The following is a 71565-nucleotide window of genomic DNA, read 5'->3' as shown; positions in this document are numbered from 1 at the left end:
CCAACTCTCTAAATCTCCATTTTCACGAAGGATTGAGAGAGGGGAGGCTCCCGGGAGGTTCACCCCGGCCCACGTTTACCATCTATAATGGCCGGACTCCGGTGGAGCACGTGAGTCACTTCAACCAAAGGATGGCGGTGCACTCTCATAACGAGACTTTGATGTGTAAAGTCTTCCCCTCCGGCTCAGGACTGTGGCTATGAGATGGTTCAACGGTCTCGAGTCGGGGTACGTAGGCTCGTTTGGGGAACTAACTAGGGCGTTTGCTTCTCGGTTCATTACTTGTAGCGAGTCCCTCGGCCTTTGGACTCGTTGCTATCCATGGTCATGAAGGAAGGGGAGACACGAAAGCATACTCCAGAACGAGATATTGGGAGATGTTTAATGAAATAGACGGCGACTTTGATGAGGTGGCGCTAAATACCTTTAAGGTAGGCCTCCCTACTGATCACGACCTAAGAAAGTCTTTGACGTAAAAGCCCGTGCGCGGCGTACGTCGTCTTATGGATCGTATTGATGAATATAAAAGGGTAGAGGAAGACCGAGCGACGGGGAAAAGGAAAGGAGAAGGTTATCCCGCGGGAGAGAAGGGATTTCGGGTCGGACGGATATCACAACAACAAGCCGAGGAGGGATTACTTCGGACAATCCGGCTCGGCGGCACAGGGCCAAATGCGTGTTCCGAGAACCGGTGCATCGGTTATTAGAAAAAGTTCGTAAAGAGCCCTTCTTCGGGTGGCCCGGCAAAATGGCGAGGTGACCACTGCGAGAAGAAATCAAAACCTTTTCTGTCGGTACCATCGGGATGTGGGCCACACTGCGAGAAGCTGTCGAACCACGTGGAACCATCTAGAGCGGCTCGTCGGTGAGGGAAAGTTAAAGCGGCACTTGTGTCGCATTAGGCAAGTCGGTCGAGTTGGTTCGAACACCGGCGGAATAGTTCATCTCGGCCGACGTGGGGACGATTAATGTTATCTTCGCGCTTTGGTAGGACGAGGCTCGGGTCCTACTAGGGTTATGGCGGTTTCCCATTCGCGAGGCCGAGGATGTGGGTAGCAAGCCGAAGAGATTAAAGAGCACTTTACTGTCTTGGGTTTCTCAGGGAGGATAAAGTAGGGACTATCCGGCCCCATGACGATGCTCTTGTGGTTACCCTCGGAATAGGTAATTATGATGTGAAGAGGGTAATGATAGATCGGGCGGAGTGCGGTATCATGTACCCGATCTATTTAAGGGTTAAGGTTGGAGTTGGAAGATTTAACTCCTTATGACTCACCTCTTATTAGCTTTGAAGGGAGAGCCGTTGTGCCAAAAGGACAGATCCGTTGCAGTTCAATCCGGCAGAAACGGTTGAAGTAGATTTCATTGTGGTTTGACGCGTACTCTCCATATACGGCCATCCTCGCCGGAGCCATGCGCACGCCTGAGGCCGTTTCCTCTACCTTGCACGTTAAGGTTAAATTCCCCTCGGGGAACATGTTGAGGAAATCCTCGGCGGTCGAGGTAGTGGCCGAGCAATGCATCTCCGCCGCTGACTTCGTCGGTCGAAGTCGAGTTATCAACCTTGCCCGTCCGTGAGTCGCCAAATTAACGGCTCCGAGGCACCTGGAGCGATGACGGAAGATGAGGCATTTGCGAGGAGTTAGAGAAGTTTGTAATAACCGACGATCCGGAGAGGTTCTTTCAAGTTGGCATACGATTGCCACACCAAGAAAAGATGGAGTTGTTGAAATTTAGAAGGATAATCTAGATGTCTTTGCATGGGACCCTTATGAGGCTCCGGGTGTGGATCCGAACTTTATTTGTCATCATCTAAACGTCAATCCGGCCATTGTTCCGAGGAGGCAGCCACCTCGGCGATCTTCCCGAGAACATTAGGTGAAGGAAGGAAGAGGTTCTTAAACTCAAAGGGCGGGGGCTATCAAAGAAGTTTTCTACACGAATGGTTGGCTCATACGTTGTCGTTAAGAAGAAGAACGGCAAGTGGAGAGTATGTGTAGACTTTACCGATCTGAACAAGGCCTGTCCTAAAGATTCATTCCCGATGCCACGGATTGATCAAGCGGTAGATGCTACGTCGGACATCCTCGGATGAGTTTCCTGGACGCCTTTCGGGGTTACCACCAAATCCCCTTGGCATTAGAGGATCGGGGAAAAGGCTTTCATTACTCCAACGGGGAACTATCATTATAAAGTCATGCCATTTGGGTTAAAAAATGCGGGGCTACTTATCAAAGAATGATGACCCGAATGTTTGAACGACGGCGGGGAAAACCATAGAAGTATACGTGGATGACATGGTGGTAAAGAGTAAGACGGTACCTTCGCACATCACGGATTTGGCCGACACCTTCCAAATGCGAGGAAGTATAAGTTGCGCCTTAACGCCTCCAAGTGTTCTTTTGGAGTGGGATGCGGAAAGTTCTTAGGATATATGATCACTCGTAGGGGCATAGAGGTGAACCCGGTGCGAGTTAGGGCTATTCAAAATTTGCGGCCGCCTCGGAACCCAAAGGAGATTCGAAATTGACCGGAATGATTGCGCGTTGAACAGTTATTTCTCGGTCGGTCGGCCGTGCCCGTCCTTTCTTTCGGTTGTTGAACAAGTGGAAAGGGTTTCAGTGACCGAGGATTGTGAGTCGGCTTTCCAACGGCTTAAGCAATATCTATCTCGGCCACCCATTTTATCTCGCCCGAGGTGGACGAGGTTTTATTCGCTTATCTTGCCGTGGCTATTCATGCGGTGAGTCTAGTCCTTATAAGGAATGAAGATGGAGTGCAGGAGGCCGATCTACTATGTTAGTAAGTCCTTGAATGAAGCCGAGGTGCGCTATTTGCCCTTGGAAAAGCAGCTGCCTGTAGTCCACGCCACGCGCAAACTTCCTCATTATTTCCAATCTCATCTTGTGGTTGTTTTGACCCGAGTTGCCGCTCAAGGCCTGTGTTGCGTAGTGCTGATTATTCGGCGAGTGGCAAAATGGGGAACCATTTTGGGAGCCTTTGATGTTAAGTACAAGCCTCGCACCTCGGTGAAAGGTCGGGTCCTCGCGATTTGGTGGCGAGTTTTGCTGAGCCATTGTTAGAAGAAACTTCAAAGGTAGCGCACATGGGTGAAAAATCGAGTTGGTGTGATCAGTATCGCCCTCGGCTTGGAAAGTTTATGTGGATGGGGCTGCTAATCATAAAGGGTCAGCGTTGGACTTGTTCTAATGTCCCCTGAAGGAATTGTCTTTGAAAAATCTTTGAGATTGGCTTTTCTCGGCTACTAATAATGAGGCCGAGTATGAAGCGATCTTGGTAGGCATGCGAATGGTACATAAGATGGGTGGCAAGGAAATCCATGTGTTCTCGGACTCTCAATTAGTGGTCGGCCAAGTCATGGGGACCATGGAGGCTAGAGATTCCAGAATGCGGGAATATTTGGCCCAGTCGAGCGTCGACGGGCGGGTCGACTCCTTTGCCTTAGTTCATGTCTCTAGGAGTGGAAATACTCGTACGGGTCTTTGGCTACGTTGGCAGCATCCTCGGCTCGAGGTCTACCAAGGGTTATTCTCGTTGAGGATTTGGTAGAACCTTGCTTATAGGCGCTAACGCACCTCGCGTCCATCTAATAAGGCCGGTCCTAGTTGGATGGATTCGATCATATCTTTTCTCAAAAATGACATCCTTCCCGAAGACAAAGTTGAAGCGAGAAAAGGTACGTCGAAAGGCGCCGCGTTTCGGTTGTCCGAGGACCGGAAGCTATACAAACGATCCTTTTCAGGACCGTATTTGTTGTGTGTACACACGAATCAACAGAATCATTACTTGGAGGAATTGCATGAAGGAATTTGTGGGAGTCACACTTTGGGGGAAGGTCCTTAGCTCATAGAGCCCTTACTCGGGGTTATTGGTGGCCCAATATGCGGAGGGAGGCTCGGGACTATGCCCGGAAAGTGTGATCAATGTCGGAGGTTCGCTCCTAATATCCACCAACTGGAGGGTTCTTAACCCTCCGTCTAGCCCTTGGCCTTTCGCACAATGGGGCCTGGACATTGTCGGGCCATTTCCGAGAGCTGGCAACAAAAGATGGTTGCTCGTGGGAACGGACTATTTCACTAAGTGGGTTGAAGCCGAGCCATTAGCCAATATCCGAGATGTTGATTCCAAGAAATTTATATGGAAAAACATTGTTACTAGATTTGGTATACCGCACACTCTTGTCTCGAACAACGGCGTTCAATTTGACGACACGCCTTTAGGCAATATTGTGGTGACATGGGTATCATAAATAGATATTCTACCCCGGCTTATCCTCGAGGGAATGGGCAGGGCCGAGGCCGTTAACAAAGTCATAGTCAATGGGCTCAGAAGAGGTTGGATGATGCGAAAGGCGAGATGGGTAGAAGAGCTCCCTCATGTTATTCGTGGACATATCGGACCACGCCACGCGGGTCACCTTTGGAGAGACACCATTTTCTATGACTTATGGAGCCGAGGCGGTGATACCACTAGAATCTGGTTTTCCTACTCTAAAGACAAGTTCTTTTTAGCCGAGAATAACCGGGGACTTTTGGAGAAAGATCTTGATTTACTTGAGGAACGGCGTGAGGCGGCTATGGTCCAATTGGCTTATTATCGGCAAAAGCTAAAACGAGGATATGATGCCCACGTGAAGCTAAGGCCACTTGCACACAGTGATCTTGTATTAAGGAAAGTTGTAGGCACTTCTAAGAACCCGGCATGGGGTAAACTAGGACCTGGCAGGAAGGCCCTATCGCATTGTTTCAATAGCGAGGCATAGGGTCGTATAGGCTAGTGACCTAGATGAACGAGTTGTACCACGTCCATGGAATGTAAATAACCTTAGAAGGTATTATTATTAATCAAATAAGCTTTTGTCAATTAATATTTTAAAGTTATGGCTAGCTCTTATATTTGGAGTTACAATTATTGAGAATCAAACGAAACTTGGTTAAGTGTAGTCCTCGGACCACGAAACCTTGTGGAAATTGATGTCTTGTCATTTGTTAAAGCAGAACCTTAGTTATGCCGGGTCTTCGGACCTCCTACTTTGGGAAAATTAACATTTGAAGTTACAATTTTTGAGAATCGAACGAAACTTGGTTAAGTGTAGTCCTCGGACCACAAACCTTGTGGAAATTGATGTCTTGTCATTTGTTAAACGGAGAACCTTAGTTATGCTGGGTCTTCGGACCTCCTACTTTGGGAAAATTAACATTTGAAGTTACAATTTTTGAGAATCAAACGAAACTTGGTTAAGTGTAGTCCTCGGACCACAAAACCTTGTGGAAATTGATGTCTTGTCATTTGTTAAAACGGAACCTTAGTTATGCGGGTCTTCGGACCTCCTACTTTGGGAAAATTAACATTTGAAGTTACAATTTTTGAGAATCAAACGAGAAACTTGGTTAAGTGTAGTCCTCGGACCACAAACCTTGTGGAAATTGATGTCTTGTCATTTGTTAAACGAACCTTAGTTATGCCGGGTCTTCGGACCTCACTACTTTGGGAAAATTAACATTTGAAGTTACAATTTTTGAGAATCGAAACGAAACTTGGTTAAGTGTAGGCCTCGGACCACAACCCTTGTGGAAATGGATGTCTTGTCATTTGTTAAACAGAACCTTAGTTATGCGGGTCTTCGGACCTCCTACTTTGGGAAAATTAACATTTGAAGTTATAATTTTTGAGAATCAAACGAAACTTGGTTAAGTGTAGTCCTCGGACCACAAACCTTGTGGAAATTGATGTCTTGTCATTTGTTAAACGAACCTTAGTTATGCCGGGTCTTCGGACCTCCTACTTTGGGAAAATTAACATTTGAAGTTACAATTTTTGAGAATCAAACGAAACTTGGTTAAGTGTAGTCCTCGGACCACAAACCTTGTGGAAATTGATGTCTTGTCATTTGTTAAACGGAACCTTAGTTATGCGGGTCTTCGGACCTCCTACTTTGGGAAAATTAACATTTGAAGTTACAATTTTTGAGAATCAAACGAAACTTGGTTAAGTGTAGTCCTCGGACCACAAACCTTGAGGAAATTGATGTCTTACCATTTACGGTTACAATTTTGAAGAATTAAACGAAAGATTGCTTAAGATTTATCTTCGGACTATGACTTTGATTAAACTTAACTTCTGATTATGCCTGGATGTTAATACCTTACGTTGTTTATTAACTCGGATCTTACAACCTACTAAAAACGGTGTTATGCATTATAAGGGCTTAATTGTTATATGAAGTCCTCTTTCCTTTTTTAATCGAGGTATTATTCAAAGGAATTAACCATGTCACCTTGTATTAAATCTTTAATAATATACGCATGATTATGTGAAAGTTATGACTATGCAATCCTTGGAGTTAGATTTTTATGCTCTGAGAAACTTCGATATGACTTAATGGGAAAACTTTTGTAATAAGTACATAAAGAATAAAGAAAAAGCGAGACACAATCCAAGTGAAAAGCAAACGAAATTGTTCTTCATTAATCAAGGTGAATATACATTACAATATATAATTCAAAAACAAAAAAAAATGGAAAAAAAGAAGCCCTAAGCTAAGTCCTAAGCCGTTGGAGGAGGATCTTGCCGAGAAGTACTAGTGCCCTCTGCCTTTCTCAACTCCACTCAAAAAAAAGGAGTCATAACCCGCTTCCTTTATCCGCCGTCTTTGGTGGAAGGACGTTGGGTTCCACTATCCGGTTCAAGTCCTCTCTCGCATCCACCCCTCCTTCCTTTTCTTTATTGGAACCGAAGGTTCCGTAGGATCAGAATTTGGCTGGGACCATCGGAGGTAGGACAGAAGAGTTGTCTCGTGGGTAGGAGAGCAAAGAGGAGCCTCTTCAATCTCCCCCGTATTTCTGGGGAAGCCAAACGTTCTCGACTTCCTCAAATCCGAAGACCGGGGAACTCCCGCTACGTTTAAAGCTTCCCCCCATACTTTTTGACAGCATTCGCGGCATAAAGCCGCGAACTCCTCCGTCACCGCTCCTCGGTAGTGGCTACCCCTTCATCAAAACTTGCTCGCTTCGGCAGCTCGAAGAGAGAGTTGGAAGGAACTCGGCTTCTTCTTTCATCGCCAACCGCTTCTTCGTATCCGAGCACTCCTTTCGAGCTTGGGAGAGCTCTTCATCTCTTGCATGAAGGAGCTTGCGCCGTCCTTCTATCCGGGTCTTCATTGTCTTCAAGTTTGACTCGACCCCATTCTTCTCTCTCCTCACTTCCGCTACCTCCGAGGCCGCCTTTTCGTTCTCGCAAGGGCCGTACCCAAGGACTTCTGCCTCCACCCTAATTTCGAGCTCAAACTCGGCTACTTTCCGAGCGTCTTCAATAAACTTTTCAAATACAAAGACCTCCCCGAATAGCCCGTAAAAAAGCATGATGGAGTTAGGAATAACAAAAACTAATTTACTTATAAATATTGTTAAAAGGAGAAACACTTACGTTGCTAAGTCTCTTTTTAGAGAGAGGAATAGTTGTGGTTGGCCCATCTTTTCCAAGGTCTCCATGTCCTTGGGCACAGGCGTTCTAGGACCTCGGCCGGTGGTGGGCGTGGCCTTGTTGAATCGCCCTTATACCGGACCGGACAGAGATAGAGCGCCGTCCAGCTCCTTAGATCGGGGGACCAAGTGGCCGTTCGTGCTCGGTGCACTACGGCCTCATCCCCGATTTCCCCAAGTTCGACCGAACGGGCTCTACCCTTGCCTTTGTCCAGCCTTTCCGCTCGTCGGGGCCGCGGAGTTGCTGGCGTGGTTTCTTGGGGTCTTTAGTAATCGTCCCCTCATTATCTCCCTTCCTCTTCTTCTTGGGATCCTCGGCCGGTAGTTTTGGCTCGCCCAGAGGAGGAGGAGGAGGTAAGGCCGGGGGAACTTGGGACGTCCCCGTTTTCTTCTTCTCTCGCAACTTTGGCAGCCCTATTAGTGAGAAGACCCTCCATTCGTCCCATGCCTTCTACGGATTCGTCCCTCTTGGAAGGGCAACTACAAACCCTCGCGATTCCGCAGGCCTCGCGTGTGCTTCTTCCTCCTCGTCGGAAAGTACCACGAACCGGTTTCCGCGAGGTCTCTCTGTCTTCAAGATGGAATTGGTCTATCTCGTCGTCAAGAGTGTGTGAAGAAGACACCTCCTCTTCTCCGGAACGACAAGCTTGTTTGTGAGTGTATGGCGAGGGGACCGCCGCTATCGGCCGGTTGTACAAAATAGTGTCGTGAGCGTCCTGGGAGGTCACGGTCGTCCAAAAAATGGGGCCGAGCTACGTTTATCCTTCTTCCGTCTTCTGGCCGCCGCAATAATGGCGTCCTCTATCTCCCGAAAGTCTTTGGAAAGGGGTGTATCCTAGAATGAGATGAGCAGCCCGGAGTTGTAGGTCCGCACTAACGAATACCTCGAGCGAAGTACTCGGTTTAGATCGGCAACGTTACAAGACTTAGACGAGGACGCACGTGTTGCTTATCTCGCAAAAAAGACATCAAAACAAACAAACTCGTCGCATTCACACAAATATTTAACGAATTTAAGTAAATACAAATACGCATTTCGTGTGTGTGTTAGGAGAAGTTGTGTTGTGGGGAGATTAATCCTATGGTGTCGCACTCGGATCCCCCCACCGAACCGGGCAAAGGAGGCCGTCGTGCCGCTCCCGTACACGATCGTGTAGTCGTCCTTCATGCCTTTGTTTGATTCGGGGCAAGACAGAGATTAGCCTAACTGCTAGACCGAGATTTCATATAATAGCCTACCTTAGAGAGTTTGTGGGACTCATATAGGAACACGACATCGTGCCATGTGAGGTTTAAACTCATCGCTCGTTTAGAGCATCTACACTACCTAAAACTCTAAAAACATTTGGAAGGCATTGTCGGGGCACAACCTTGGTCGCGAAGATACTCCCTCATTACGGTTTCATTGGTAGGGTCATCCCACCCTCTATGAAGGCTATCATAGGAATGATAACCTCTCCTCTTTCCTAGAACTGCCCACTTGGCCGTTGCCGCAAGATTCTAACCCCTACGTCGCCGGGAATATGGTATTTGGCTCTAAAGCCTTCCATCCCACGGCGGTATCAACTAGACACTTGAATCTTCCCATTACAGAGAGACGATAGACTAAACTTTAAAAGGGAGAGTGATTGTATTGGTAGCCGAGGACCGTATCCGAGGAGAAAAGGTCAAGACTAGAGAGAGCAAGAACTTACAAGGTTGAAGGTACGGGTTTCCACGTTTTTCCGCCGGTGAAGAATGATTGTTGTTGTTTTGATGGGATTGATCCCCGATGACTTAAATGAAGGCGTTGTGTTCCCGAAGCGTCACGACGTGCGAAAAGGCGGCCTCGAAAATTATGTCCGTCCCGCCTAAAATTTCGTGGAGCGAGGAGAACCGTTGGATGCCCATCTCACCGTTGAGCGTGGGAGACAAAGAGTAACTTACAAGAATAAATGCGCGCGTTTTCGAAAATGAAACCGCCAAGTGTCATCTTCCGGGACGCGAAACGATTTCCACACGTGTCGTCACTTATAAAGTGTGTAGGCGGTTCTCGTCGGATCAAAAACCCTATTTTTCTCCTCGATGTCGAAAATTAGAGTTTTGAGGGGCTATTGTGTGGGGCAAAAGGATCCTCGGTGGGAATGTGGGCCTTTGGGCCTTGTTAAAGAAGGCCGACCGACCCCGGGGGTTAGAGATTGTTGGTGCTATGGGTCGGCCTATACGCCGAGGATCCTAGGATCCAGCTCGAGGATGGTTTTCCCTCGGATCGACATCAAAGAACTCGAGACTTCATGGTAAAGATTAGGGAATGATACGGTCAAGACCAACGGTTAAAGGGAGAGAACCCGAATGTCCTAGAAGCGCCGATGTTGGAAGAATATCAAAGGTAAAGGTCGCTACCTCCACATTAAAGACCCCCGCACCTACCACCCCGGCCGCATTAATGAGGAAGTGACACTTAAACAAAGGGAAGGAAACTTCTAGTTACCGTTCAAAGGCACTAAGAAAAGAAATATCTAGGCTAAGGGAGGAATCGGGGGGCAACACGTGGATAAAGTATTAAAAAGAGGAGTATTTAAGGAGAGGGAACAGAAACGAGACGGAACTTTTTGTAACCTAAAAAGAAGAAGGAAAAAGAGAGAGATATAATATAAGAACAGCTTTCGGCTTACGTCCGAGGAGGTCTATTTACATTACTCCTTTTTGTCTCTAAGTACTTGGAATCTTTAGTTTGTCATTTCATCCTCATACACTTCTAACCTGGGTTTCAAGCCCACACTCTACAAATTCTTATTGTTTAAGGCTCATTGGGTCTGAGCCCATAACTATTCTTGGGTCCAGGTGCAATTGTGCACTTACAATTTCATATTATATGAAATAAATGGCTAGACTAACATTAGTGTGCTCCATTTTCATATTAAAAAATAACTTCGTTTTAGTTAAATACAAAAATCAAATGTTCAAATCCTCATTTACTTCTACATCTCACACTCTCACCCTTCTCTCTTGATACCCTTAGACTCTTAACTCTCAAGTCTAATGGTGTATAGTTTACTGTCACGGATTTTTTTTTTTTGTATATTTTATGTTACGTTTTTTTGTTACACTTTTTTCAAAAAAATTTATGGGCATTGTTATTAACAATAAACTAGTAATTGGCCATGACATTTTGAAAAATATACTAGTACAAAACCAACTAAACCATTCATGTGACTACATAATTGAGGTGCAGTGCAGTGATGGTTTTGACCAACGAATGGTCTAAAACTTCACAAACACCCCTAAGCATTGTAAAAAAAAATTAAAATTAAAACATCATATATAATTCATTAAATTGATTAGGAGATATTGCTATAATGTATCATCTTAAAAAAAATTTCTTTACTACATTAGGAAAGATAAAAGTTATTTTTAATAAATAAATAACTTTTGAGTTTGGAGTTGTGAATTTTTTTTATTATGTAATACTAATGAAAATTTGAAATCTAATTTAAAAAATAAAAAATAAAAAATTTTGGGACCTTGGGTGGGGTAGGGGATCATTTCCAATTTCCCTCTTAACTATTGCACTTTTCGCTTATTAAGAGCATCCACACCAGCTCAGTCAAAAATTTGTAAAATAAAAGAAACTACAATTTTTACACATTTTATGCAATAAAACACCCACGTCAGTGGGTGTATAAATAGCTAAAAATGTGAAAATCCATACACGAGCTACAGTACCGTGTAAATATACACGAGTACTGTAGCTCGTGTATGGAATATTTTATTCCTTTCCGTTGGCTCCATTTTTCCTCTCTCTTCTCTGTTCTCAACGAACTCAACAAACTCAGTATCATACAAACTCAACAAACACACAGATACACAAACACACCCACGATGCTTTGGTCGGCGGAGCTGCGGATCGGAGCTGGGATCGGTGGTGCTAGGGATCGGAGATCGGAGCTGAGATCGGTGGTGCGTGGATCGGAGATCGCGGCTGGGCTCGGCGTGGATCGGAGATCGGTGCTACAGATCGAAGATCGGAGCTGGAAAATAGGTAGAGAGATGGGTAGAGAGAGAGAGAGAGAGAGAGAGAGAGAGACATGAATCAGAAATGATGAAGATAAGAAATGAAGAGAAGGAGAGAGAGAGAAATTACCAAAAAATAAAGAAACGAGCGCGGTGGGATATAATTAAAAAAAGTGGAGAAACTATTATTTAATTAATAGAGATTGTAGGATAGATGAACTGATATGGGTGATTTGTAAAAATGAATGTGTAAAATTTTAAAAGGAGGTTTTTTGTGTAAAATAGATGAAATTTTTACACGAGCTGATGTGGTTGCTCTAACAATTGAGTCATTTGCAATTTCTCCATCCAAGTATTTTAGTAATTTCAATGTGGAATATCCCAATTATTAAAAGATTCTATTAAGTTAACTAACAGTTAGATATTATTTTATTTTCAATAGTTAAGGGGGACATTATTCGATTTTATAGTTTATGGAAAAATTATGAGCCACCCCACAAATAAAAGGGGAAAGTGCTTTTTTCTCAAGATTTAATTTTCATAAAAATGTTGAATATGTTATTTTAAAATCTCATTGATAAATAATATCTAATTTTAAATAACATGACATTATAAATACTTATGAAATATTATGTTTTTTTGAGGGGATGAAATATTGTGTCCTGATTATTATTAGCATTCATATTTCATAATGCTCTAAAAATAAGCCAAGATTTTTTTTTTCACTCAATAAGAGAAGTCAATATTTAAATATTACAAAGAAGAATACAGTTTTCTTTTTTTTTTATCCGTACTTAAAGTTATGAAGTACCTTTTAAAAAAAAAATTTGTGAAGTGATATATGAGATTATCAATATTATCACTACGATCATTCTCAAAAATATATATTATCACTAGGATGTCAATCGTATCATATTCATGAGAAAATAAAATAAAACATTTTTAACAACATCATAATTTTTAAGGTATATTTTTATGAACAAAGTTTAGCAACAAACTTGATTATAACCTAAAACTACAACTCCACTTAATATCGTTTTGTTGGATGCGAATTTTGATCAATCTATCGTTGGATTACATTTTTTTTTTATCTCCATGTTTGCAAAATTTCAAGAAAATTAAGATTAATAGCTATGTCATTAATCAAATGTTTAAATTTCAAGTATTTTAGTATAAAATTATACATAAAAATAATATTATAGATCGAATAATCGATAAAATCTTATTGACACGAAATTTTACGTGTGCTTCAAGAACATAAAAAACATGCAATATTCCAACATATAGATTTTCAAAATTTGTAATTATGTTAATTTTTTAAATGAGAGTCGTAACCTTGAGCTACAACTAAGTTTGTAACTAAATTTTGTCTTTTATTTATTTCTTACACCAAATAGGGGAAAAATTTTGTTTTATCTTTATGCAATATAAAACAAAACAAACAAACCCCTTGTGTGTATTAGTTTCTTAAAACAAAAAATAGGTAATTTTCTTACACTTAAATAGAGTGTAATGTATTTAGTATAACTTGTTATACTCACTCGTAAAAGTTACGAACTTACCATAAATTTAGATTATAGTTTATTAATGGTGTTTCTACATGTTATGACCACATTTTCTCTTCCTTATTCTTGTGTATGTGTTTGTTTCGAGAAAAAAAAAAAAAAAAAACAACAACAACAACGTACATGATAGGCATCAAGACTTATTTAAAGTCACTCTAAGGGTACTGGTTTAGAAAATATTTTTAGAAAAAAAAAATTGATTTTGTTTATAACTTTCTATATTTCACATAAAATTCTTATCAACACTTTCTTAAAATAGTCTATTAATAAATGCAGGACACTTGTTAATAACAAAAAAAATACTTGCTTCAGTTTAGCTTTACTTATTTTTTTCTTTTGGGGGGAAGTTTAGCTTTACTTAATTAGTACAATAAATTTTTCTTAAAAAAAATAGTATAATAAATGGCAAGAGCCGGTGACATTTGGATTTTTTCTTTGAGAAAGAGGTGGCATTTGGGTTTGAAACTTTGAATTTCTACTCCCCTTTATTGAGGAGGAAAAGGCACAATTAAATTAAATGAAAAGGAGTGGACAACTTGTAACCGTCCATATCTTTGACCACAATTTGAGCAAAACTTTTTTTTCCTCTTTTTTTGTTTTGTTTACAAACTATATGCAGTCGTGTGCACTAAGATTTTGATGACATCATTTTTTTGTAAAAGTGATTAAAAATGATAAAACTAGGATGTTCTAGCTTCTTGTCCAAGATGCAAACCGTATTTAATTAGATAATCTTACAGGTCAAAAAAGTTACAAGTTTTTGTTTAAGACAATATTCAAAGTATACCTAAAAAAGAAAAATTCAAAGTATAATGGAACATTATTATTTAAAATATAAGCATTAAAGTATTTGGTATTTTACATTTTAAACATTTAATATTGTCAAAATATTAATTATTATGCATATATGCATAACTTAAATCCTCGCGAGACGCCTTGGTTGAAAACATCTAGACATGCTGGTTAAACTACTAGACTTTGAGCACGTAACTTAATTATTGTACAAATAAATGTTAAAAGTTTAGAAAGTAATATTTTCCCAACTTTTTATTATTATTAATGATATCCTCTATTATGATTAGTGGATAATAAAATTAATTTTATAATGAATATATATGAAATATATGTTATTCTAATCATATTATCACAATGAATATTCTTTTGAAATTATGAAAGAAAAAAAAATTAGCATTGCTTTTAACTAATAGCAGCATGTTGAATAAAAGAAAAAGTAGACTGTTTGTTAGGCTTTTATACCAGAGGAAACGTATGTAACACCCTCTTGTAGTAGTAAATGAAGGGCAAGTTAGATGGACAGGTGTTCATACTTCATATTGGTCGTACATTTTTGTCAAACGGACAACACAACACAGACGTAGATTTTCTCACACACAACACAAGGTCTATTGGATAAAGTCTGAGCTAGCTGGTGTACAAGTTTCTTGTAGCCATGGGATTTGCGTGGAAATTAGAGTAATGGAAATCTATATAATGATGATGATGATGCTTATCCAACGGCGTAAGTCTTGGAAACACTCGTGGTTATTTTGGTTTGTACGGACTATAATAATAATGTTTCCTGGATGAGCAGGAAGATTTGGCTGTGACTTCTAATAATGGGACACAACAAGTATAGAATCCTATGAAGTTTTGTACGACTTGCTGTTCAAGCTAAACTTTTCTTGACAATCAAGAACACACACAGTTATATCTCCCTCGATTTTTGTACTTTTCCTTTTCTTTTTCTGGTTTATTCTTTTGGCTTTGGAGGAACAGGTCAACCAATTTGGTATACTGTATTTTATTTAGGACAATTTTATCTTATATTAAAAAAAAATTACTAACGAATGTTCTTAAAAAATATTAGTAAATTATTTTTAAAAAATTATGAAAAAATAAAAAAGTAACTAATTATTTTAATAATTTTTTAATTTTTCATAAAAAAATTACTAAAATTAATGATTAGTATATGTCTTAAGACATATTTTAACCTGATTCATCTTAAACTCGTATTAAAACAAAGATGTAAAAAGAAAAAGGAGGTTTTACGAAGATGTAAATAAATGAAGTTGTATTCCTCGGAAACAAAACTGTAAGAGGTTGTTGAGTTGGGAATTTTTGTGGGTTTAAATTGTATCATTTATAATCGAGGAAAAGTACAAAAAAGAGTGATTACTTTGTGTGGTTACTTGGAGTACTTATAAAACTTTAACAACAACTTGATATATTTTAGCGACAGAAAAGAACTTGGTATTTTGGTCAACTTTGAAGTCAAAGACCTCTTTTAAGTTTATTTGATTTTCATTTTTGTTTTGGCATATAGTATGTTTTGTCGAAATATAATTTTCAGTGAAAAACTGTTTGTTTCCTAAGAGATGGTTGCATTCTTGAGAAAACACCAGAAAAAATAATTTCTGCATTTGGCTTGTAAAGAATACCCTAACTTGTTTTATATAGATATTAAAAACTTTAATACACCACTTATACAAAACAACTAAAAGAAACTTAAAAAATAAGCACAATCAAAATAAAATTATTGAAAATTAGATTTATAAGCACAATATATATATATATATATATATATATATATATATTAATAGGTAAAGTTTAGAGAAAATTCAATTAGATTCTACAATTGAAGTCCAATTATATGTCCTAAATTATTTATTTTTAGAGGGTTTTATTTCTTAATTTTTGAGCTAAGCGTAGGACCACATCATAAATATTCATCCGAATGAGTTATTAAATACAAAAATCAAAGAGTCTAAAATTAATGAATTGTAAACAAATAAGAAACTGCTTCACAATATCAAAAATTAAGAATTAATAATAAAATTTTTTAAAATATGGACAATTTATATTTTCTACCTAATAATATTCTTACAAGATTTTTTAAAGAGTTAACAAAATATAAGAATGACTATATATCAATAATATTTAAATTTTATATATATATATATATAGGAATTATACTATGCATTTTAATGTGTATTTTTTAAGTATATCCATACATATGCATGGGGTTACAAGCTACTCTCTATCTCTCTATATAATAATAATAATGATGATGATGATGATGATGATGATGATAATTGTGGGGAGTAAAAGGACCCAAGCGGGCATTTGGGCCCTTGGGCTCTAGCAAGGAGGGCCGATCTGTTCTTGGGCTAAGAATTTGTTAGTACTGCGGATCGGCCCATACGCCGAGGGTCCGAGGACAAATCCGAGGGTGAGTTTCTCCTCGGATAGACCCAAGAAAACTCGTAGATTCAGTACGAAGGTCAAGGCAGAACTCTGGAAAGACTGTTGGTTAAGAGAGGGAAGCCCTGTACCTTCTAGATACACCGATGTTAGAAAAGTATCATGAGCCAAGGCTGCCACCTCCACATTAAAGACTCTGCACCTACCTCCCTGGCCGCATTAATGGGAAAGTGACCCCTGAACAGTAGAGCTGAAACTTTTGGTCACTATTCAAAGGCACTAAGGGAAGAAATATCTAGGGGGGAAGGGGTTTGAGCAACACGCGGATAAAGCATCAGAAAAGGAAGTATTTAAGGGGGGTGAAGGTTAAAGAAAAGAGGATCAGTCTGTAACTAAGAAAGAAATTAAGAATTGTAATCTTTAAGAAAGAAATTAAGAATTGTAATCTTTAAGAAAGAAAGAGAAATAATACAGAAGTAATCCTCGGCTCACGTCCGAGGAGGTCCATCTGCAATTATCATTCATCATTTACAAGTGTTTGCACCCTATAGCCCGTTATCAAGTTCTCAGTACTTCTAATCTAGATTTCAAGCTCACACTCTACAAATTTCTTTGTTTAAGGCTCATTAGGCCTGAGCCCATAATAATCTTTGGGTCCAGGTGCAATTGTGCACTTATAATTGGCGCCGTCTGTGGGAATCTAGTCTTAAAAGAGCTGGGATACTATGGCAAGCATAGGCTTACAACCGGAGGATCTTTTCGAGCGTCTAAAGCGTCAAAGGGATAGTGAGGGAAGTGTCCATATAGAATACCCTAGGGTTAGCCATACTCATGGCGGGGGCAGCGCCACCCACGAGGATGGTGCTAAAGCCATGCAGAAGGAGATTAATCGTTTGAAAAGAAAACTGCGCCGCGCCAGACGTAAGCCTTCACCGTCCTCGTCTAATCCTTCTTCGGAGGAGGTCCGGGGAGGTAGTTACAGCTCGAGGTCATGCTCACCCCCCAGCGCAATGTCCTCTTGTGAGGAGGACGACCCGCCAGCTCGCAGACACAAGAAACTTCCTTCTAGGGGCTTGGGGAATGATGCTATGAGTCGGGCGTTGCACCAACTCTCCAAATCTCCATTTTCACGGAGGATTGAGAAAGGGAGGCTTCCCAGGAGGTTTACCCAACCCACCTTTACCATCTACAATGGCCGGACTGATCCGGTGGAGCACGTGAGTCACTTTAACCAGAGGATGGCGATGCACTCTCATAACGAGACCCTGATGTGTAAAGTTTTCCCCTCTAGCTTGGGACCTGTTGCTATGAGGTGGTTCAACGGCCTTAAATCGAGGTCTGTAGGTTCATTCGGGGAGCTTACTAGAGCATTCGCTTCGCGATTTATCACGTGTAGCAGAGTGCCTCGGCTATTGGACTCGCTGTTATCCATGACCATGAGGGAAGGGGAGACGTTGAAAGTATATTCCGACTGGTACTGGGAGATGTTTAACGAGATAGATGGTGATTTTGACGAGGTGGCGCTCAATACCTTTAAGGTAGGTCTTCCTACTGATCACGATTTGAGGAAGTCCTTGACCAAAAAGCCCGTCCGCAGCGTACGTCGCCTCATGGATCGCATTGATGAGTACAAAAGAGTAGAGAAAGACCAGCAGCAAGGAAAGGGTAAGGAGAAGGGTAAGGAGAAGGTTATCCTGCAAGAGAGAAGGGATTTCATGTCGGACAGATACCACAACAACAAGCCGAGGAGAGATTACATTGGGCAGTCCGGCTCGGCAGTACCTCAGGCCGTGAACACTGTGTTCCGAGAACCGGTACACCAATTATTGGAGAAAGTTCGTAAGGAGCCCTTCTTCAGATGGCCTAGTAAGATAGCAGGAGACCCCGCGAAGAGGAATCAGAACCTTTTTTGTCAGTACCATCAGGACGTGGGCCATACTACCGAGAACTGTCGAACCCTTTGGAACCACTTGGAGCAGCTTGTCAATGAAGGAAAGCTGAAGCAGCACCTGTGTCAACCTAATGGGCAAGGTAGTCAATCCGGCTCAAACAATCAGAAGAATAATCCATCTCGGCCGGCATTGGGAACAATTAACGTTATTTTCGCTGCACCTGGCAGGACCGGCTCAGGTCCCACTAGGGTGATGGCGGTTTCCCATTCTTAGGCCGAAGAGGCAGGCTGCAGGGCGAAGAAGTTGAAGGTGACTTTACCCGTCTTGGGATTTTCAGAGGAGGATAAGGTTGGTACAATTCAACCCCATGACGATGCTCTTGTGGTCACCCTCAAGATAGGGAATTATGATGTAAAGAGGGTGATGATTGATCAGGGCAGCGGTGCAGATATCATGTACCCTGATTTATTTAAGGGGCTAAGGTTGAAGCTGGAAGATCTTACTCCTTATGACTCGCCACTCATAAGCTTTGAAGGAAAGGCCGTTGTGCCGAAGGGACAGATTCGTTTGCCCGTTCAATCCGGCTCAGAAATGGTTGAGGTGGATTTCATTGTGGTTGACGCGTACTCCCCATATACAGCCATCCTCGCCAGGCCATGGCTGCACGCTCTGGGAGCCGTCTCCTCTACCTTGCATGTTAAGGTTAAGTTCCCCTCTGGGGAATATGTTGAAGAGATCCTCGGCAGCCAATCGGTGGCCAGGCAATGCATATCGGCCGCAGTGCTTCATCAGACAGAAGCCGAATCATCGGCTTTGCTCATCCAAGACTCATAGCAATTAACAGCTCCGGATGCACCTGGAGCGGTGACAGGAGAGGAGGCTGTTTGTGAGGAGTTAGAGAAGTTTTTGATAGCGGATGACCTAGAGAGGTTCTTCCAAGTCGGCATACGTTTGCCGCACCAGGAGAAGATGGAGTTGTTGGGATTTCTGAAAGGCAATATTGATGTTTTTACGTGGGACCCTTATGAGGCTCCCGGCGTAGATCCGAGCTTCATTTGCCATCATTTAAATGTTAATCCCGTCATTGTTCCGAGAAGGCAGCCACCTCGGCGTTCTTCCAAGGAACATTCTGATGCTGTCAAGGAGGAGATGCTTAAACTCTAGAGGGCTGGGGCTATTAAAGAGGTTTTCTACCCCGAATGGTTGGCGCATACAGTTGTGGTAAAAAAGAAGAATGGAACGTGGAGAATATGTGTGGACTTCAAGGATTTGAATAAGGCCTTCCCCAAGGATTCGTTCCCAATGCCGCATATTGACCAGCTTGTGGACGCCACTGTCCAACATCCTCGTATGAGTTTTTTGGATGCCTTCCAGGGTTACCATCAGATTCCATTGGCATTGGAGGACCAAGAGAAGACTGCTTTCATTACTCCAACAGGGAACTACCACTATAAGGTCATGCTGTTTGGGTTGAAGAATGCTGGGGCTACCTACCAAAGAATGATGACCAGAATGTTCTAACAGCAACTAGGGAAGACCATTGAGGTATATGTGGATGATATAGTGGTGAAGAGTAAGACAATACCTTCACACGTTAAAGATTTGGCTGACACCTTCCAGGTGCTAAGAAAGTACAAGTTGCGCCTTAATGCCTCAAAGTGCTCTTTTGGCGTGGGATCTGGAAAGTTCTTGGGATATATGATTACTCATAGAGGCATAGAGGTAAACCCAGTGCAGGTCAAGGCTATTCAGAATTTGCAGCCGCCTCGGAACCCAAAAGAAATCCAGAAATTGACCGGAATGATTGCCGCACTGAGCAGATTTATCTCTCGGTCAGCTGACCGATGCTGTCCTTTTTTCCAGTTGTTAAATAAATGGAAGGGGTTTCAATGGACCGAGGACTGCGTGTTAGCCTTCCAACAGCTTAAGCAATATCTTTCTCGGCCACCCATTTTGTCTCACCCCGAGGCAGACGAGGTTTTGTTTGCTTATCTGGCAGTGGCCGTCCACGCGGTCAGCCTGGTCCTCATAAGGGATGAAAGCGGGGTGCAAAGACCGGTCTACTACGTTAGTAAGTCTTTGAATGAGGCCGAGGTGCGCTATCTACTCTTGGAGAAAGCACTTCTGGCCATAGTTCATGCCACGCGGAAGCTTCCTCATTATTTCCAGTCTCACACTGTGGTGGTTCTGACCCAATTGCCTCTCAAGGCGGTGTTACGCAGCGCCGATTACTCTGGCAGGGTGGCAGAATGGGGAACCATTTTGGGAGCCTTTGACGTTAAATACAGGCCTCGCACCTCCGTGAATGGCCAGGTCCTTGCTGACTTGGTGGCAGAGTTTACCGAGCCATTGCTAGAAGAAACTCTGAAAGAAGCACACATGGATGGAAAATTAGTTGGTGTGATCACGGCCGCAGCACCTCCGACTTGGAAAATGTATGTGGATGGGGCAGCTAATCAGAGAGGATCTGGTGTCGGACTTGTCTTGATATCCTCTGAGGGAATTGTCTTCGAAAAATCTCTGAAGCTGTCATTCTCGGCTACTAATAATGAAGCCGAGTACGAAGCAGTCTTGGTGGGCATGAACTTGGTACATAGGATGGGTGGAAAGGAAGTCCATGTGTTCTCAGACTCTCAGTTAGTGGTCGGCCAGATCACGGGGACCATAGAGGCTAGGGACCCAAGAATGCAAGAATATTTGGCCCAGGTCAAGCGTTAGCAAGCTAAATTCGATTCCTTCGTCTTGTCTCACATCTCTAGGAGTGGAAACACCCATGCAGATTCTTTGGCCACGTTAGCAACGTCTTTGGCTCAGGGTTTGCCCAGGATTATCCTCGTGGAGGATTTGCCAGAGCTAACTCTTACCGCTGTCAACGCAGCTCGCATCCATCTGATAAGGCCTGGACCTAGTTGGATTGACCTGGTCATATCTTTTCTTAAGAACGACATCCTTCCTAAGGACAAGTCTGAAGCAGATAAGATACGTCGAAAGGCGTCACGTTTCTGATTGTCCGAGGATCAGAAACTGTATAAACGATCCTTCTCGGGACCGTACTTGTTATGTGTACACCCGGAATCAACGGAAGCGCTTTTGGAAGAACTGCATGAAGGGATTTGTGGAAGCCACACTAGAGGAAGGTCCTTGGCCCATAGAGCTCTGACTCAGGGTTATTGGTGGCCCAATATGCAAAGGGAGGCTCAGGACTATGCCAGAAAGTGCGACCAATGCCAGAAAGTGCGACCAATGCTAGAGGTTCGCCCCTAATATTCATCAACCTGGAGGGGTTCTAAATCTTCTCTCCAGTCCCTGTCCTTTTGCACAATGGGGATTGGACATCGTGGGGCCATTTCTGAGGGCTGCAAGAAATAAAAGATGGCTGCTCGTGGGGACGGACTACTTCACTAAATGGGTCGAGGCCGAGCCCTTAGCAAATATCAGGGACGTTGATTCCAAGAAGTTTGTCTGGAAAGACATCATCACTAGATTTGGTATACCACACACGTTTATTTCGGACAATGGCGTTCAATTTGACAGCAAAGCTTTTAGGAAGTATTGTGGTGATATGGGCATCATGAATAGATACTCCACCCCAGCTTATCCTCAGGAAAATGGGCAAGCCGAGGCCGTCAACAAGGTCATAGTCAGTGGGCTCAAGAAAAGGTTGGACGATGCGAAAGGCAGATAGGTAGAAGAACTACCACAAGTCCTGTGGACGTATCGGACTACACCGCGCAGGTCCACTGGAGAAACGCCATTCTCTATGACTTATGGAGCCGAGGCGGTGATACCTCTAGAATTTGGTTTTCCCACCCTAAAGACAAGCTCTTTTAGCCCGGAGAATAACGATGGCCTCCTAGGGAAAGGCCTAGATTTGGTTGAGGAACGGCGCGAAGCAGCTATGGTCCAAATGGCTTATTATCAACAGAAGCTTAAGCGGGGATATGATGCCCACGTGAAGCTAAGGCCACTTGCACCTGGGGATCTTGTACTGAGAAAAGTTGTGGGCACCGCTAAGAACCCGGCTTGGGGTAAGCTGAGACCAAACTGGGAAGGTCCCTATCGCATTGTTTCAGTAGCTGGCATAGGGTCGTATCGTCTAGCTGATCTAGATGAAAGAATTGTACAACGCCCCTGGAATGTAAATAACCTTCGAATGTATTACTATTAATAAAGTGTGCTTTTCTTAGTTAACAGTTCAAAGTTATAAATATCTCAGGGGCTTACAGTTACTATTCTTAAGTGTCAAACAGCAACTTGGTTAAGTATGGTCCTCGGACCACAAACCTTGTGAAAATTGATATCTTGTCATTTGTTAAATAGAACCTTAGTTATGCTGGGTCCTCGGACCTCCTACTTTGGGGAAATTAACATTTGAAGTTACTATTCTTAAGTGTCAAACAGAAACTTGGTTAAGTATGGTCCTCGGACCACAAACCTTGTGGAAATTGATATCTTGTCATTTGTTAAACAGAACCTTAGTTATGCCGGGTCCTCAGACCTCCTACTTTGGGAAAATTAACATTTAAAGTTACTATTCTTAAGTGTTAAACAGAAACTTGGTTAAGTATGGTCCTCGGACCACAAACGTTGTGGAAATTGATATCTTGTCATTTGTTAAACAGAACCTTAGTTATGCCGGGTCTTCGGACCTCCTACTTTGGGGAAATTAACATTTGAAGTTACTATTCTTAAGTGTCAAATAGAAACTTGGTTAAGTATGGTCCTCGGACCACAAACCTTGTGGAAATTGATATCTTGTCATTTGTTAAACAGAACCTTAGTTATGCCGGGTCCTCAGACCTCCTACTTTGGGGAAATTAACATTTGAAGTTACTATTCTTAAGTGTCAAACAGAAACTTGGTTAAGTATGGTCCTCGGACCACAAACCTTGTGGAAATTGATATCTTGTCATTTGTTAAACAGAACCTTAGTTATGCCGGGTCCTCGAACCTCCTACTTTGGGGAAATTAACATTTGAAGTTACTATTCTTAAGTGTCAAACAGAAACTTGGTTAAATATGGTCCTCGGGCCATAAACCTTGTGGAAATTGATATCTTGTCATTTGTTAAACAGAACCTTAGTTATGCCGGGTCCTTGGACCTCCTACTTTGGGGAAATTAACATTTGAAGTTACTATTCTTAAGTGTCAAACAGAAACTTGGTTAAGTATGGTTCTCGGACCACAAACCTTGTGAAAATTGATATCTTCGCATTTGTTAAACAGCACCTTAGTCACTGTTCTTATTCTTATCACATGCTTTGTGGAAATCAGTATCTTACCATTCATTAACTTAGGTCTTAAGTTCTATATCTTTAAGTGTTAAACAAATTGTTGTAAGGAATGGCCCTCGGACCTTACATCCTACTGAAAGTAATACCTTAGATTACAAAAGCTTAACCATCATATGAGTTTTTTAACTAAGGCATTGTTTAATATCCAAACTAAGTTAATCTCTGTCAGGTTCTTAAATATTCTACTTTGCAAAGCAAATATGCGCATGGCTGTGTGGAGGTTATAATTGTGCAACTCTTGGAGTTAGATTTGTTTATTCTGTTCTTCCTTTAACTATGTATTAGTGAGAACTTTCATGACAAGCACAAAAAGAATAAAGTAAAACAAATACAACATAAGTGAAAGTTGAATAAAATTGTTCTTCATTAATTATATGCATCATCAAAAAAAGGGGGAGTACATGAAAGTCCTATGCTAGGCCCTAAGCTTGGGGAGGGCGGTCTTGGAGGGAGCTACTGCTAGCCTCAGTGCTCTTCAGTTCCAGCTCAAAGGTAGACAAAACTTGCTTCCCTTTGTCTGTTGAAGGAACGAGGGGCTCCACGTTCTGAATTTGCTCCTTCTCGGCACCGCCACGCTCGTCCTTCTCTTTATGGGAACCTTCAGGTTCTGTAGGATCAGGAACGAGTTCTTGCACCACAGGAGGAAGGGCAGGGGAGGCAACAACAGGAGGGTCTTCTATCTCCTGTATGTCTAGGGGAAGCCAAATGTTCTCGAGCTTCCTCAGCTCGGAAGCTTGAGGAACCCCTGCTGCATTCATGGCCTCTCCCCAGACCTGTTGATAGTACTCTCGGCACAAGGCCGCAAAGGCTTCTGTCAACAGTTCTTGCGTTGCATTTACTCCCCCCTGATAGCTGGCCTTCTTTGCAGCCTCCAGTGCGTACTTGTGGGCGCGAGCCTCCTCCTTAGCCCGCGTAAGCTCCTTCTCCAAATCCGAGCGTGCCCGTTGGGCTTGAGAGAGCTCGTCGTCCTTTTGGCGAAGAAGCTTACGTTGCCCCTCCACTTGGTTTTTCATCGTCTTTAAGCTGGCCTCGGCACCATCCTTCTCTCTTTTTAAATCGGCCAGCTACGATGTGATCTTCCCATTCTCTGCTAGGACCTGGCCTAGGGACCTTTCTGCCTCTTGCCGTAGCTCTTGCTCCATCCCAACGCGCTTCCGAGAATCCTCCACGAACTTCTCGGCCGTGAAAACTTCTTGGATGGCCTGCAAAAAATGTCAGGAGGTTAAATATGGTAAAGTGTTTACAAATGAATCTAGAGTACAAGTGTGAGGTGGAACTTACCAGAGCTAAATCCCTTTTTAATGAAAGGAACAACTGAGGCTGGCCCATCTTCTCCAAGGTTTCCATGTCCTTGGGCAGCAGAAGAGGACGCTCTAACGCCTTGGCCAAGTGGTGGGCGTGGCCTTGTTGGATTGCCCTAATACTGGAGTGGTAGGGGATTGGTGCGCCGTCCAGTCTTAAGTCAGGAGACCAGGTAGCCGGTGCTCGGCGCACTTCGGCCATGTCTCTGATCTCCCCACTCTCGACTGAGCGAGCCCGACCTTTGCCCTTGTCCAGCTTCTGCTGCTGAGCTGGTTGTGGTTGTTGTCGTGGCTTCTTTTGTTTTTCGTCACCAGTCTCCTTGGCCTCCCCTTTTCTTTTCTTTTTAGGCTCCTCAGCTGGAAGTTTGGGGTCGACTGGAGGAGGGGGTGGTGGCAAGGCTGGGGGAACTTGGGACCCCCTCGTTCCCTTTTTGGCCACTCTCGCGCCTCTCGCCGTCATAAAGCCCTTGAGCTCGTCCATGTCTTCCTCAATGGAGCTGTCGTCTGGACGTGCTATCACTAGGCCTGCGATCCCAGAGGTCTCGGTTGGCTCCTCTTCCTCGTCGGAAAGAACAACAAATGGGTTTCCACGAGGTCATTGGGCGTCCTCGAGTTGAAACTTATCTATCTCCTCGTCCAACGTGTTCGACGAAGACACTTGCTCCTCTGGGACAACTGTTGCCTGAGAGTGCGTGGCGAGGGGGATTGCCGCAATGGTCTGTGTGTACAATATAGTGTGGGGGTCGTCAGGAAGGTCGTGGTCGGCTAGGAAGTGTGGTCTGGCTACGTGAATCCTCCTACGCCGCCGGTCACCGGCAATGATGGCGTTCTCGATCTCCTGGAAGTTCGAGGAGATAGGGTCGTACCCTAATATCAAATGAGCCGCCCTAAGTTGTAAGTCCGCGCTCACGAACACCTATGAGCGAAGCACTCGGTTCAAATCTGCAACGTTGCAGTGACTCAAGCGGGGGCGCACGAGTTGTTTATCTGCAAAGAAAGACACCAAGGACAGACGAACATGATCAGACTTTTAAGACATGTGGTAAATCAAAGTCAAACAGTTTATAAATGCAAATGACATTCTAAGATGCTTATATGGATTTATGGGGTGGGAAGTTAGATCCTAAGTCGCACCTGGATCTCCCCACTCAACTGGGCAGTGGGGGCCGTCGTGCCAATTGCCTGACGCGATGAGGTAGTCATCCTTTATGCCTTTATTGGACTTGGGCAGACAGGAGATTAACCTAACTACGCTAGAGCGGGATTTGATGTAATAACCTACATTGGTAAGTTTATGGCACTCGTACATAAAAACGACGTCGTGCCAGGTAAGGTTCAGACCCATCTGCTCGTTTAGAGCGTCGACGCTTCCTAGGACTCTAAAGACGTTGGGAGCACACTGATCGGGGCACAATCGGTGGTTGCAGAGGTATTCCCTGGTCACGCTTTTCATAGGGAGGGTCATCCCACCTTCTATGAAGGCAATCATGGGAATGATAACCTCTCCCGTTCTCCTAGACCCAGCCACGGCTTCCACCGGGCAGTATCTTAAACCTACGTCGCTGGGAATGTGATACTTAGCTCTGAAACCTTCCATCCCAGCGGCGGTGTCAACTAGACACTTAAATTTTCCCATTGAAAAGGATCGAAAGATTAAGTTTTAAGAGGAAGAACGGTTAAAACAGGATCCGAGGAGAATGGGTTAAGGAAAAAGAATAAGAACTTAAAAATTTGAAGTTGTGCGAATTTCCACGGATTTCTGCAGACAAAAGGTGATTACTGATGTTTTGATGGGATTAGCCTCTCAAGAAATAAATGAAGGCGCAGGTTCCCAAAGCGTCACAATGTGCGGGAAGCGGCCTCGAAATTGCATTCGTCCCGCTCAAATTTTCAGGGGGTTACAAGGGCCGTTGGATGCTCATCTCACCGTTGAACGTGGGGGACAAGGTGTAACTTACGGTAATAAAGGCGCGCGTTTGTGAAAATAAAACCGCCAAGTGGCATCCTCTGGAACGCGAAACGATCTCCACATGCGTAGTTTATTTACAAAACGTGTGGGGTAAGTTCTCGTTGGATCAAAACCCTATTTTTCTCCTCGGATGCTGAAAAATAGAGTTTTGAGGGGCTATTGTGGGGAGTAAAAGGACCTAAGCGGGCATTTGGGCCCTTGGGCTCTAACAAGGAGGGCCGATCTGTTCTTGGGCTAAGAATTTGTTAGTACTGCGGATCGGCCTATACGCCGAGGGTCCGAGGACACATCCGAGGGTGAGTTTCTCCTCGGACAGACCCAAGAAAACTCGTAGATTCAGTACGAAGGTCAAGGCAGAACTCTAGAAAGACTGTTGGTTAAGAGGGGGAAGCCCTGTACCTTCTAGATACACCGATGTTAGAAAAGTATCATGAGCCAAGGCTGCCACCTCCACATTAAAGACTCTGCACCTACCTCCCTGGCCGCATTAATGGGAAAGTGACCCCTGAACAGTAGAGCTGAAACTTTTGGTCACTATTCAAAGGCACTAAGGGAAGAAATATCTAGGGGGGAGAGGGTTTGAGCAACACGTGGATAAAGCATCAGAAAAAGAAGTATTTAAGGGGGGTGAAGGTTAAAGAAAAGAGAATCAGTCTGTAACTAAGAAAGAAATTAAGAATTGTTATCTTTAAGAAAGAAAGAGAAATAATACAGAAGTAATCCTCGGCTCACGTTCGAGGAGGTCCATCTGCAATTATCATTCATCATTTACAAGTGTTTGCACCCTATAGCCCGTTATCAAGTTCTCAGTACTTCTAATCTAGATTTCAAGCCCACACTCTACAAATTTCTTTGTTTAAGACTCATTGGGCCTGAGCCCATAATAATCTTTGGGTCCAGGTGCAATTGTGCACTTACAATAATAATAATAATAATAATAATAATAATAATAATAATAATAATAATAATAATAATAATAATAATAATAGATGAAATTGAGAGAAACTCAAATTAGAGTTTAAATTTTGCGCCATGTGTCCTAAATTATTTATTCTTAAAGAATTTTATTTCTTAATTTTGGAATCAAATGCGGGACCACATCATATATATTCATCCAAGTGAGTTATTAAGTACAAAAACCAAAGAGTATAGAATAAATGAATCATAAAAAATAAAAATAAAAAGTGCTTCACAATAATTTAAAAAAATGGACAATTTACATTTTATACTTAATAATATCCCTACAAATTTTTTTAAAGAGTTAATAAAATATTTAAATTATATATATAGGAATTATATTATGCATCTTATTGTATATCTTTAAGTGTATTCATGCATATGCATGAGGTTACAAGTTAGTCTATATATATATATTAATCAATACAACTTCAAAAAAATCCAATTAAATTCTACGACTGAAGTCCAATTTTGTGTCATGTATCATAAATTATTTATTTTTAGATAGAGTTTTATACCTTATTTTGAAGTCAAATTCGGAACCACATCATAAATATCCATTCAAATAAATTATTGCGTACAAAAACTAAAGAGTTTAGAATTAATAAACATAAAAAATGGATAATTTACATTTTTCACATAATAATATTCTTACAAGACTTTTTAAAGAGTTAAAAAAACATATAAGAATGACTATCAATAATTTATAAGTTATATATGTAAGAATTATAATATGCATTTTAATGTATATTTTTTAAGTATATCCATGCATGTGCATTGGGTTACAAGCTAGTATATATTAATAGGTAAAGTTAAGAGAAAATCCAATTAGATTTCAAATTGAAACTCAATTAGAGTCTAATTTTTTGTCATGTGTCTTATCTAATCTAAGTCTTAAATTTTTTGTGCCAAGTTAGTTAATTCAGTGTAAAAATTGGATTTCAATTAGAGTTTAATTTTGCGTCATGTGTCCTATCTAATCTTAGTTTTTTAATTTTTGTGTCAAATGAGTTAATTTAGTGTAGAAAATGAGGAGTCCAATATAAATAAATCATAAAAAATATAATCATATATCTAACTCTATGTGTGTGTTTGGATGTGGATTAAAATTATAAATTATTTCACTATTCAGCTTATTTTTTTTACTATTCATGGGCTCTACTGCACTTTTTGACACCATTCATGGGCTCACTATATTATTTTAACTAACTTTTACCTTTATCTACAGTACTTTTAGCAATAAGTTTTCAGTTTTAGCAAAATAACCGGTATTCAAACAGACCTTATATATAAAATTAGAGGAAGAGAGAGTTTGAATGATTTTATATTTATGAGCCTTTTTTGTATAACTAAAAACAATTCAAATTTATAAGTTTTTTATGTAATATACCATGACTATGCACAGTCCATTATTAACTATTAATATATATATTTGCTTTTTTAAAACCAAAGTTTAAAGAAAATTCAATTAAAATCAAAATTGGATTTTGCTTTTATTAGCTTTCCATATAAATTAAATTGTTTAGATTTTTGTTGTTATTTTTTCTATGAACTATAAACATATTTTTTATATTGTTTCTATTCGGATACTTTGTATGCGAAGATATTGAACGCAATAAATTGTAATTGAACTAAACGATCCCATGCACCTATCCCCATTCAATTTAGGAAATAATACTATTTGACTAATTTATTATTTTATTTTGTATTATATTTAGTAGAATTTCACAGACAATAATTATAAATTGATATTGTATATGTAGTATCTAATTGTAATTTTCAAAATTATATACATCATAACAATATAATGAGAAACTTGGTGTAGCTAATATAATGAAAATTGCAAAGAAAAACTATTTTAATACCTTTAAATGTCCTAATTGAACTATGTCCTATATATTTAATAACTCAAACTAACGTTAATGGCACACTACAATTCATCATTTTCATGCGTAAACACGGGTTACGTACTACTTAAAATAAAAGCACAATAGGAAAACAAATTAATAAAAACTATCAATTAAACAATAAATTAATACCCATCACGTATTCAACTCATTTATTATAGGTAAGACCCAACCCATCCATTAACCTTTTTTCTTTTTCTTTTTTTCTCAACCCCTCCATTTACCTAGTTACAAATACTTGAATTTTTTTTTATGACTTTTAAAAGTTTGAACGTAATTTGAGTCTCAAAAAAAAAAAAAGTTTGGATGTAATTACTGAAGTTTTGTGGCATGTTCACCCAATAGCAGCTATAGGAATTTTATTTAGGGTGGTCACTAATAAATTTAAATTACCATAATATTTGTCTTGGTACCATTTTTTAAGGAAAAATGAAACTAGAAATTATTTTTATTTTTTTGAGAAAGAACCTGGTCAAATATTATTAACCAGAATCGGCGAAGAGAATAGAATAAAGGTGCGGAGGAACATTTTCCCATCACACCGACAAACCTTGATAATAAAATTACTCTAAAAACTTTAAAATATTTGTCCATCGTAATCACGTATATAATTGAATCAAATTTTTTTTAGGGAAAGTTGAGCAAAACTTAATATCCTGATACAACAAATAGATAACTCTGCCCCTTAACATCATATTATATACTTTATAATAAAAGGTGAGCTTGGAAACCATGATTACACTAAATGGTTATCTTCTCTCTGCAACAAATGTTTAAATTCTCATTAATTAAGATAGCTTAGTTTAAGTAAAAGTCTAAAAGCTAAGTTTCAAGAAAGTTGAAATTCTACTCCAACTATAATTTAGTTTAGGTAAAACTATATTAGTTAAGTTTCAAGAAATTTAGAATTCTACTTCAACTAAGACTTTATTTTGAAAAAATTCAAGAACTTTAAAATAAATTGAGGTTTTTGAAAAATTGTACATGAAAAAATAAGTTAAAAAATTTAAAAGAAAAAACCAATCCAAACTCATAAAATGTTAGGTAAAGAACAAAGTAAATAATTAGGAAGAAAATTTATAATGAATTTATGAAACTACTCAATGTTAGTAGCAAATCTGTCACTGAATACATTTATATTTGAGAACAATTTTTCGTCAAAATGATAGGTAATGTCAATAATATTTTCATCTACAATATTGATTTTTATTATATAATTTTAGTATACAAACATATATGTTGTTAGGTAATGTCATTAATATTTTCACCTACAATATTTAAAATTTTAATATAAATTTAGTATACAAACATATATTAAAAATGAGTTTAAAATTTTATAATAAAGGCTTCTGGGGTCATCTTGGGTATTAGTTTGACTCACTTGGATCTGGTCCATATTGAGTATGGATCATAAACTTATTGGAATAAAACAGATTACTATCCTATTATCCAAATCCTATGTTTTTGTTCAGTTTTAGGCAGGTTAATCAGTTAACGGATCTGGATCTAATTCTGCGAGGATATGGAATTTTGATGAATTTTAGTTGTTTATGCAAACAGTTAGGGAATCATATTCATGTTTGGTGGCAATTTGAGCACCAAGGGTGTCCACGAGTCACTTTCAAGTTTCAACTTTTTCAACTACTTTGATGCCCTTTTCAGTTCTTTCCCAAATTGGGAGCATCCTTATACCAATTTTGACGATGAAACGAGTTCATTACTAAATCAAATCAAGCAAACATGATCCATATTGTAAGGACTATAAGGCCCTCTCATTTGGAATATATGCAAGCCTTGTCATGCACAAATCATTGCCATTGGAGCAAATATAAAGTCTTCCTAAATTTCCTTTCTTAAGTATATATTCAAAATGACCTAACTTTTGGATACACAGTACAGACTTTAAACTTTTCTAACTTACACTCATTTTTCAATGTGAGTGGATTAACTTACTGTTTTTTCTTTTGAAAATACTAAGTATTTATAACACACACAGAGTTAGGTTCTTATCAAATCTGGCAAATTTTGTTTGAGATATATGTGATTGGTTAAGGTTCTATAATAACATACATGCAGTGCACGCAATAAAAAGGTATATGCTTAATTAACAAACTCTCTATCGATTAACTTTTCTTGCGGAATAACTTTTCATCCTTAACTTATTTTTGTCAATGGCGGCCACTTTAAAGGTTATCAAGACCTTGACAACATAGAAGAGAAAAGCTAGATAAGCACTGACGTAAAAAAGCATGACTAATAGTAATTAATTTCTAGGTTGAAACTTTCTCTTAAAAAAAAAAAAAAAAAAAATTCTAGGTGAAGCATTTGAAACGGTAATATAGTACATTATACAATATATATATATATATATAATATTTATAGCCTAACCCAACCCCAAAATGCACGGACATCCTAAATGCTAACTCCACTTTATTCTCAACTTGATTTTTTTTTTAAATGCAAATTCTCAACTTGAGCTTAGACTTTAGATTGGCTTATATATCCGTGCATTTGCTGATTGAAAGTATAGTTGTACTTTAAAAATAAAAAATAAAAATTGGCCATGATCGATGTAACCTAGCTAATGGTTAAATGCTTAGGATGAGTTATAGACACATCCTGAGTTTGATTCCAACTAAGAGTTCTTTTGAATTACCTATACACAATTATGATAGATGAGATTGTGTATTTGTGGTTTACTCCTTAAGAGTGGGTCCAAAGAGCCATGACCTTGGTGAGGTTCCATCTTTCGTGTTATTAAAAAAAAATTGTACTTTTTAAAATTTTTCATTTTTTATTTTTATATTAATAGAGTGTATACATGTCAAGAGCCTTATAATTCAATTAGTTGAATCTCTTAGTGTTTTCAATAAATACATCTAAGGTTTAATTGATCTCATTCCCGTTTTAACTATGAATTATCAAAAAAAATAAAGCATATAAATGCTATTAAATTAAAATATAATAAATGAATTAACTTAACATACATAACCATTATTTTAGTTTTGATTTTTTTCATTCAAATTTGTAACATAGCCACAACTACATCTCTTTAAGCTTTTCTCATTTCCGTTTTTCTTGCCACACTTTTACATGTTTTAAACTTTTGAAAAAATAAAATACGTATGTATATTCATATTATATATAGGGTCTGATTAACGGGTGCTTTTAGGGTAATTATTAACGAATCATTTTATAAATGTTTAAATACTATTTTTATGGGAAATATAAAAAGTTGTCAAAAAAATTAATGACTTTTTTTCCATAATTGTTTTAAAAATAGTTCATAAATCAATGCCCTTAAACTATTCGTTAACTTTTTTCTTATATATATATATATATATATATATATTTTTTTTTTTTTTTGTCCTGTATATTACAGTATTACCTACGGAAGGAACTCAATAAACTTATTTTTTAGGAACAAAATTACAGCATATTGGAAATTATATATTTTTTGAAAAGTATTTATATAAATTTATTTTAAAAAATTTGTTAATTTCTTATCTTTTGGTAACCAAAAAATAACTTTTAAGCTTGAAATTAAGTCACCGTTGTTACTGTCTACGGAATCAAGAAAGCAGTGTTTACTGCGGAGGATGAAAGTGAAATTTAATATCACAGTGAAAATCATTGCAACTAAAATAATGTATGTATATCGGGATAAAAAAAAATGTATATCACATATCAGTTCAACTTGTTAAATTTTTTTTTTTTTTTTGATAGGAAGCTCAACTCGTTAATTGATACTAGCCTCATCACACGCGTAATGAGGTTTTTTTTTTTATAGGAAGCTCAACTCGTTAATTGATACTAGCCTCATTACACGCGTAATGAGGTTTTTTATTTTATTTTTTAGTTTAATGTAATTTTTCAATTTAAATTTATTTACTGTTCGTGAGGTCAATTACAAAGGAACGAATTTTTAAGAAATTAAAAAAAAAAAATTAGGATTTAAAAGAGAGTAAATGACTAGTTTAGTGTATGCTAGTGTTTAGGAAAAAAAAATGTATTACATATTCGTGAGATATATTTAAATAGAGAATATGCTAATTTTTAGGAAAAAAGTTTTTCGGGTAGTTTTTTTTTGTTTTTAAATTTTGTTGAATTACAATTTTAACCCTACTTTTTATTTTTTAAGAATAAGAATTATTTAATTAAATTAAGAGTATTTTTGACATTTTTTGAAGGCATAACTAACTTTTTAAATCTTCTTAATATATAGAGATTAAGTAAGAGACCTTGTGGTCCAATCCAATTAGGAATGAGCAATTATTTGTGCCACTTTCACCTGGGCCCACAGTTTTCATTTACCAAAAATAAATATTTGGACTTATTTTGTTACGGGCATTAAGGAAAAGAGGAGAGGTTATAGTTAGTTGATCAACTGGCAAAATTTTTGTGATTGAATAAGAGATTTGAGTTCAATTCCTACCTATACCAAAAACCGATAAGAGCAGACGTCATAAGTTAAAACTCTTTTTAAAAGAAAAAGAAAAAGGTAGTAATAAAAAATAATGGATGTATTTTAAAAGCTTGGTAAAATATTTTTATAAATTATCATGAGATGATGAATTTAGGAGGCAAAAGGAGATCAATTGATGAAAGAGACGATAGAAAGAGACTGTGAACAGTGAACGTCGTTTTACCATGAACGAAGCTTGGAAGAGATGGTGCCAAATGCCAATACGAATTGGAATTTTCGAAGTGTCTTTGTCAATTGGGTACTTTGGCTTAATAAGTAGGAAAATGTTGGTATTTTAAAACCAAACTTCAAATAAAGCTGCTGGCCTAATTAATAAACTCTTATTTTCTAAACTAATTCTCTCTAACAATCATGCATGCATGGTAGAGAGATAAAAGTTGCATGGTTTTAAAAAAAAAAAAAAACTTGTATATATGTTTTATAATATATTTGATAGTATATATGCATATCGTAGTCCGAAAGAGTTCTCAAGCTTTGTGGCTGGATTATGGGTATATCCGTATATGTTTTCTGCTCAGGAAAATTATATAAGCAACTTTACAAAGACAAGACAAACAGAGCAAAATAAAATAATCCAAGGTCTTCCATAATAAGGAAGGGAAAGAACTTCAAATGCATAATAAACGATTAGTCAGAATCATATTCACATAAAATTAAAGCACAGAGATCAATATGTTTACATCAGTTTTCATTTTAATAATCCTTCATGCCTTCTTTTTTTTCACTTTGTTAATGCTGTGAGTCTCTCACCTATCAGTTTTCACAATAAGTTCATGGGGACATTCAGCTGGACATCATTAATTATAAAGTTAAAGAATGAAAGAGATGAGCATTCTGAGTGTGCCAATAAAAGATAATACGTGACATACATGGAGAGTTGGCCCCCCATCCTCAAACTTAGCATGCATTGGAAATGCGGTTTATCTTAGAGGAAGAGTAATATATTATTATTTTTTTTTTGTCCTTTTACAATAAATGTTGGAGAGGAGACTATTTAATTATTTTATGGGAAAAAAATAGAAAAGACAACAAATAAACTCATTTAAAATTCTATTATTCCAAACCATTGGTGAGATTATGATTCATTTTAAATTAAAAAAGGTCTATTTCATTAATAATATTTTTCAAAATTAAAATATATTCATAATACTGTGTCATTTGATTTTAGTTTACAAAAGATAAATCATTTTAAATGACATGCATATATTCTTAAATATTTAAAAGACTATTTTTTACAAAGTCCAATTATGGAGCCATTGTTCGGACTTAGGACAATAATGGGCTCTCACATGTCCAATTATTCCAATAATCATGGCCCGGACCCACCCAAAACCATGTAGTCTTTTAATGCCCGAGCTGAGCCGAGCCGAGCCGAGCGCCGCTACTGCATTAGGAATAGGAAGTTTGTGGCGCGTGTTTAACAAGCACCAAAGCGCGAGTCGACGCCGTTATTTATTTATTTACTTTATTTATTTTTTTAACTTGTAAGTGCTGTTGTTGGATTGCGTCAGTTTAAGTTCTTGGAAACCACAAAAGTACGCAGGTTGTCGGAGCTGAATGGGATATACTCATATTCATTTAGTTGTCAATTACCCAATCCACCATGTGCACTCACGTGTCGGTAGCTCATATATTTTTAGCCAAAATATTACCAGTCCTTCCTACCCACATAGCCCAAATGATTTGTGCTAACCAATCATCCTCTTCCTGATAAAAAAAAAAGAAAGAAATAATCATCCTCTTATCCTATATTTGGTTTGAAGTAAGAAAATGGGGGAGAAGGAAAAATGAATTAGGAGAAAGGAAAAATGTGAGTGATAGATTTCTTAACAAATTTAATTCATTTCTTTTTCTATTATGTTATTTAAATAGCAGAAAAGATTTAACTTTTCTTCCTTTTCCTCATTTCCCTTTCAAACCTTGGTTATTATTAAGTAAAGTTTTTATTTTTTGTTGGCCTTACATGAAAGATTTTTTTTTTTTTTGGGATAGTTAGAGATGGGAGATTGAATGTTGGTAATATCAAGAATCATGAATTGATCTACAATACTCTTTGGTCATTGCATAAAAATATAAAAATTAATTAATTCCATCTACACTCTAATGGGGAACAAAATTTTTGTTATTTTTCTCTCTCAATAAAAAAAAAAGTTTCTAGTATCTAATTTATGATTCCCATAGTTAATTATCCTATGAAAGAGATTAATAAAATGTAACTTAAAGCATGCATTTTATTCTATTACCAATTAGTAGTCATTAATTCACCACCACGCACCTTTGGTACGGTGATCACTCCACAAGTATAAATGCTTGTGGGGTACGAGAGGCAAGGGCCGAGGTTCAAGTCTTCAGGAGGGAGTTTCACACACATATACACTTATATTATGTTAGAGTAGAAATTTTATCTTGTATAAAAAAAAAAATAGTCATTAATTCATTCAATGTATAGAAAAATTTGATAGAAAATATTTATATATTTACTAAATATGTGTAGTTATTAAATCAAAACCAGCCTAGCTACTTGAACTAGTAATTTGATGAACCGTTACCTAAGTCGGCCTGGTTGTTTAATTGGACCACTTATGCAACCCATCCAATCATGATGAATTTTTTTTATTTTTCACCCAACTGATTTTGTAATTTTCAACAACATTACATTTATATAGAGGTTTGTTGTCGTACTTGTTTTATAAAATTAGAGCATAATGAAAACAAAGGATTGTTTAGTGAGGTTCATGTTGAACTTTTCAATAAGGGTAAGGGTTTTAATAATGTGTGCCCTAAGGGCATACATTAGTAAATCATTTCAAGAAATTTTTTAAAGAAAAAAGAAAAAAGTTATTAACATTTTTGACAGTTTTTAATTCTCCTTAAAAACTTTTCAAAAATAGATAATTAATGTATGTCTTAAGGGCATATATTAGTCGTACATTTTCAATAAAGATAAAGGTTTAAGCTGTAGCTCAAATCATAGTCCAAAGGATTAAAGTAACTAGTGAGATATGCAATATGCATAGAATGTGATTCTAGAGTTTGAAATATATTTTTATTCCTAGAATTTTAATACATGTAATGTAATAGGATTTTATCTAACCACGATTTGACTACAATTTTATGATTTTTTGATTTTTTTTTTTTTTGTGTTTTCTTGTATTGTTACTTGTGAAACTTGAGTTTCAATTACATTAGGTGACTAGTTTTTTAGACTTCATTTTAATTAGTAATTTAGGTATACCTAATTTAGATATTTATACTATGATTTCTCAAACTTATTTTTTTTATGTATTTAATTATTTTATTTTTATTCAACCTTGTTGTTCAATCATTAACCCACTAGTTCAACCAATACCCAGCAACCCAACTCTTATACTAGTTTATGTCAGGTCCGAGTTTAACAAATACAAAATTTAAACTATTTGTATTATCACTAAATAAAACACATTATTAAATTTGAGCTCAAACTTGACTAATTTTCTAAATAAAACATAAACAAACTTTTTCCCCCCTATGTGCATATCAAGTTCGTTCACTTTATAGTCCAACTATATGCATAAAGTTTCTCACATGTGAATATGTGATGAGAGACTCAAATATATAAAGGAATGTAGCTAGAAACTAGCTAGAATCCACCTACTGTAGCGGCGTGAGAGGCGGGAGAATCTTATATGAGAATGTGAATGAGGTAATTTTCCATCCCCCTATTTGCTGCTACACGTTTTTGACCATTTGCACAAAACAACTTAGATAAATTATTATACTTGGCAAAAATTTTGGGCTATCACTATGCATGCCTACCTCGGTACCTCCTTGGTATATTCCATAGAATAGTTACACCTCGAAAGAGAATTTGATCCCAAATTGACTTCTTCCTATTAGGAAATTTTAGATTTAAAGTAAAATTTTACCCAAAAGTGATAACATTTGTCAAGTTAATTCTGTCTAGTGTGTCAATGAAAGTCAAAGGTTTAATTTAGCCTACCAGCTAAAATAGTAAAAGGTAATGAGATTTTGATGATGAAAAACCATATATGTCACGATGATGAGAACCAAGAGTTTAGAATTAGCCAAAGCAGAAAAAAAATTTTAAGCACTCAAAAAATATTAGGAACAGATCTAGATCAAAACAACTCCTAAATCCACAAAGCTGAAAAACCTTACTAACTGATTTCAATTCTTAAGAACAAAAACAACCAAAAGAAACCAAATGAAAACTCAAGAATACGGTGGAAGACTATGGTGGCCACGGAGGAGGAATGACGATCTGATTTGGGTCGGCAACGGTGGTTCTTCGGGTTGGATCACATGGACTGGCAAGGACAATGCGTCTAGCAGTGCAAGGATCGATGGCGTGGCCATGATTTGACATTTAAAAAAAAAAAAAAACTTATTTGGTGGGGCTTGGATGAGTTTGATAAGAAGACGGATTTTACTAGAGGCCAATAATGTTGATTTTGATGTTATGATAAATCGTCCTAAAAACTTAAACAGTGAATTGAATTAAGAATTTATTGACCATGATTCATGTGTTGTCACTGTTCACTATCCACTTTCACTTAAACACTTTAAAATTTTAGATGCTTTTATGTGTAGCTCAAATCACTATGGCATTTTTGGTGGCACAAGTTGGCACCATTTCGTTCTGCGCAGCTCTAGAGCTTCTCAGTCTTTTTATCCTACGTATGCAGATTGCAAAGTTGATAAAGCAGGGTAAATATTAGTGCATACTGTTTATTGCACACAATTGTACCCCTATTGCGTTGAAATCGTGATGATTGTGTGTGTACGGTAGTAGGCAAATATCAACGTGAAATAAACATTGCCAAAAAAGAAACAAATTGAGCATCACGAAAAGCATCTCCAATGACTGTCCTATATACGGAATGAAAATGATCGTTAATATTAGTCCTACAAATCAAAGATCTTATCATGAAAACGAAGTTGTATGAAACATTCTTTTATGGATATTGTTGTTGAGCACAATCTCCCTTACAGCTTCATTGAAAATCCCCCACTGCTCCTCTTCATCATCTTCAAATCCTTTCAAGACATCCTTCTCTTTGCTCATTGGCACACTAGCAGGATAGACCCAAAGAAGTGTGGCCCCTTTCATTGTGTATCCGTGCATTGGCAAATCCAAAACAGGCACATACCACATCTTGCAATTATAGTACAATTTTGTTGTTGTATCCTTAGTATCATTATCAAGATGCCAACTCCTCCTACACTCCGCAATATCTTCTTCTCCCATACACACCTTTCCTCGATTCTCCGAGTCACAAACTACGACTTTTTTAAGAATGCAGTGATTATCCGAAATTGTATCTTTAACATAGCGATGCCTTTGTAATGCTTCTTGCAAATGAAATCCGCCAAAAGTCCAAAGAAATTGAAAAACTTCTTCACCCTCTTTGTCATTGCTATGCACTATTGTATTCTTTAAAGGGTCATCATCGTTTTCTTTGTGGACGAATGGTGCAAAAAGAAAGAGGCAATAACGAAATTTAGCCCCAAATAATGCCTTCCACATGAGGAAGCCTGCAACAAAAGGATTTTTCACTCCAGCGGAGTGACTTTGAATTTTCAGACATTTGATCTCTCGAAAGATCTTTAACACGTCAGAACCTCTTATCTCCCTCTGCACTAGGTCCCTCGGCTTGGACTTGCTTCTGAGTTTGCTTAAGATGTTCTTGAATAAACTTTGTGAGGTACTGCGGCTTTTTTTGGATTGAGGAAGATCGGCAGGGGCTTCCATTTCGATCAAAACAGTGTTGGTGTTGGTTTGAGGGATGAGGGAAGCAAAGCGCTTGGAGACGAGAAAGCAACTCACTAAGGCTTTGGCCTCTAAGTCTAAGATTTTGTCGAAGATTAAGAGCAGGATATTGTCTGGTAAATGATCAAAGGAATTAACCTCTTCATTGTTAGAATCCATTCCTTTGATAATGGTGAATGAGATCTAACGTAGCAGATTGCTAATGATATTAGATCTAGGATTTATGGAGTGGAGAGAAGACTTTTTTTTTTTTACTGAAAGGGTAGAAAGAGATTGGAAAGAAGACTTGGTATTAACTATTAATATGTTCTACCTCAAACTCACGTTGAGTGTAGAATATAAGGTTAAGGAGATTACTATAATGAGCCTATGAGCATGCTAGGAGTGAGTTATAGTACTTCTTAATAATTTATTCAGTACACCAACAGGATTCCTCATGTTATTGTCTAAAATGGTGCATAGCTTCTCTTCTCTTCCCTGCAGGTGTTTGAGAGAAACTAATTAATAAGTTTCTGCTGTACCAAAAAATACATAGTCCCATGTCTCACTGGATAGTTTCATGACTAAACTCATTGGATATTTCATTTTTTATATCTCTCACAATACCTTATGAGTTATGATGTAAACCTTAAACCTGTATTATGTTATAATAAATGTATAGATGCAGTTGTTTTTATGGATGAAAAAGGTTGGTCAAACTTGGGCACAGCTTAATACCTTGCTTTTGAGATCTCTCTAGATGGGATTGTTCTTTTCTTCCACTTTTCAGAAGTGGCTGGAAATTCTGCTTACCATTTTCAGTGACAGTAACACCAATTTTCATAATCTTTAGTGCCATATGAGAATGAGATAATTATCCCTGAAGCCCACAAAGACCCAGCTATTTCGTTTTGGGCTCCAGTCTGAAACCCATCTACAATTTATTTTGGGTTGGTCATCTCATCTTGAATTATGTGCAGCAAAGACTGGCCCATTGAGCAATCAAAAGTTGAATAACGTGAACTCCTTTGTAAAGCAACGTATAAGAGTTAAGACAACCCAACTCGCACCTTTAATAAGCAGAGAGAGAATTTAGCTCTTTGAGTAAGCATGCTGATTCCACTATTCTACTCCATTTAAACAATTCTTCTATCTTTGGACACAAATCCCAAAGCTATCACTTTCTTCCATCCCCTTCTTTTTGCCGATACACGTTTTTGACCATTTGCACAAAACAACTCATACACACCATTATACTTGGCTAAAATTGTGGGCTTCACTATGCCCAACTAGGTACCTCCTCGCTACTCCCAAAGTGACTTTGATGAAATTGCCACCTTTTTTGGTTGAAGCCTTTGAAGGGATGGCACTTTTAATGAGATATTGAGGCTGAAATTGGTATACTAGCACTGTCATGTGTTGTAATAAGCCTAATGATAGGTACACATTTTCTACACCCAACGCGTGGAGTGCGTTCTGGACCAACTCCTTCATTACAAAATTGTGGATTGCAAGAATAAGTTGCTGAATTTTTTAACTCACATTGTTGTGTCTGATTTAATCCAAAACTAGATATGTGTGTCTAGTGAAATTAATCCATTTGAATTGAGGGAAAGTAAAGTAGAGGTAGTTAAAAATAGATCTAGCATATTTTTAGCCAACTCTACTCTCCTCTCATTTTCTCTACTCTCCCTCCCTTCACCCTCAATCCAAACAGGCCCTAAAGTTAATAGTTACCCCCTTCGAAAATTCTTGAACAAATTTTCCTAATTGTTTGTTGGGTTTAGATCATTTAGGAATCTATATAAATTTTTTTTTTTGGGTTTTTGTTACACTATTGGCTAGTAGTGTACAAATTTAACTCCAACATATTCCACTATTCCATTTTATTTTCCCATCAAATAAAATTCTTTAAAAAATAATTAATATAACATCCTTAAAAAAATATGGAGTTTTTAATATTATCATTCTAAATCTAACTTCTTACAATTAATGTATAACATAAAGAGCGCAATTATTATTATTATTTTTTTTTTAGAAGGAAGAGCGCAAATTAATACACATTAAAAATACAACTTCAGTTAAATTATGAAAACATGATTTTCAATATGCAATATACAGATATGTGTACTTTAATTTGTAGTGTGCAAAAGAACATTATCGTAACATAAAATATATTGCTTTTGAGTCAACATACATATAAACAGAATTATTAAAATTATCATTATTGAAGTTTTCAAAATGAATAAGTATTGACACATCCTGAAACAAAAAGAACAATGAATTGGAGTTGAAGTTGATGGGTGAACTTACTCCCCTTCCCCTCCTCCAAATATAAAAATAAAGCTGATCGGATATGCAAGTTTTGAAAAGAAAACAAAGAAGGGAAAGGAAAATGTGACACTTATCTCTGCATGTTGCATGTGCCACTCAAATCAGAATCATTTGGCATTTATATTGTGGACACTACTCCCCATGCCCATTCCATTTTTTTTTTTTTTGTCTTTTATAAATAAAATAAAAAGTGGCAATTCCATATTCTCCCACTATAATAAATGAACTTTTATTTATTTTTCCCAAATTATAAGAAATGAAAAACTTTGCCATGATCCACAAGCAACCAAGAGAGAGAGAAGAATCATAGAATTAGGAATAAAGAGAAAAAAAGAAAAAGGAAGGCGTATCAATTTGTACTTCACAATTCCAATTCCAATTCCAATTCCAATTCCAAAGTGGCAATAACCTTAAAAAACCCAACTTTTCCCAAACACGAAGCTTACACCTACACCTACACCGACAAATCCACCCTCTGCTGCACTCTGACACTGCCGCCCGCGAGAGATCCAACGCACTTCACAAACATTCGCACGTGCCACAACTCTACACGTGCCAACTCACCACCTCCAACCCCCCCCCCTCCACTGTTCTCAGATTCCCTCACACCCCCACACACCTGAAATTTCCACTCATACATAAAAAAAAAAAAAAACACTCTCTCATTTCTCAATGCTCTCTCGGACTCGGACCCGAACCCGAACCCGACCATCGCCTCCGCCAACCCGCATTTCTCCGATCGGATCCACCACCACCAAAACTCTCTCTGTTTCTCGAAGCTTCGAGAAATAATAATAAATAAAAATGGAGTCGATACTGGCGCGAGCGTTGGAGTACACGCTCAAGTACTGGCTCAAATCCTTCACTAGAGATCAGTTCAAGTTGCAGGGTCGGACCGTACAGCTTTCCAATCTAGGTAATCTTCACTGTGATTGATTTAATGCTCAAATTTGGGATCAGTATCTATTTGATTTTCATTAGGGTTAATTGCCGGAGTTTTTTTTTTTCTGTGTTTGAATTTTGGCGGCAGATATTAACGGCGACGCTTTGCATTCCAGCGTCGGATTGCCGCCGGCGCTCAATGTCACCACTGCCAAAGTTGGAAAATTGGAGATTATAGTTCGTCACTCATTCATGCTTCTCATTTTTTATTTATTTATAATTATAATTATAAATTTATTTACTCTAATTCTCCGTTTGGTTGCTTAGAATCTCTAAGAAAATTGTTGGAAAAATGAGTTACATCAGTTTCTAATCTATTATTGTTCACTGTTTATTAGCATGAAGATTGCAAGCATTTGAATTTCAATATCAACCCGGCTAACTTAGTGTGTAACGTTTGATTCAGTTGAATTTCCAATCATCAATAGAAAAAAAATTGAAAATTTTGAAATCAAATCCGCCGGTGATTATATTGGTACTTAAGGTTTCAAATAAATTTCAGTAATTGAACCGGATTTGATTCTGTTTATTTGTTTTAATATCTTTAGATTTTTCAAGTTTATGCTGTTTCTGATTGGACTTGATTTGTGTGCTTTTGTAGTTGCCATCATCGCTTGGTAATGTACAAGTGGAGCCAATTGTGGTGCAAATCGATAAACTTGATTTGGTTTTAGAGGAGAACTCTAACTTGGATGAATCTACAAGTCAGGCCAGGTATTGTATGTTATCTGCATTTTTTTTTTTGATAATTCAATTGTAACAATAGGTGGGAGAGGGGAAGGGGGGTGTTTGAACCCCCCATAAAGGAGACCAGCCAATGCCATTGAGCTACGAGGCTCTTGGAAAGTATTGTGTTGTTAATTACGTGCTATCTTGCTTAGCCTTAGTGTTATGGTGTAAGTGAGATTTGTTAGTTTTTAGTAGATTTATGTTTGTGTTGTTAGTAAATAATGTTTGGTTTTGTTTTCATGGTTTGTAGTACCCCAACATCTGCTGGGCCTGCGAAGGGAAGTGGTTATGGATTCGCTGATAAGGTGCGTCTCTCCCTTGGCTAAATTTAAATTTATTTATTTGCTACTTAGGGTTTAGTGATTTCAATCTGTGTAATGGAACCCAGTTATAAATTAACAAAATTAAGAGTCTAAGACCTATACTCAGCCCATCCTAGAGCTTTATCATTTGTGGCAAGTTAGGAGGGAAATTTAATTTGTTATGTTCATTATCTGTCATTGCCCTGGATGACTTATCCTACTTCAAATTTTCAGCTCGCATATATTCATTTTCCACTTTAAACCTGAGAGATCTTAGATCTTCCTTTACGTCTTCTATCCACTCTCCTTTTGTGTAGCTTTCCTTGTACTTTCGACTTTTTTTTTTTTTTTGGCTTACTGTACTTCAGCCATATGGTAATTAGCACACAGAACTTGATTGAAGGATTCATGTCCTTTAGGATGCTGGTAAAGGTTTTATGCCAGTTGCCAGCTTGGTACAACTCTCCCTTTTGTGGGTTTGTAACCACTCACATGCACACAAATGCAGGCATTGAATTTGAAAGAAACTTCCTATTTAAAAAGAAAATATGAAAGAAAATTCACCTTATATGATTATCAGATTGCAGATGGAATGACTGTAGAGATTCACACTGTCAATCTTCTGCTTGAAACTCGTGGAGGTGCTCAAGGTCAAGGAGGAGCAACTTGGTAGGATCTTGTTGCATTCATCTATTTTTGTGTTTAATATCTGTACTTGTAAATTAGGCACGCAACATTTGCATTTGGTCCATGAATTGGCTGTAACTTCATTTTTAAAGTATGATTTACTTGCTTAAAGTCATAAATCATATCACCTTGCCTCAACAGTAAATGTATGTCAAATTTAATAGGAATAGCTTCACTTCTGAATTATGACCTCACTTCATGCTGATGATGCTTATTTGTATGCTTTGACGTGTGAAAAAAGATTGGTAATAACTGTAATTTATCTAACAATTTCAGCTCTAACGTATACTAGTGGAGGATCCACTTTGTTGCTTTGCTCTTTATATAATTTTTAACTATGCTTCAAAGTTTGTGATATCTGGACTACTTATTTGTGATGATACTAGAAATTTACAGAGATATAATTTTTCAATGCTTTTTAGCAATAAAAGAGAGTGGGTTTTTCATTGTTTCTGCACATGCTCATTATAGCTACGAGGATAATTTGGTCACATTCAAATAGTACCATCTGTCTGTACAATTAATGTGTCATGATGCTATTTGCAATTCAAATTATGTGTCAAATTGTCAATGTTTAGACCCAAATATAGGTTTGGTTTTCTTTTCTCCCACCGGATTCATCTTCCAATCTTGATTTGTGTGGAATGTTTAATGCATATAGTAGATATTGCTATTAGTGACATAACTCATAATGCATTCATATACCCTTAATGTGTTATAATATGTTAATTCTGATCAATAACTTAATTGATTTCTCTAACAATGACCCCTATAAATTTGTGTTGAGGCTTAGGTTGAGTTATGCTATGAAGCTGTATTGCTCAATGCCTATATACAGGCCTTTTTTCTCATATATGTATATATGTTAAACCATCCCCAGGGCATCACCTTTGGCATCAATCACTATACGCAACCTTTTGCTGTATTCTACAAATGAAAATTGGCAGGTAATTTACTGATTAAGCTTATGTGATGGTTTATTGACTACTTTCTTTTGTGCAACTACTAACAACCTTTCCTAACAGGTTGTAAATCTTAAAGAGGCACGGGACTTCTCCAATAACAAAGAGTACATCTATGTGTTCAAAGTAATATAATGATTTTCTATAATATCTATATTGATGTATATGTCACTTTGTGTGTTGGGCATTTTTATTTGTGGGGTGGGGTTAGGGAGGGGGGGGGGGGGTGTTGGAGTTGGTGAGGGCTCCCACTGCCTTTGTTTGAATTGCTCTTCTGTGTTGTAAACTTATTTTTTTTATGATAAGGTGTGTCCTGTCCTGATCTTGCAGGTTGCTCATGTTTACACGAGTATCTAACAATACTAAATTCTTTCCTCACAGAAACTCGAATGGGAATTTTTGTCTATTGATCTCCTGCCTCATCCTGATATGTTCATGGATGCTAATTTTTCTCAAGAGAGAGGAAGCCAGAGAGATGATGATGGTGCAAAGCGAGTTTTTTTTGGCGGAGAGCGCTTTCTTGAAGGAATATCAGGACAAGCTTATGTAATGCAAATCTGATATTATAAGTTGATTTTTATATTGAACTCAGCCATGTAATATTAGAACATCTAGATTCTTGTGGGTCCACATTACTTATTGTATCCTGACTTTGTGATGATCAGATCACAGTGCAAAGGACTGAACTAAACTGTCCACTTGGGCTTGAGGTCCAGTTACATATTACAGAAGCTGTTTGTCCTGCATTAAGTGAGCCAGGTAATGTTGTTTAGATTTTCTTGTTCACTATTGTAGTATATAACAGGGGGCTAATGTAGCATCATGCGAACAGGACTACGTGCTCTTCTACGATTCTTGACTGGATTATATGTCTGTTTAAATAGAGGAGATGTTGATTCAAAGGCCCAGCAGGTTTTATCTTGATTTAGTTGCTATTATTCCTATAAGTCTTATCTTTCTAACCTGTTATATAACAATCTCTCTCTCATGGAATCCTGGCAGCGATCTACTGAAGCAGCAGGACGTTCTCTAGTCTCTATTGTCGTGGACCACATATTTCTCTGCATCAAAGATGCTGGTTTGTCCCTCCCACCCCTCCTCCCTTTCCAAAAAATGGCTGTAGCTTTTAATTTGTTATTCTATGCACTTCAATAACCTAAATATTTGAACTATTAGTTTGATCTCTCTCTCTCTCTCTCTCTCAATACCTTATATTTTTACTGAAAAAAATTCTTCTTCTGTTTCAACTTGCAGAGTTCCAGCTTGAACTTTTGATGCAGTCACTCTTATTTTCACGGGTATTTTTTTAATGACTTACTCTTCAACTTCTTGGTGACATCATCTTACTGTTTTATCCAAGTGATTTTTGGCTAAAAATCAATCCCATCTTACCCAAAACAAAACAGATATTGTGAGCAATACTGAATTTGTTTTCTGTGTTATGTGTTTCACATAATCTGTCCTATATAATGTTATAACTAAGATAATCAGTGCTTGAAAAACAAAGAAAGAGAGCCAATGAGCTCTAGCTCAAATGGCACATCGTTTCCTTGTAAGAGCAAGGTGGAGGGAGAGGTCCTGGGTTCAAGGTACATTGACGGCATGTATAATTACCAATGAAAAAATAGGGAAAAGAAAAAGTGACATCAGTTTCAGATTGTGCACTGTGTCCTTAGAAAGTTCTTTTATAAGATTTCATCGTTTCTTTGAGATAATTTTGTTCAAAGATGATTTTCATGTTAGGACTTAGATGCTCCTTGACTAGTTTGATAATATTCTTAGGAGGAGTTCTACTGGTGCCTTCTTTAAGTTGTTTGGACTATTGGATAACCCATCCTATAGTTTTGATCCTTTCGCTTGGAAGCTTTAAGATCCCTTGAATTATTCCACACGTATCTAGTAGTTTTTTGTGCAGTTCCATGCTTTTAGGGTTTTAAGACCTTATTGGAGATGTACTTTTCTCACAGGCCAGTGTCTCTGATGGAGAAAATGACAATAACTTATCGAGGGTCATGGTTGGTGGACTATTCTTAAGGTGAGCTTCATTTTATTTCTGCTTTTCCACATTTATTTTTCTCAGTAAGTACCAGTGAATATTCTTTCTCGTCAATATTCTTTGGGCTTCTTTCCTGTTTGTTGCTGTTTGAAGATTTTAGCATTTTTGCATGTAGTTTTATTTCACCCCCTTTTCCTCAGATACAAATTCCACTCAACTTTATCAAATTTGATTTTGTCATTGATATAAAGAGAAGAAACCCACGGCTCAAGAAGTATACAATGGGTGACACTGACTGACAGGTGTTCTGTTGTGTAGAGTTTATAGATTCCCTTTCTTTTGAATGCAATTGTTGAATATTGTAAGGTTTTCGGAGAGCTTCATTTACACATCCTGCGTACATGAGATTTGACTGTTTTCTAAATAAATTAATTTTTACTCATGAAAAAAATAATTTTGTCATCTCCGACGAAGACGATGGAGGAGGATGATGAGTTGTTGGGTCTGGAGGTAAGGGCGACGGAGCACGAGGCCTCTGATGGTAAGATGGTATTTAAATATCCTCCCACTATTAGGGAATTGGTCAGTGACTTGGATAAATCATGGGGTAATTCCAAAGAATGGATGCTACAATTGCGAGATGGTCGACAAGTAGTGATTCCGTTAGCTCTATATCGATCTCCAGAAAGTGTGTCGGATTGCTCAGTCCCTGATGTAGAGGCTGTAACAGGTAATGACACTGTTATCATTGACGGTCAGCTAATTAGTTGGGCAGAGGACTGTGATGGGTTAGTTGAGTCTGTGTCTGTTGTTAAGGAGGCAGAGGAGGAGATGGGGGATTTTGATGAGAGGTTGATGTCTTGGGAGTGTAGTGGCAAGCCGCTAGAGGTGGTTCCTTTGGCCACAGAAGTTCCTTTGGATTTGGAGTGTAGTTCTAAGCGGGGGGTTGGGTGTTTGGAGTCGGGTGATGGTAATAATTTATCAATATGGGTAACAAATCGGATTAAGGCTTTTAGAAAATCAAGCACCTCGTTGGAAGGTTTTTTGAGGAGCAGATTACGGGATTGGCGGCTATAGAGGCCAAGAAAAAGAATAATAAGCTTAAGGCAGTAGATGATCTTATGAAGCACGGTAAGTCGTGCGTGCAAAGGTCGGCGGAGTTGAAAAATTTATTGACATCTCTCGAATGTTGAGGTTGATTCAACGAAACCGAGGAATATAAGTAAGGAGAGGGCTGTGGTGGTTCATCAATGAATTTGAAGATTATTTCTTGGAATGTTAGGGTGAATGATAGGGATAAAAGGCTTCGGATTCGTAATTTGGTAAGGAGATGGAAGCCAGATATTATTTGTATTCAAGAAACTAAAATGGAGTTGATAACTAGAGATGTGATTCACAGTTTATGGAGGGGCCAACATGTCGATTGGTCTTATCTAGGCTCTTGCGGAGCTTCTGGAGGGGTGTTACTGATGTGGGATACACGGGTTGTGAATAAAGAAGAGGAGGCTGTGGGGCGATTTTCAGTTTCTTGTAGATTTACTAGTGTGTCAGATCAGTTTGTTTGGGCGTTTACTGGTATCTATGGTCCTAATTCTGTGAGAGATAGAAGATTCTTATGGGAAGAATTATTTGGCTTGAATAGTTGGTGGAATGTTCCATGGTGTGTGGATGGTGACCTTAACGTGGTTAGGTTTCCTTCTGAGCGTTCTGGTTCAACCTCTTTTACTAATGCCATGCGGGAGTTCTCCAATTTTATTTCTGAGCTAGGTCTCATTGATATTCCGCTTCAAGGGGGATCTTTCACTTGGTCTAATACTCGTGAAGTTGCTTCGAAGGCTAGGACGATGTGTTTTTGTTTTCTGTAGATTGGGATGATAAGTTTCCGTCTGTTTCTCAACAACGCTTGCCTAGGCTGTTATCTGATCACTTCCCGATTGTTCTTGAGGGTGGTTCCTTTCAGAGCGGTAGGAGGCCATTTAGATTTGAGAATATGTGGCTGAAAGATGAGGGTTTCGTGGAGAGGGTGCGATCCTGGTGGGCATCTTATAATGTCCAAGGAGCTCCGAGTTTTGTGTTGGCCTATAAATTGAAGCTTTTGAAAAATGATTTGAAGAAATGGAATGTGGAGGTTTTTGGAAATGTTGAAGATCGGGTGAGAAAATTGTGGCAAGAGCTTCGTGATTTAGAGATGATCGAGGATAGTCGAACTTTAGTTGCGGAGGAAAGGTCAGAGTTGGAAAGAATTCGAGGTGAATTAGAAAAAGTTACTTTGATGGAGGAAATCTGTTGGAGGCGAAGTCTAGAGTCCTTTGTATTAGAGAAGGAGACAGGAATACCAAATTCTTTCATCGTATAGCTAATTCTCACGGAAAGAGTTAATTCCATTGATAGGCTTATGGTAGATGGTGAATTGTCTTCGTATCCGAGGCTATAGCCGGGTTGTATCTCTCATTTTTATAGTGCCTATATGCCGAAACCGTGGCTTATAGACCTTTACTTGTTGATGTGGAGTTCTGTTGTGTATCAGAGGATGATGCTGTGTGGCTAGATAGGCCTTTTGACGAGGAAGAGGTGTTTGGGGTGATTAGTGATTTTAAAGGGTGATAAGGCTCTGCCCGGATGGCTTTTCTATGGCGTTCTTTCGGTCTTGTCGGTCTTTGTCAAGGCCGAAATTATGGCGTTGTTCCAAAACTTTCATACTCGAGCCGTGTTTGAGAAGAGCCTTAATGCTTCTTTCCTTGCTCTTATTCCCAAAAAGGTGGATGCTGTGGAGATCAAGGATTTTCGGCCTATTAGTTTAGTGGGTGGGATCTATAAGATCATTTCTAAAGTGTTGGCTAATCGTCTCAGAAGGGTGGCACATGGGCTTATTTTGAATTCTCAGAATGCATTTGTGAAAGGTAGACAGATATTGGACTCTTTCTTGATTGCTTCAGAATGTATTGATAGTAGATTGAAGTCAGGTGTTCCGGGAGTGTTATGTAAGTTGGATGTGGAGAAGGCTTATGACCATGTAAGCTAGGGTTTCTTAATGTATATGCTTCAGCGTTGTGGGTTTTCAGAGAAATGGAGAAAGTGGATAATGTGTTGCATATCTACTGTTAAATTCTCCATCCTGATCAATGGTAGTCCTTCTGATTTTTTTGGTAGTTCTAGGGGGATTCGACAAGGGGACCCCTTGTCTCCGTTGCTATTTGACATTGTTATGGAGGGGTTGAGTCGTGTGTTTGATGTGGCATTTGTTACTTGGTCAGTTCTCGATGCCGTAGGTAATTCAGCTGGTAACTCGGTGATGGTGTCTCATCTTTTGTTTGCTGATGACACTCTTATTTTTTGTGATGCTGATTCTTCGCATATAGCTTGTTTGAGAGCGATCCTAGCTAGATTTGAGGAGGTCTCAGGCTTAAGGATTAATTTGGGAAAATCTGAGTTGGTTCCTATAGGGGAGGTCTACAATATGGATGTGTTGGTGGGGATGCTGGGTTGTAGGCTATCCTCTCTTCCTTAAAGATATTTGGGGCTTCCGTTAGGAGCTAAATTTAAGGAGTCGTCTATTTGGAATCCTATTTTGGAGAAGATGGAAAGGAGATTAGCAGGGTGGAAGAGGTTGTATCTATCTAAGGGGGGTAAGGTAACTCTTATTAAAAGGACTCTTTCCTCCTTACCTACTTACTTCCTTTCTCTTCGCACTCTTCCCGGGAAGGTGGCGAATCGTATGGAGAAGTTACAAACGAGATTTTTTGTGGAGTGGTCTTAATGGTGACTCTAAATTACACTTGGTCAATTGGGCTCGGGGTTTGTAAGCCGTTGCAGGGTTGGAGGGTTAGGTATTAGAAGATCGAGGAGTTTTAATGCCGCCTTACTAGGAAAATGGTTATGGAGGTATGGTACGGAGACCGATGCTCTATGGAGGAGGGTTATTGCGGTGAAATATGGGAATGATTGGGGTGGTTGGTGCACGAAAAAGGTGACCAAGGCTTATGGTGTTAGTTTGTGGAGACATATTAGGAGTGGTTGGACATGTTTTTCTAAACTCCTTATGTATGATGTGGGTGATGGTACTCGAGTGAAGTTTTGGAAGCATGTATGGTGTGGTGATCGTACTTTCCAAAGAGGCTTTTCCTGAGCTCTATAGTATTAGTAGGACAAAGGATTCTTCGGTAGCGGAGGTTATGTGTTGGTCGGTGGGAGGATTCATTGGGATGCTAAATTTCGTCGTCCTCCACAGTGATTGGGAACAAGAATCCTTTGATCGGTTTATGGATATGGTCTACTCTTCGACGGTACGGGGTTTGGGTCCGATCGGTTGTGTTGGAAGCGCAAGGAGTAGAGGTTTTGAGGTTAGAGGTTTCTATCGTTCTTTCTACCCTCCTACCACCTTACCATTCCCTTGGAAGTTGGTTTGGAAATCGAAGGTTCCTCCAAGGGTAGCTTTCTTTTCATGGTCTCGCTTCTTTAGGTAAGATTTTAACAACAGATAATCTTCGCAAACGACGAGTGCTAGTTCTGGATTGGTGCTATATGTGTAAGAATTGTGGGGAGTCGGTGGATCATCTTCTTCTTCACTGCCCCATTGCTTGTGAGTTGTGGTCGTTGGTGTTTTGCCTATTTGGAATTCATTGGGTTATGCCTCAGAAGGTTATTGAGTTGTTTGAGTCTTGGCAGGGTAAGTTTGGAAGACATAGAAATATAGAGTTGTGGAGAATTGTGCCTCATTGCTTGTTATGGTGTATTTGGCGCGAAAGGAATGAGAGATGCTTCGAGGGCTGTGAACGCTCTATACTAGAGATTAAGTCTTTATTCCTACACACTCTCCTCGATTGGAGTGTGGTTTTTTGTCATTTTTCTTGTTCTTCCCTTCCTGTTTTACTTGATCGTTGTAATCTTGGTTATTGATTTATGCCCCCATAGTACATTCCCAATGTACTCGGGTTGGCTGTTCTTCATTTTTTAATAAAATTTTCGTTACTTATCAAAAAAGAAAAAAAAATTACAATATAGCATTCAAGAAACCTATAAAATCTACTAAAGGATTAGAAGTACAGTATAAGGCTCTATATTTAGAACTTGAAAGTTTGTTGATCACCTTGAAGAGTGTTTTTTATTTACCAGAATTACAATATAGCATTTGTTAGAATTATGGTTAGTGATTAAATTCACTATTTCCTAATAGCTTAAGTTTTTGGGACAATCAATAATTTAACAGCGTTCAAGAAACCTATAAAATCTACAAAAGGATTAGAAGTACAGTCAAAGGTTCTATATTTAGAACTTGAAAGTTTGTTGATCACCTTGACGAGTGTTTTTTATTTACTAGGTGTGGATATGATCTACTCTTCTGAATTTCTTCAGCATCTTTAATCGATCAATTTGAATATTTTTTTTTTTTTTTTGCTGGAGCAGAAACATGTCTTATTGGATATCTTTGCTGGTCCTCGTTTGTGATGAGGATTATTTTTTATTTATTTGTCATTTTTATCTTGTAACTGAGATATATGTTACCTCGCTGGTGAATGCAGGGATACTTTTTCACGCCCTCCATGCACCTTAGTGCAACCATCAATGCAAAGTGTGACAAAAGATCTTCTACATATTCCTGAATTTGGTATCAGTTACATTTATTTTATAATTTTAAGAATGTAATTTTCAGCTCAATTTATGTATATTTGGTTAGGATTTGAGTATATGAGTGATTTAGTTGACATTGTTCCTGTCTGTTTGGCCAGCAAAGAACTTTTGCCCTCCAATATATCCTCTGGGAGAACAGCAGTGGCAATTGATTGATGGTGTTCCTCTAGTATGTCTCCATTCTCTTCAGATCAAACCCTGTCCAGTTCCGCCATCTTTTGCTTCACAAACAGTTGTAGACTGTCAACCTCTTATGGTATTGCATCATTTTATTTTTTATTTTTAATGAACGATCCTAATATAATTTTTTTTTAACTTCTAAGGAATACCTTCCCATTCTTTGGTCAGATTTATCTTCAGGAAGAATCCTGTTTGAGGATATTTTCCTTCCTAACTGATGGAGTCGTCGTCAATCGTGGTGCTGTTTTACCAGATTTTTCAGTAAATTCCTTGGTTTTCACTCTCAAGGAATTAGTTTTTACTATTCCTTTGGACGTGGGAAAATTGAATAATAGTGCTAGTAACAAGGACGGTAATATCCAGAGTTCATTTTCCGGAGCAAGGCTTCATATTAAGAACTTATTATTTTCAGAATCTCCTTCACTAGAACTAAGGATGCTGAACCTGGAGAAGGATCCTGCTTGCTTTTGTCTCTGGGAAGGTCAACCATTTGATGCTAGCCTGAAGAAATGGACCACTAAAGCATCACAAATTAGTTTGTCTTTAGAAACGTGTAGCGACTTAAGTAGACTTCAGAATTCTCTTGACTGGGGTTCAGGTTTGTGGAGAAGTGTTGAGCTGGAAGATGTTTGCATTGAAGTAGCCATGGCAACTGCTGATGGAAGCCCATTAACAGATGTTCCTCCTCCAGGTGGTATTGTCAGGGTAGGGGTTGCTTGTCAACAATATTTGTCCAACGCTTCAGTTGAACAGCTATTTTTTATCCTTGATCTCTATGCATACTTTGGCAGAGTGAGTGAGAAGATAGCCATTGTCGGAAAAAATAATAAACTGAAGAGAAGTAATAATAATAATTCTTTTGGTGGAAGGCTGATTGATAAGGTCCCTGGTGATACTGCAGTAAGTTTAGCAGTGAAGGATCTTCAGCTTAAATTTCTGGAGTCTTCTGAAATGACTGTTCACGAAATGCCTCTTGTTCAGTTTCTTGGGGATAATCTGTTTGTCAGAGTTACTCACAGAACGCTTGGTGGTGCAGTTGCTGTTTCATCCACTTTACGTTGGGAGAGTGTTCAGGTGGACTGTGTAGACACTGAGGGAAAATTGGCAAATCAAAATGGCACAGTGTCAAGTAATATTGATGATGATCCTCTGATTTGTGGGAATGGATACCCTCAACTAAGAGCTGTTTTTTGGGTACAGAAGAAAAACTGTTCAAGTGGCAATGCTTTTGCAGTGCCGTTTCTGGACATTAGCATCGTGCATGTGATTCCATTAGACGAACAAGATATTGAGTGCCATAGTTTGAATGCTTCAGCGTGTATTTCTGGTGTTCGCCTTGGTGGAGGAATGAATTATACTGAAGCCTTACTGCATCGGTTTGGAATACTTGGGCCTGATGGTGGTCCTGGGAAGGAGCTTTCTAAAGGGTTAGACAACTTACGAGCAGGGCCACTTTCAAAACTATTTAAAACAACACCTCTCATTGCTGACAATCGGGAAGAGGGTATGGACCATAAGCATCTGCATGCCCACAGATGCGCACTATTTTTCTCATCTCTGTCCGTTTTCTTCTATTTAGTTGAATTTCTTTTAACTTTCCTTTTTAATCAGATGGAAATTCAGGGGATGGAAAAGAAAGAATCTTTTTGCAGCTTGGAAAGTCAGATGACATTGATGTTAGTATTGAATTGAAGGACTGGTTGTTTGCTCTTGAAGGAGAACAAGAGATGGCAGAAAGGTGGTGGTTTCACAATCATGAAGATGTGGGTAGAGAAGAGAGGTGTTGGCATACAACTTTCCAGAGTCTGCAGGTGAAAGCAAAAAGTAGTCCAAAGCACGAACTGAATGGCAAAGGAAAGTCACAAGAAATGCAGAAATATCCTGTGGAATTGGTCACGGTAAGAATTTGATTCTTATTTATTTTCTTCTTTAATTTAACTTCTAAAATTAGGTTAAATTTTTTTTTTGATTAGTTAAGCACCCAGTTGGTTTAGAACCCACAACCTCATGCTCCTATTCTTATGGGAGAAGGAAGTGCCATTTGAATTAGAGTTCATTGGTGTTTTACGAGTTTTAGAATATGGTAAAAGAACTTTTAATGGAACATGAATAAATGTTGCTTGTTTTTCTGAGGGTAAATTTAGCCTTAAGATGAATGCAATAGCATCATTTATGCAGTATTGTTTGATTTTTTGAGGAGGATGAAAAATGATTGTGTTGGTATTTTGGATTATTCTTAGTTGCATTGCTCAGATGATATGCCTGTTTTGAAGTTGGGTCGTTGTATGTGTGTGGTTATAGGAGCATCAGGAGAGGTTTCTTAGTTGTCCCAACCACGTGTTCAATTTGGAGTACTTTGTAGATGAGACACGACGTCATTGATATAAATTGAGGCACTTCAATTTAACGAACCCTTAACCATAAGTCAGTTTTAACCAACCCTTAACCATAAGTTGGCTTTTCGCTGCACTACCATTGTGGGAATGGTTGGGATGGGGATGTCTAGAATTAAATGAGCAAAAAACTACACTGGATTTTTTTTTTTTTTTTTGATAAGTAAGAAGAAAATATTATTAAAAAAAAAGGAATAGCAAGAAAAGTACAAAGAGTTCATGGTAGCGAACAAAGAATAATAAGAAACAAAAAGACACAAGCAGCCGCTAAGCTATTCTAATAGACAAAAGAAAATCCATAAGAGTAAAACAATCCGAGAGACCCTAGCACCGAGACCAATCAATTAGGGTCCGTTGGCATAAATCTACTAACTGAATCACAATTTTCCCATTATCCTCAAAAGAACGCCGATTTTGTTCAGTCCAAATAGTCCACATTAAACAGCCTGAAACCAAATTTTAAATGTCAAAACTATGCTTCCCAAGCCAATGATACCAACAAAATAATAAGTCCACAACTGAACTTGGCATGACCCAATCGACCCCAAATAACCGAAGCATTTACGTCCACAAAGAATGAGCTATCAGACAAAAAAGTAACAGGTGATCCACAAATTCCGTATTACAACAGCACATACAACAACGATTCGTTAAAGGGCGACCACGCAGTATAAGGTTATCCAAAGTTAGAATCTGACCATGAGCTGCTGTCCAAATAAAGAATGCCACCTATTTAGGAACCTTAGCTTTCCAAATTCCCTTCCCAGAAAAAGTAAGAGTTGCATTTCGAATCTTATGATAAAAAGACCGGATATCAAACTTCTCACTTCCATTAAGACCCCAACAAAGACTGTCACACCCTCTAGCCCTAGGAATCCGGGTTTGGATGAAATGAAGTAGGGAGTAAGAAGCCGCTAACTCCCAATCATTGAATTCCCTATAAAATCTTAAACTCCACACTCTGTCATTATCACCAATTGGAGGGCTTAACACTTCAGAATTACAAGCTTCCTTATTGGCTGAACACATAAATAATTGAGGATAAAGAGTTTTAAGAGAATCATCCCCAGTCCATATCATGCCAGAAAAGAATACAAGAACCATCCCCCACCACAAAAGACAAATGCTTAGAAAAACTTCCCACCCTTCGCCAATACTCCGCCATAAACCACAACCATGAGCCCTTCTACAAACTCTAGTGCACCAACCCCCTTTCCCCTCCCCATATTTCTTGGCTATGACCCTCCGCCGCAAATGAGTGATTTCATGGCCATACCTCCAAAGTCATTTTCCTAATAGGGCCTGATTAAAAGACACCAAATTCCGAATTTCCAAACCACCCAACTCACGCGGTAAACCTTATTTGTACAGTGAGATGAGCATATTCAGCATGCCTATGGTACACCTGGCCATGTTAGTTCCTGTGCTGATGCTGTAGACACTAGATATGGTATAACTTTTTTCTGATTATAACCCAACTCAAACATATTCAACTGTTCCTGTAATTGATTTTGATTTTGTGAACCATCTAATTTCTCCCTTTCTTTAGTTTTAGAAATATTCTACTCATGATCTCACATATCGATATGCTTGCAGGTTGGTGTGGAAGGCTTGCAGACTTTAAAGCCTCAGGCCCACAAAAGCATCCATGCATCTATCTTACCTGCAAATGGTATTAAAGGCAATGCGGAGACATCTGGAGGGATAAATCTTGAACTTCGCATGGTGATAGCTGAGGACCCCATCTATGATGATCCAGCCAAGTGGGTGGTGGAAAACTTGAAATTCTCTGTTGAGCAGCCGGTATTAAAAAATTTTACTCTAGAAGTGTATCCATGCTGCCTCTAATTTTAGGAAGGTCCTTACAATGTTTTTTATTTTGCAGATTGAGGCAATTGTTACAAAGGATGAGTTGCAACACCTTGCTTTTTTGTGCAAGTCTGAAGTTGACTCAATGGGTCGAATAACTGCTGGAATTTTGCGGGTACTTAAGCTAGAAGGTTCTATTGGCCAGGCAGCAATCGATCAACTAAGCAACCTTGGTATGTTGAAAACTATTGTTAGTTTTTAATAAATATCTATTTTTGGTATTATAATTTAATTTTATGATTTTCCAAGTCTTAGACTGAAGCACTAGACAAAGCCATGAGGGCTCATGGTTTTGTTGTAAGAAAACAGCAAATGGGTACAAGATAGAGGTCATCAGAATAAGGATTCTAGATTTTGATTAGCGAGGGCTGTAAAAATTGAGTGGAAAATTATTGAAATTGAACATTTGGTATGCCTAGAGAATGCATATCGACTTGAAGCAAAAGGCATCCGGAATCAACATGAGTGTTTAGGAATAAATCAAGCACAACAATGAGTTACCCATTTGATCTTACAATAGTTATTATAGTTTGATAAATGTCAAAAAGAGAAGAATATAGAAAGAATTAATTAAAATTAATTAAAGAATATAATTTCTATACACTCAAAATAAATTCATGTGAATCATTGTAGAGCTATACTATGGGTTTGTTTGGATACCGTTTATTTTGCTGAAAACTGAAAACAATAAAAAATTAATAATAAAGAAGTTATTGTTCACAAAGAAGTTACTGATCATAAGCCTAAATGCACTGTTCATCAACCATAAACAGGGCAAGAGGCGCTGTCCACAAAAAAAAAAAAAACGCAAAATGCAGGATGCTTTTTAGCTATCCAAATGCTCATTATATCAATGTATTCGTGAGTAGGAGAAGCAATTAAAAAAAAACTGTGCACTGAGATAACCCAATACATTCTTAAATGCTATCTCTGCTCTGCTGATTTTTCCAAAATGCTTTACCTAATGACCTCTATTCAAACGGCACCTCCTCTCCCATAATAAGGGTGGAGGATAAGGTCATGGGTTCAAACCCATTGATGTGTTTGGAATTATTTCACTTTTTGTTGAATGTAATGATATTATTTCACTTTTAAATGTTAGTGGTCAAGCTTTGCTACTTGTATGCATGTTCTTTGTTGGGCTTGTGAATTATCCTAATAGTTTCTGCGTGTTCCATCTTTCTTGATTAATGGTCAATTTGATAAAATGAGGAATTGCAGGAAGTGATGGCTTTGACAAGATTTTCTCCCCAAAGCACAGCAGGGGTAGTAGTGCTGGCAGTATTGGGCTCTCTCCACTGTCCCTTCCATCGTCCTTGGAAGGGACAGTGGCCTCACTGGAGGATGCGGTTACAGATTCACGGGCCAAGTGCGCTGCTCTTATTACTGATGCAGGTAGTTCAGAATCTTCCATACAGCATCTAGAAACTATTAAACAACTCAGTCAGAAACTTGAAAGTATGCAAAGTTTGATGACGCGATTACGGAGTCAAATTTAATGAGGGTTATTTTGGGATGTTATGTTCTGGGATAAAAAGGGATCCCAATCATATAGTTTGCCCATTCTTTTTTGTATATAGATTATAAAATACAAGTGCATGTTGAGCATATGTGCCAGTCAGGCTGAATAGAAAGCTGTTCATATGTGTAATGAGAAATTTTGTATCCAAGGATGATTTTCATTTATATCAATTTAAGATTTTGACGAATATGATGAGATTCACAAAGGCACAACAATAATAATCAATAAAATAAAAAATTGCTGTTCATATGTGTAATGAGAAATTTTGTATCCAAGGATGATTTTCATTTATATCAATTTAAGATTTTGACGAATATGATGAGATTCACAAAGGCACAACAATAATAATCAATAAAATAAAAAATTGCAATGAGAGACGTAAATATATAACAATTTTGACAGCAATGGAATCACCTAAAATGCTTGTGTTTTAATAATCTTGTTAAGAATGACAAAATTTGATGATTGTCCCTTTAAATTCATGATATCATGCCAGAAAACCTAGTCTAGAAGCAGTATTCCAAGTAATATTGTGTTCGAAATAAGATTCTAGCTCTAGTGGACAAGGCTTTCTAGTAATATTGTGGACAAGGCTAGGAATCTCCTCCAACAATTATGTGGCAAATTATAAGAACATGTGCGTATTTTTTAAGCAAGTCCACATGACTATTAAAAATTTCATGTAATTAAAAATACAATTGGATGTATTTTCAATTGCCACATGAGTCGGAGGAACAAACTGATTTGGAGGTAAACTTTAATGCTAGTCATCAACATTGATGCAACAACGTTCTAACTTGTCATTATCATTTTAACAGTACAAAACGTTTAATTTGTTGCCGGTCTTTTAGAACCAAACGTTTAATTTGTTCCTGTTTTTTAAGAAACAATTTAAAACAAGTTTAATTTCCTAGTCTGAACTAATTGAACTTAAAAACTGGAGAATGTATTGCCATTAATGATTTAATCACCTGACTATGAACAGCCAGCAAGAACCTTGTCCTTAGAAATTAGAATGGGGCAGGCACAAAATGACTATCGCTGTTAGGTTTTTTCGTTTAAAAAAAAAAACAAAAAAACAAAACAAACAATCAAACGGTTGAGACTCCAAGCGAGGGTGTCGATGTGTTGGAGAAAAAACCAAATGTGGAGCTTATTTTTGGGGTTAGATTTATGATTCCAATTGGATGTGCAAAATTCAGAGTCTAATGAGCCAGCCAATATTTTCACTTACGACCACCAGAAAAATGGCAATTCTTTTTTAATTTTTCTTTTTCTTTTTTCAGCTCCTAGTATCCAATAATAAAAACAAGGTATTACACATGAACAACAGCACTAAATGAGCAACCTTTTCTTTTTAAAACTCCCAAGTATATCCTACATTGCCCCTTCCATTACTGATGGCAGTGACTGTGTTTCATACATGGAACAATTAGTTTAACCGACAACCGTGACTATCCTTTTTTTTTGGGTGGGGGGGGGGGGGTGTGGGGAGTTTGTGGTTTGACAACTCGGTTGAAATAAAGGTTACTAGTTTCTAGTCTAAGTTACTCTATTCAAGTTAATTTTGATTCCCCTGAACCCCCATAAAATGTGCTACAATAATAAACCATACCCAACCCAAACTGGGCGGCCAAAAGATGCATCTTGTAACCATGCCAATAAACCTAGGCTCAAGACATTGCCACAGCATCCCAGCGCCAAATAGTCCCATCCTCACAGCAGCTGAGAATGGTGCTGCAACATACAGAAAGGGAGATTGCTTGTTTTAACAGTCACTATAGTTGTCAAGATCATAAATAATAGTGAGTTAGTGACATAATCAAAGACTATAACTAATACATGTGGGCTTCACCTTCCATCGAATGACATGGCAGTTTGTCTAATTGGAGATTTTGATTGAGCATGTGTCAGCCTGGAAGAGGTTAAAGAGTAAGAAAACCTCATTCATATAATACAGAAATTGCAACTTTTTTTAACACAAACGTCAACCAAGACAAGCAAAACCAACCAACCAACCTTGCAATAAGAACTGGGGGGCTGGATTGCAATTCCCAAACAAAAATCTTTCCTTCTCTATTCCCTGGTAGATAAGACCATATTGGATAAGAACTCCACATATTGTAATGTAAAAACTTGAAGACATAATGCTCGAAGTGGATGCAATTAGAAGGAATTGTATCAACAATATCTTGGTCGATAAACAACAACAACAACGACGATCCACTTAGCATTGTGTCTATATGTGTTTATACAGATATACTTTAAAAAAAAAATAATAACAATAGTGATCCACTTAGCATTGCATTACCTATTGCAGCTGCATTATAATGAAAATCACAGGAAAACTTGATGAACCAAATATCGCAGTCTGGAACAGGGTATTTCTGAAGGATGTCAACTGAACCCTAAACAGAAAACAGTTAACAACTTCTTATTGCAGCAAAAAGCTGAACTGGGATTTCACATATTCAAGTAATGTCAACAAAAAAATGAATGAAATAAACCAATGTAGACTATAGATATTCAGGAAAGACAATTCATAAGTGCAGGAATGATGAGGAATTCTAACCTCTCCCGGAGACTGGTCCTTCACTTTAGGTTCCCATAAAACAATTTCATTGTCAACACTCTGGAAATGGCAGAACAAGAACATTAGTATGAGCACAGATGACATCTGCAAGAAGGCATATAGAAGCAACTCCAATTTACTATGATTTCTAGTACTTTCTACTGGTATATTTGCTGGACAATTTCCAGTCTGGGTTGCACCGACACGCCATTTTTGGCGACGTACCGGTGTCCGACACGTGTCGGACACGGATACCGGCACGACTCGCCGGACTCCGGTGTCCGAGCGGTGTCTCTTTTTTTTTTTTTTTCTCTTCTCCGACACGGCCCCGACACGGCTCCGACACGGTAGACACGCCAGGTGGAAAAAAAAAAAACAGAAAATCACAAATTTTGTAACAGTCGCCGATGAAAGTTGAAATCCAAACAATCGCCAGTGCTAGATTGGGCTGATGGGCGAGTCGGCAAGCTTCATAGATAGTTGCCGTCTACGCCGTGCCTTCTGTCCCTTCCGATCTCTCTCTCTCTCTCTCTCTCTCTCTCGACGTGGACAGGTCTAAGTTCGACCTCTTCTCCTTTCTCCCTCTGTTTTTTTTTTCTTTCTTTCAGATAATGTGTTTTTTATAACGTATATATGGTGGCTTTTTTGGGCTAAGTCACTGCTAGCCCAAAAAAGACAGTGACTTAGCCCATATTAGCCCATGATATAAAAAGAAAGTGGCTTAGTAGTGTACTGTTAGTGACTTAGCTCATATTAGTGACTTAGTTTATTGTTAGTGACTTAATAAAATTATATCACCTAAGTTATAATTTTTTTTTTTAAATCCCTCTCACACTACATATATATATATATATATAATTTTTTTTTTTAATCCCAAAAGTTTAAAGCTTGTTTTCCTTTTATGTTTTTAGTTTGGTGTTGAAGGTAAACTATTTAAACTTTTGGTTTGTACTTTAAACATTTTATGTGTATTATTGTACTACTTTGGATGTTAGTTTACTTATTTGTAGTTCTTACATAATTTAAATTCTAGATATAAACGTATTTTATGTCTAAAAATATTTAAAAATATGCCTAAATATAAAATTTAATTAATTATTTAATTGCCGTGTCCACGCCGTGTCGTGTCCTTGTTTTTCTAAAATTGTCGTATCGCCGTGTCCGTGTCCGTGTCGTGTCCGTGTCCGTGTCCGTGTCCGTGCATCATAGTTTCCAGTTAAGCTAACTGACAGCAGATTAAGAATTTGACATGTTACTTTTTCTAGACTTATCTTTTCATTTGAATACATGTATTGTTAAGTCATTCCAACAGCCATCAAAATTTAATATTTCTTGAAGTTGTTCCAAGCACAACATCAGATACTAGAGGTCAGTATAACACAACAAAAATGAAACACAGTTTAAAACCTTGAGCAAATGGTATCTCAAGAAGCAAATAGCAAACACAAAATCAGTGGATCAAGCAATAATTTACCTTTGAAAGAATAAAATCGCCGAGCCACCTATTACAGTCAACATAGTTTGAATGAATTGAAGCTATGAACACCTGAAAAGTGTAAGGTGGACTAAGATAAAATGAGCACAAATACTCATCTGTAACACAAAAGATGGCTGCTACTCACAGGAAACTGAACATATTTTGTGGGGAACTTAGAAGGGAGATCTGTCCATGTGAATGATTTCTCTACGTATGTCCAGAATTCTGAAGCAGGGTTATAATAAGACAAAAGATTTTAGAAGTTATAACGATGTTAACTTGCTAAGATTAATTATAACTAGCTGACCTGCCCGCACATTCAATCAAGCAGGCCAACTCACAAATGAGAACCTAACAACACACCATTTAAAAAACTCCAACCATTTGACTTGGAACATTTGAACAGATTGAATAATATGAAGAAAGAAAAATGCTCCAATGAACTCTTCAGGCATAAAATCCATACACAACCAACAGAGAAATTTTAGTGTTCTATACTGATTGTCTTCTTAACAAGTTTTGTCCAAAATTTTGTATTCATTTTCCTAGAATCCAACATTTTTGGAATAACCCATGAATTTTAACACTTTCAAACAACGTACAGGATACTTTACACGTTTCATTAAGGATATAATTATTGCCCCCATTACATCCCAGAGCAGCACTAATGGCTCACCAAAAGATATTATGTCTTATATAGATTGTCAACTCAATATGATTAGTGTTAAGATAATTAGTGATCATTGTTTATAATTTTTAACGTCCTTTATCTGTGATACATATATTGTTTTTTGTTTCAACCCATCCATTTTAGTGTCAAACTGTGCCCAAAACAATCATCTAAGCAGTCCAATTTTCCAATTTTGTTCGAGAAATGTTTCTTTTAAAATAAATTGCAAGAAAAACAACAGTAATGCCCTACCTTTCATTGACCATATCTTTACTGTATTGTCCATGCCACAACTTGCAATGCGATACATGTCCGAAGGATGGAAGTCCTGCATAGCCAAAAATAGTGTTGGTATAAAATCCTTTAAAGTCCTTATCTTGCAACATAAGCTATAAATCGAATAGTGAATAAATAACTCAAGGGTTTTTCCCCTATACAACTTCTTAGGGTGAAGGCCGGTCGCTCTTCACTCTTCACTCACCACACTCAAGACTTCATTACGATGACCCCCAGCTCCAGCAAATATCAAAATGCATATTCCAGTATGGACATTCCATAGACGAACTGATTCATCCTGGTCACTCTTGAATATTAGTGACATTTATAAAACAAAAGGAAAGAAAAAGGAGAATTTTATGGTGCATACTTTGCTTGCGGATACCACCAGTGATGGTCTCAGTGGCTGAGTCCTGATTTCATTTATAGAATCCCCATGGCCAACAAAACTCTGTGGAAGACAAGCATGTCACAGGGAAAAACAAGAAATATTTATAAATAGTATATATCAGCATTACACATTTATACCATCTATATAAGGTATAATAAAATAGTATTTAATGAGTTTCCACCAAATTTAAAACTAGGTATATATTTTAATTGTATATGAAAAATGGTAATGTGAGAGGCAGAGGTGTGTGTTGGGTTTTGTGGAGTCTAGTTGTGTTTGATCCGGTTGACGACTCGACTCAACCCGAATAATATTGCGTGGTTTTTAATGGGAGATTTTTTGAGGCTTAGTCCCCGGGAAAAATTTTTGGCCCATTTTGTAGCCCATTGTGAATCTTGTGCGCAGGATGTATAAAACGCTGTTTTTGTAATTAGGGTTTGTCGTTGTCGTTGTGCGTGAGAGATAAAAAGATTGTAGCCACACTTTGTATTTTTTTTTTCTGATAATAGTGAAATCTCTGCAACTTCGTCGACGTAGGCAAATTGCCGAACCACGTAAATACTATCTTGTGCGTGTGATTATTTTTCTTTGGCGTGTGTTTTCTTTATTTTTTGTTTCTCACAGGTTTAGGAATTCGTGGTAATTCCCTAAAGTGTGCACCATAAATAGGGTGTGACAATTAAAAAGCCAACTTTAGTCATCCCTTGGAAACAGACTGTAACAGAGACAACTATTTCTAACACTGCTTTTGTTCTACAACTACTACCCAAAACAAAACAAAAAATATCAAACTGGGTAAACAAGAAACCTTGTGTATTTTCTCGCTGCCAGCATCAACAACACGGAGTATGCCATTGAGTCCTCCTGCCACTACAAAAGGCGTTCCATCAACATGGCATGCCCAGGTCACAGTGTAGAAAGACTCATCCTTCTGATCGACAAAGCACATTGAATTCATATTTGTTTTTTTACATATGAACAATCATTCATTATTAAAGAAGAATCAAACACAGCTATTAAAAAAAACAATGTCTTCATCAATGGGCAAATGTCTTCACATACATCTTCATCAACATAAGACTGCAAGACAGCAATGACTCCCCCTTCAAGGCATTGGTATACAGTCACCTGTGGAGAAACGTCAGCTATTACAACTACAATTACACCAAAATAAATAAACTTCGTAACTCTTATAGGTTCCACCAAAAATTAAGTCCTTAATTACAAATGGGTCTCTACCATTTTGGTCAAAATTGTAACTTTACCAAAGCTCTGACATTTTATAAAGAGCACATAAACTATGCACACTAATACAAACAACAAAAAGAAACTACAATTACATGTTACACAAAAAGTCAATATAACAAAAACCCAGAAGTGAAAAAGGGACAGACGGACCCGATTGCCGCCTACAGTGGCGAAGACGTTGAAGTAGCGAGAGTCGATGAAGTTGAAAACGACAGCGTATAAGGGGCGCTTGCCTTCTTGGAGTCTGTTGGTGACTCTGTAGTCTCGTTTCTTTGATGGGGTCAGCAACCCAATCACTGGCTCGCTCCCAATGGTGAACTTGCCTGACATTACTCGCTCAGCTCTCCTAATTAACCAAATTTCTTCAACAAAATCACACACACTGTTTACTGTTCAGTCAGTGTAGAATAAACCCATTACAATCAGCCCCAAAACACTACAAATAATAAATGTCAAAACCCCAAAATTACTTTTTCTATAGCCATATATTTAACATTATTTTGGGCTATGGGCCGGGCTGTGTTAGATTTGGGTATTTTTCAACTTAACCCAACTGATAGTTCTGAAAGCCAACCCACCAAATTTTGTCTCATCATTCCTATAATCAAGAGTTTGTGTGTGATTACTGATATGATATTTGTTCTCTCTTGTTGAGTTTAATGTTTAAAGCCTTCTTCTTTTTTTTTTTTATATGTGAAGCCAAATTGCCTTATCTCTTAACTTTGGTTCCATTTGCTTCCACACTGGCATCAGTAGCATGAAGCATGGCTTCCACAGTCCTACACTTCCTATCTCGTCCAATTCCAAACCCTTTTCATTCAAACCATCTTGTCCCAAGCCCAAACCCCCAAGCCTCCACAAGCTCATCACAGTCAGTACTCATCTATAATATCCCACACAGAAAGCACTTCTTCATCAAATGCACTTCTGAGTCTAACTCTACCCCTCTGCCTGAGCCTGACTTCCCATTCCCAGCTCCAGCTTCTGATACCAACAACAAAGCAGAGACTTTCCCTATTGAAAGGCGAAGAAAGTCTGAGATAATCCATGACAGGGAGTCTAGAACTGGGCTAGTACAACCTGAGCCGCCAAACTTTGAGATTGGTTGGAAGAGAAGCAAAGAGATCAAATTGGATAAGCCAAAAGGGTATGTCATAGCTGACTTTCTAGAGAAGTTGGAGGATCTAATGGGGAAAGAATTTGGCTCCACGGAGCTGCTAGCAAAAGCTGGAGAAATTGTGGCTGAAAGAGCTAAAGAGGAAGCACAAGTGTTGAGTGATAAAGGAGAAGTGGAGGAGAGGATGATGACTGAGTTGTTTAGAGTGTTGAGACTAATGGAGATGGATTTGGCTATGGTAAAGGCTGCAGTGAAGGAAGAGACATTGGGTGAAAGGCTAGAGCAGGCCAAGGCACGCTGCAGACAAGCTATACTTGTAGCTCTCTCCTTTTGAAAAGCTCATATGTAGAAGATCTGAATAATCGATTTATTTCTTTTTTTATTTTATATATATATATAGATTATCTGTTCACTCTAGACTATCATAAAAAGGACCACAAGCCACATTCATATTGACTTCTTCATTGGGAGATATAGATTTAAATAAGAACTGAGTTCTTGTGAATTCTAAATTAGATTCAATTGATTTGCTTTAAGCCAACAACTCAAAAATCACGCTTAGCATACAAGCTGCATTAGCAACATCAATCCCCTTATGCTTATGATATACTTAAATTATTCATAAAGGAAAGTTATCAAATTGTTTTAAAGTTTATATTATTAATTTTGTTCTGCCTGCTGAGAATGAAGTAAGATTTTTTTTTTTTTTTTTTTTTTTTGAGAATGAAGTAGCATTGGTTATACAAAAAGTTGAAAATCAACACCACATAGAGAAATTTATCCTAGCAGAATATATTTGAAAGTAAAAGCACTTCCATATGTACTTCCAGCATTTTAAGTGATATCTTTCTCACAAAAAAAAAAAAAAAAAAAGAAGCTTTTTAAGTGATATAATGACATATTGACAATGTACTACCACCATATGCCTTCGTTTGGAAGTTCATAAGACATAAAAAAGGTGATGATTACTAAAATAGTAAATTGATTTTCAACTTATTTCTGTATATTCAAGCAAACATTATGTCACGAGGAATTTATTTCTGAATAGCATCCTTCCTTAATTTAAGAAGGTAATTGGAAAACCTGGTAGTCCAAGTAAGAGGCACTTTTCTTGACAAATCTCATGAAACCACCAAAACATATCTTAATTAGTAACAAATATCTAGAAAGTCCATCAACTCTATTGGTTCCTCTCATGTTACTGTTCACATAGGGATAGAAATTAATGAATGTAGTAATTTTGGTTTCCATCACGGAGAAGGTACAATTATGAAATTAAAAGATGACAATTGCAATTTAGTAACAGATTAATTTAATGGTAATTTATTATTTAACGGTTGAATGGCACAAGTCCTTTTATTGGCATATCTCAAATACCGATAAACCTCAAGTTTTCCTGTCTGTTTAGCGTTAACGATGAAAGTAGAAATGTGTCTAAATAAAAAAATTTATAAAAAAAAAAAAAAAAGACCCAAACAAAGAACTTTCATTAATTCCAAAGAATCCAAATACAACTAAAAGCAATTTCTAACACTAAAAAGGAAAAAAAATTGCAAGATGATCATTTTTCATCCAGTTTACAACGGCAATTAGGACAGGTGTTACGCTTCTGGAGCCATGGAAGTAGACAAGACTGGTGATATATATGAGAGCAGTTCATGCGTATGAGCTTATCCCCTGCTTGTGGTTCCTCCAAACACACACTGCAAGTAAAACCCACATCAAATCCTTGCCCTTCTTCACTGCTGCTCACAACAAAGCTACCATTTTTGACCAGCTTGTCAATTGCGCTTGTCGATGCACCCTCCTCCTCAGTTGATGGTGCCGACTCCAAACCGAAACCATCCAACAAGCCCATAAAATCCGCAACTAAATAATCAATATCGTCACTCGGTGCCACCCCAGCATCCACCATGTCCCTGAATTGGGCACGAAGAATCTCATCAAAATCGTTTGTTTGATCAATTTGTTCAATACGAAGATACTCTAGTCCAGCAACAATTGAATAACACTCTAAAGAGTTAGTATTGGTAGCCAAGTTGAGTGCCAAGGATATGATTCTTGGGACAAACTGAGGAGGCAGGTTGAGGGATGAGAGTGCAGCAGCAAGGTAAGCATGGTGAGAAGGTGGGTGTAAGAGGAATTGGTGTGGAATCTGCAACAATAACAGAGGAGTGGGAAAAGTAGTCACATGATCTTCAAGTGGAACTAAGGAGTCAGAACGTAGTTTCTGGTATCGCTCGTAATATACAACTTGAAGAGTGGAGATGGGAAGGAGAGAGTGGTGGTAGTTGCAGTACAGTTTGTTTCCGGTGAGGTTTAGGCTAGTAATATTACAAGTAGCCATCTGAAATTTCAGAGAATAAAGCAAGAAAGAAACAAAAGACAACCAAAGAAAGAAAGACAACCCAGAGAATTGTGAAAGAAACAGTGATAAGTGATGTATCCAACGATGTCCATTATTATATTTATATGGTATATCCAACACCTCCATAAGTAAATTACCGAGGTCGGCGCGGATTAGAGAGAAAAGGAAACTAAAGTTATGTTCCGAAACTCGCTCGGTATTCGAAAGTCCGAATTCTTCTCGGATTTGGAGTGTACGCTGCAATTATTCTCTCCCAATATTTTTATTTTTATTTTTATTTTTTTACTTATTTTTTATTGATAAAATATTATTTTAGTCTTTAAGATTATTATCAAATTAAAATTTTATTTTTTCATCTTTAAACTTTTCAAACGGCAATTATCTCACAATATTCTTTTAAAAAAAATCGCTTACTTATTAAACCATCCAAATAAACACAATATGTCTCTTTTTATGGATTTTCTGATATTAAAACACCAATTCATATTTATCAGTCGCCCTTTTGTGTTCAAATTGGTCTTAAATATTATATTTATATAATGTGAATGCACATAAATAATATGTGTTGATTATTTTTCGTGAATATCTAATTTTAGTTTTATCACTGGTTACAATACAAACCTATTACTAGTATTGAGACATTGACAGTTTTACTTAAATTTGGTCATGCTTTCCATTTTAAAACTAAAAATAACAACTTATCAAAATAACAGGACACCTTCTCTCCATCGTCCATGAAAAAAATTGGTTTCTTAGAAATTTCGTTCTAACAAACAAGAATGGAATTGTTAGCTTTATTAAGGTTTATATATATTCATTCTTGTTGTAGAACAAAATAAATTGAAAATTCAAGTTTAATCATAAATTTTGGCATGTGAATTTTAGTAGGTTGTGTTTGGGTAATCATATGAGAGTTGCATAGGATGTTTTGATCAAATGTTGATGATTTTCATAGTGGACTTTTATTTTTTTATGATGAACCTTATTTTTGAATTTAACAAAAATGATACGTCGTTGAATTTCACATAATTAGATGTAGTCGAAAGCTTAGTTTCGCTCAAGTGCACGTAGTAGCTATGGACTCGAAAAGTTCACATTAGGAAAGAAAACTAAATTTTGGATTTCTATTCATTTAAACTTGGCTAGACACAACAAATTAACTTATTTTAAGAATTTCTGTGATGTAATGTAAAAGTAAATCTCATCATTGTTGATGGCTTTTATTCAATTCGAGCTTATTGGTTTTGCACCTGATTGATGCCTTCAAATTGAGTTTTCTTTTATTTATTTCTTTATTTATATTCTAGAGGATTCATTAACTTCGATTTAATTACTCAAATAGAATTAGTTTTAAAAATGAAAATATTGTTAGGCTTTTAGTGTTGGCTCATTCTCTCACATTTGCTTATATAATTTTAATAAGTTTATTGATGTAATTTATTCATAATAAAAGTGGGTTGGGTTTGGGTTAGAAATTACTCAAAAAAGGGAAAAGTTTTGATATGCTTAAAATGAGCTGTTGAGTTCTTTTACCCATATATTTTGCACTGAAATAAATTTATTAGTGAAACTTATTTCATTAGAAAATGGATATCTGAAGCTTCAAAATTGACACAAATGTGAGTCACTTTAGATTTGAAACAAGGGAGTTGTGACCATTTTCATAATAAAAGAGTCTAAGTGGCTTAAAGCTGACTGTGGAATTAAGTTAATAAGTTATCTATTGAGTAGAGTTCAGAGTTATGCGTTTGTCTCAGATTGTAAAACTTCAATTATATTAGTAAATTCTTTCTTAGGGCTAGGGGCTCCCTGTAGTAGTTTTTCCTTTAGATGTGTCCATTAATTTTCTACTTCATCACCATAATTGACTCAAGTTGATTACTGATGATTACACCATTTTAAGAATAAAAGACATCTCAACTCTAACAAGTCTTTCAAATACTAAGTTTATATATAATATTTGAAATCATCCAACTCTTAATTCTTTTGGAGAGTTTAAAAAGAAAAAAGAAAAAAATAATTTGTTTATACTTCATTTTGTTCTTTATAGTATTTTTTTAGAACAGTTGATTGTTGTTGTTTCTAT

At 37.8% G+C, this 71565-nt stretch overlaps 5 protein-coding genes across 8 annotated transcripts; 2 read left to right on the top strand and 3 right to left on the bottom strand.

Moving 5' to 3' along the window:
- Positions 1-38991: 38991 nt before the first annotated feature.
- On the bottom strand, positions 38992-39996 carry LOC142639480 (F-box protein At4g18380-like). Its single transcript, XM_075813648.1, has one exon. It carries the CDS (start codon positions 39994-39996, stop codon positions 38992-38994), a length of 1005 nt encoding a protein of 334 aa, XP_075669763.1.
- Positions 39997-42501: 2505 nt separating this feature from the next.
- On the top strand, positions 42502-59547 carry LOC142640743 (uncharacterized). 2 transcript variants are annotated; one of them, XM_075814975.1, is made up of 20 exons: positions 42502-43066; positions 43181-43269; positions 43694-43806; positions 44072-44126; positions 44704-44792; positions 45691-45757; positions 45836-45898; positions 46154-46318; positions 46438-46531; positions 46605-46684; positions 46775-46850; positions 47027-47070; positions 47740-47807; positions 53288-53373; positions 53495-53652; positions 53745-55080; positions 55188-55474; positions 57566-57772; positions 57855-58011; positions 59060-59547. In XM_075814975.1, the coding sequence occupies exons 1-20, from the start codon at positions 42955-42957 to the stop codon at positions 59335-59337; spliced, it is 3624 nt and encodes a 1207-aa protein (XP_075671090.1). In that variant the 5' UTR covers positions 42502-42954; the 3' UTR covers positions 59338-59547. The 2 variants fall into 2 exon arrangements, with proteins under 2 accessions (XP_075671090.1, XP_075671091.1); XM_075814976.1 differs by lacking the exons at positions 42502-43066; positions 43181-43269 and having other exon boundaries at positions 43744-43806; positions 44711-44792.
- A 1047-nt stretch (positions 59548-60594) lies between these two features.
- Positions 60595-66457, bottom strand: LOC142641142 (polycomb group protein FIE1-like). Of its 3 annotated transcripts, none has more exons than XR_012845316.1 (13): positions 66145-66457; positions 65809-65874; positions 65555-65677; positions 64726-64806; positions 64561-64653; positions 64332-64407; positions 63555-63634; positions 63407-63478; positions 61933-61992; positions 61672-61761; positions 61380-61443; positions 61216-61275; positions 60595-61097 (listed from the first exon to the last, which is right to left on the bottom strand). XR_012845316.1 is itself a non-coding variant. In XM_075815534.1 (13 exons), the coding sequence occupies exons 1-13, from the start codon at positions 66322-66324 to the stop codon at positions 61034-61036; spliced, it is 1116 nt and encodes a 371-aa protein (XP_075671649.1). In that variant the 5' UTR covers positions 66325-66457; the 3' UTR covers positions 60595-61033. The 3 variants fall into 3 exon arrangements, 2 of the variants coding, with proteins under 2 accessions (XP_075671649.1, XP_075671650.1); XM_075815534.1 differs by having other exon boundaries at positions 61672-61768; XM_075815535.1 differs by having other exon boundaries at positions 61672-61768; positions 65555-65674; positions 66145-66456.
- A 217-nt stretch (positions 66458-66674) lies between these two features.
- On the top strand, positions 66675-67617 carry LOC142641141 (protein CHLORORESPIRATORY REDUCTION 41, chloroplastic-like). The gene has a single exon (XM_075815533.1). The coding sequence runs from the start codon at positions 66759-66761 to the stop codon at positions 67443-67445; it is 687 nt and encodes a 228-aa protein (XP_075671648.1). The 5' UTR covers positions 66675-66758; the 3' UTR covers positions 67446-67617.
- Positions 67618-68579: 962 nt separating this feature from the next.
- LOC142641781 (uncharacterized) lies at positions 68580-69570 on the bottom strand. The gene has a single exon (XM_075816259.1). It carries the CDS (start codon positions 69456-69458, stop codon positions 68673-68675), a length of 786 nt encoding a protein of 261 aa, XP_075672374.1. The 5' UTR covers positions 69459-69570; the 3' UTR covers positions 68580-68672.
- Between the last annotated feature and the right edge of the window lie 1995 nt (positions 69571-71565).

Source organism: Castanea sativa, chromosome 6 (assembly GCF_040712315.1).
Source record: "Castanea sativa cultivar Marrone di Chiusa Pesio chromosome 6, ASM4071231v1".
Taxonomy (NCBI): domain Eukaryota; kingdom Viridiplantae; phylum Streptophyta; class Magnoliopsida; order Fagales; family Fagaceae; genus Castanea; species Castanea sativa.
This window is presented reverse-complemented; position numbering and strand designations above follow the sequence as displayed.

Coding starts and splice junctions, on each gene's coding strand:
- LOC142641141 (XM_075815533.1), top strand. CDS start 66,759: ATGGCTTCCACAGTCCTACACTTCCTATCTCGTCCAATTCCAAACCCT.
- LOC142641142 (XM_075815534.1), bottom strand. CDS start 66,324: ATGTCAGGCAAGTTCACCATTGGGAGCGAGCCAGTGATTGGGTTGCTG. Junction 65,875..66,144: donor CCACTGTAGGCGGCAATCGG/GTCCGTCTGTCC, acceptor GTTTCTCCACAG/GTGACTGTATACCAATGCCT. Junction 61,444..61,671: donor TTATAATGCAGCTGCAATAG/GTAATGCAATGC, acceptor CTTATCTACCAG/GGAATAGAGAAGGAAAGATT.
- LOC142639480 (XM_075813648.1), bottom strand. CDS start 39,996: ATGGATTCTAACAATGAAGAGGTTAATTCCTTTGATCATTTACCAGAC.
- LOC142640743 (XM_075814975.1), top strand. CDS start 42,955: ATGGAGTCGATACTGGCGCGAGCGTTGGAGTACACGCTCAAGTACTGG. Junction 47,808..53,287: donor GTTGGTGGACTATTCTTAAG/GTGAGCTTCATT, acceptor TGGTGAATGCAG/GGATACTTTTTCACGCCCTC. Junction 55,475..57,565: donor ATCCTGTGGAATTGGTCACG/GTAAGAATTTGA, acceptor ATATGCTTGCAG/GTTGGTGTGGAAGGCTTGCA.
- LOC142641781 (XM_075816259.1), bottom strand. CDS start 69,458: ATGGCTACTTGTAATATTACTAGCCTAAACCTCACCGGAAACAAACTG.